The following is a 72,089-nucleotide window of genomic DNA, read 5'->3' as shown; positions in this document are numbered from 1 at the left end:
CAACTTTAGGTACTATGTTAAGCTGTCACTGACAATTTTTAGGGCTACCTGAAGAGGAGAGGCCCGAGAATGAAATCAACAAGAAACTATTATATGAAAATATACAAATATGTGATGACATAGCATGAGCACCTGGAATCAGATATACTTGAAATTAGGTTTATCCATGGAATTTTCAATATCAGGTGATAAATTTCTATTTTGTGCATATGTAATTGTGAGTTGCAAATGTAGGTGTTCTGCCTAAATAAGAGTTCATTATAAATATTATGCTAATGGATAAATGGCTAGTCTCTTCCTGGTGAGGTATCATATTGGATGTTAAGACAGAGATGCCTTCACAAGCAAATCGAGCAGTCAGCAGCAGTGGTATCAGCTTAGATTCATAAAGAAAGCTTCACACTATTGAATTCATGCATAGTTTCTACCCTTGACACATTGAGGGCTTGGGCTTTGTTCATGAGCCCAAAAAATAATCATTGGCCACCCTTGGAGGCTGGATGCTTGATATCTACAGAATTGATCATTGTGGCATTCTGGTTATTAAGAAGACTTTCGTCCATAGAAGACTTCTGTGACACTCACATAAGAAACAATATCCTCTGGATTTGGGATAATTAGAGAGGTTCTTCAACAGAAGCTTCCCCAAATCTCCTATTTAAGCATCTTTCAATTTTGCTTCTTAATAACGCTTGCCTATCTAGCCAGAGTATTGGAACTGATCAAGAATCAGTAGAGGTGGCACTTCCCTAGTGGCACAGTGGTTAAGAATCCGCCTGCCAATGCAGGGGACAAGGGTTCGAGCCCTGTTCCAGGAAGATCCCACATGCTGTGGAGCAACTAAGCCCATGAGCCACAACTACTGAGCCTGTGCTCTAGAGCCTGCAAGCCACAACTACTGAAGCCCGCGTGCCTAGAGCCCACGCTCTGCAACAAGAGAAGCCACCGCAATGAGAAGCCCGCACACCGCAATGAAGAGTAGCCCCCACTCGCCGCAACTAGAGAAAGCCCGTGCGCAGCAATGAAGACCCAACACAGCCAAAAATAAATAAATAAAATAAATAAATTTATTTAAAAAAAGAAAAAAAGAATCAGTAGAAGTGCTAACGTCAATCTATTTCTCTTTCTGGGTGAATGTGAAAAATTAGATTCAGCGCCTACAGTACTGACATGGGGGAAGGGGGGGGGGTTTCTTTCTCTATAGTCTTTCTGTGGCAATACTGAGTGTTAATATCATGATGATCTGCTTCCCTTTGGTATCTGCATATTATTTGTGGCCTCTTGTATATCAGATTCAGACTTTCCAGTGTGTGTTTGTGTGTGTGCATCAACTGGTTACAGGGAATAGCTATAAAGTAATATACAATGGTGAAAAGAAGAATAGCTGTGTGGCCCACCAAGGACTATTTCTCATTCCTAGTGGTAAAGTGCTAAAAGTAAAGCAACTTTTTCTCCAGTCCGTAAGCAACATTTTATCCTTAGATGTTTGGACTCCCAGATCCCTCACTGGTGTGACAAACTCTGTATTTCGGTGGAATATATCTATTGCCATCAGTTTTACAGGGATCTTAACAAGACATTTAGGGTCTTTGATATATTATGCTATTCAGGTTTTTTGTACCAGCATAACTGAATTTGGACTACCTTTGAGAGAAAATGGTAAAGTCACAGTACTGTTTTAACTTAGTGAAAGCTACTTGATTTTATATATCTATGTATATAATCACATGATACTCATAATATTGAAAGCTGCACCTAAGTGCCAAGCTTCTATTAATTTGTTCTAGTAAGCATATCACATCTAGAACAGCAGCTTCAATTAAATTCACCATCCAGTTAGATTTACAACAATACTATGTCATTTAAGACCCTTAAATATATTTTTTTAAATATCAGTTGAGGCCATGATTTCAAATCTTTGATGGTGGCTCTGCTCTCTGCCATTTTCCCAGGGATTCAGCCTTGCTTCTGATGCACTATTTGGCAAAGAAGGAGGAGGTGAAATGACTTGCAGTTGGATCTTCCTACAATGATAGTTCTTGTTTCATAGCTTAGAAATGTATTGTAGGAATCATCCCAGTTGCTGAGGATAGTTAATCTTAGACTCAGGAATTATGGAAATAACTGCATGATGAGTTCTAGGACCCAGTGGAGCTACTGTGAAGTCAAAGAACACATTAATCACCTATATTCCTGACGCCTAAGCTGAATACTGGACTGTGATGTTTCTGGATCCTTAGAGATTAAACTTCACATAAACAAGCATCTAGTCATCTCTGAAAAGCTGGAGATTTCCCTTTCCATAGTAAATGACCATGGATACAATTAAAGGAGACTTGAAGAATGTATGCTATGAACTGGGGGGATTATAACAGGGAATCTGCCTTTCTTTCATTCAAGATGCTATCTCTCTATAAGCTTGTTAGTTCTGGAAATTGGATGAGGTCAGGGCCACTGAATACGAAACTGTGCATGTTAACACAGGCACGCAGAAGGATAGCAGATATGGTTCACTAAAAGATAGAGGGTTTTTTAAGTTTTTATTATATAAATCAAGCAGAGCTTTGGTGTATTATCATTCAGTTTCTCAGATACTTATGAGCCATTAACTTAAGGGAGAGATCTCTTTGGGCAAGATCCCTAATACTAGAACCTTTTGTCCCGTGGATAAGCAGATGGGCAGCACCTGAGAGCTCATAGAAATTCAGAATCTCAGACCACACCCCCAGCCTACTCAATCTGAATCTGCATTTTAACATTATACACAGGTAATTCAGTTGCCTATTAAGCAAATGAGAAGCACTGGATTAGACTATTACATTAAACTTTTATGCCACTTAGATGTTTATTTTGATAAACATTCCTATACTTTACATCTGATGATTCAGTTTTGTGACTGTGAGCTTCCCTTATCCTTGCTGATATCAGGAAAATCACTTGATTTGCAGATTTTCCAACTACCACTCCAAATGCAGAAAAGTCATATACAAGTGATTGTTGTTGCTGTTGTTATAAAATCCTAGTATTTCCTGGCATGAGTGAAAGTAAATCTTTAGGACTCTGTGGAAACACATATGACGGAGTGAGTAAATAGAAGGCATTACTGAAAGGCCATCTTCCTCCTCTCTATTGTACAATGGGCTTTCTGGCCTCTCATTATAATTATCAAGGGCCAGAATTTTGTCCAGATTTATATATGTTCAGTTCAAGATAAATTTACATTCCATTCTCTTTGGCCAAGTACCTTAAAATCCATCCCCACAACTATTCCCTGAATTTCCATTTATATAAATTAGTAAATCTTTGCATTCTATTTGAGTATAATCCCCCCTTCCTTACGTTAGTTTCACATTATACCACCTGGCTAGGTTGAGTTTGCATTCTGATTAGCAATCAGAAACAGTAAAGGAAAATCCTTCTTAGGAAACTGAGGCACAGAGGAAAATGCTTTAAAGATATTGAAAAAAACAAATAAATAAATACAGATACTGAACATTTCAGTCAGATATTTTTACTGTCTTCAATTTTTCCAGATGTGCTTATTCTAACTGCTGGACACATTTTTTCTAATCAATATATTTACTGACACAAAAGACATGGCAAAGCCATGCATTCAACTAATGTTAAAATTCAGTGTCACACATATTAAATTTCTGAGCTTAGTTTTCAGCACTCAGCTACAAAGAGCAAATCACTGTCTTCTGGAGACCAAGAAAGATCTTGCATATCATTCTATATTTTGATGAACTTTGAAATTAGAGCTTTATTTCCACACTTTAAATTATCATTGCTCCCTGAAGTAGCCAGCTTAATCTCCAGTGCTTGCATTCTTCATTTCATGTAAGTTTGTCTATGACAGCAGCTATTTACTTCCAGAAAGTATTTATTTGGTGGGCACAGGAATGTCCATTGTTCATAACTATACTCATTCATTAATGTATTCATTATGCTAATGGTATACTACTTAGATTTATTTAACGCTTCCATTCAACAAATGTTTTTGGGGAACTAAATACGTGCTAGATGCTATTGTAAGCACACAGAATTTATCAGTGGACAGATTCTTTTGGTTAGAGAAACTCAGAAAGGAGTCACAAAGAACAGAAACTATAATTAAGTAAGCATATAATGGAAACTCTATTGGAATAGCAAAGAGTATGAAAGGATGAAGTACACAACAAAGTTCCAGGAAGGGCAGGAACTTGAAGAGCTGAAAGAAATCTCAGCAATGAGAAGAAAAAAATTTTGGCTAATGGGGCTGATGGGGCTGTTTGATAACTGAGCAATATCTATTTTCTTTGCTGTATGCTTCTGCTCAGAAAAGGTAATACTTACTTAATATATAAAAAGTAAGTCTGTCAAAAATATAGTACAAGCTAACATTAAGAATTTGTGGCCGTTTTTTTTTTTTTTCCCCTTAAATTCATTCTAGCCCATCCACATGGCTCAATGACAGAAAATGTTTATAGCAAGGGACCTTAAGAAAAAAAAATGCAATCATTTCTTTAAATATTTGGCTTCAATTACTCAGTTCTCTCATTGTTCCATCACAGGGCTCAGCGAAAAAAATGAGGGATTCATTATCTTTGGCTCTATTCATCATAAAATAGAAATATACACTATACATATATGATGATTTTTGGTCACTACCATGTTGAGGATTTGTAAGTTATTCTGAGCTAAAATAATAAAGCCTAACTTTCAAAAAGAGTGAAAAATACCATAAAATTCCAGTAAAGAAAATTCCCAATCAAAGGCTAAGAAATATATCAGTATTTTTCAACCTATTTCTCCATAAAAACAAATTTAAGATGTTTTTAATTTCCAATCATAAAATCAGAAAGAATTTTTTTCTCTTATTATAAACTACTTGAAAAAATGAAAAATCAAAATATGACATGCAAAATATAGTCTTCACTAAAATGATTTGAACATACTTGCTTTATTTCTTTCTCCTATTATCTTTAAGTAATTAAATAATACAAATATAACTAAAACGCTGCTACCCATCACTTCTAATTTTCCCTCACCTCCCAAGAGACAATCATTATTTGAAATTAGTGTACAGCCATCCTATGGATATTTATAATGATATTATATATGTTTTAATCCATACAAAAATATACTACCATTTAGTATGTCTTTATACATTAAATAATTTGCATCAAATGTAGCATCATGTTCTGCAATTACTTTTATAAAATTATATTTCCAGGATTTATCCATACATGAAGGTGCACACCTACAATATTTACTTTCTCTGTTGTACAATATCTCATCTTAGAGATCATTTATGGGCTCATTATACTAGTGAAAAATAGCTTTTCTATCATGTTTTATTTCTACTGTTAGTCCTTCACAGAATGAGTTTAATTGCAACTTTTTCATACATACAATGGCTCCTCTAGAACAGAACCAACCGCGGAATTGCTGTGGCAAGGTTTGGGCACTGGACTTTTTTTTTTCCAAAATGTAATGCAATTTTTAACTATATTACACTCATGAAATAATTTTAATTTATATTTATACAGATTAAATATCTGTAAATTATATAAATTATGCATATAATTTATAATTATTGTATTGATAAATGTTTATTAGGTTTATTTATGTCAATCAAGTTTTGCACCATTCTCCTAAATTTATTCTAAGAAAGTTGATATTTGAATGCTATATAAGTGGTTTCAAACTTGGTAAAATGTTCACTTTTTAGAATGCTAATAGTTATTCAGTAGATTATTTTGAATTTCCATCGTATACAATCCTATTATCTATAGATCATAGCAGTCTTGTTTCTTTATTTCCTAACCATATAACTTTTAATTTTTTCTTACTTTACTGTACTAATTAGAAAAACTGCATAATTTAAAGAGAAGTGGTAACTGTGGATATCTTTGACTCATTCCCAATCTTACAGGTAAACTTTCAATCCTTTACAACTATTTGTTGGCTGTATCTTTTTTCTCTCCCTCCTTTCTTTTCTTTCATTTTTTCATTTGTTTTATTTTTATAGATGAATTTCCATCCCTAATTTTCTAAGATTTATTTTCATAAAATGAATGCTTAATGTATTAAAGGCCTTTAAGACCTGTGATGCATTTATTAATTTGATCATATAACTTTCTCTTTTAACTTATTAACATGCTATCTTGCATTAGTATATTTTCTAATGTGAAACCAACTTATTTCACGATTAGAACTTTATTGGCCAATGATGCGTGATATATGTGTGTGTGGTTGATTGAATGAGTTTGCTAATATTTGCAGGGTTTTAATTTTATATTAATCGAAATTATTTTATAATTTTTATTGTGCTTATTTGAGAACATTTTTAAAAATAAATTTATTTATTTTTGGCTGCATTGTGTCTTTGTTGCTGTGCACGGGCTTTTCTCTAGTTGTGGAGAACAAGGGCTACTTTTTGTTGCAGTGCGCGGGCTTCTCATTGTGGTGCACAGGCTTCTCATTGCAGTGGCTTCTCTTGTTGTGGAGCACAGGCTCTAGGCGCACGGGCTTCAGTAGCTCTGGCGCGCGGGCTCAGTAGTTGTGGCACACGGGCTTCGTTGCTCCACGGCATGTGGGACCTTCCCGGACCAGGGCTCGAATCCATGTCCCCTGCATTGGCAGGCGAATTCTTAACCACTATGCCACCAGGGAAGTCCTGAGAACGTTTCTTATTTTCAATTTTTTAGATTTTTTGAGATATGTTAATGCTTCCGTGAAATTTTCTTAAAACATGGATGTAAAAGAAACTGACTCTTTTTTGTGAATTTGTATATATTTTGGTGGGTATATTTTAAGCTACTAATTCATTTTCCCAATATTATGCTTCCAATTGAGTTGTATATATTTATATAGTTTTAAATTTTTCCTTGAGTTAGATTGTTAAGGTATACGCCTTATGATATCAGTTTTGTGTTAACTCAAATGGTTGAATTATCAAAGCAGACTCAGTATAAATCATAAATCTTACCCAGCACCAATGTTTATGAAAGGTTCAAATGATAAGGCAAGCCCCAGAAACATATGAAACATTATTTTCCTTAAGGATCAAGAAACTGCCAAACGCAATTTCCCAAAATTTATATTTCTCCTATATTGGATCTCTTTTTTGTTTCAAATTAACAGGAGAGATTTGAGCAATGTATGAGAAAACACTGACAGGAATGAAGCCATTTAATTTGACTCCATTTGAGATCCCACTAATTATATAGCTTATGTGCGTACCCCTCATCATCTAGTTTAGCCCTGCTACATAAAATCCAGAAAGTCCAGGTTTGTTCTTGTTTTTGTTTTAAATAAGCAATCAAGAGAGACCAGATATATCATGCTACATATAATTTGTAGATAGGGGCTCCTGGAATTTTCCACTATTAAATACCAGTAACATGTTTAAAAAGTGATCTTGTTAGGGTTGTTGAAATGTTAATAAGGATGGTTTTCAATCAGGTCGTTCATTCCCTCCAGCACCTCCCAGCAGTGGAGAGGTGAGTCACAGGCCCTTCCCCACAGCTAACCTCAATCAAGTTTTCCTCACCACGTATTTCTCAGGTATCTTTTCACACAAGTTATGAAAAGGTATCATTTCATCTTATCTTACAAGATATTCTATGATATTTCACATTAAATAATAACCTACTAAGCCCCTGATGATGGCTTGGACTTAAGCCATCCAATAGAGAATGGTAATTAGCTCTACATAACGTATTCATTGCAACCATATCCATCTTTCACAGAACTTTTGATGTTCTCTTAACCACTGAATTATTCTTTTATTCCAACATCAATAGCTATTTGAACTTTTATACATGTATTGATGAGGAGATGTAATTATGTGTTTAGATTTTCTAAGACCTATTTCATGTGTTTTTTTCCTGCCTTATTATTTTCCGTAGCTGTCAAATCAGTTGAGGGCTTCAAACTGGCCCCCTGAAATCTTTTCTAATCCTGGGAATCACTAGCTACATATGTTTAACCCCATCAAGTAAGGTAATTTTTAACACACCATATATTAGTTAACTTATAGTATCACTTACATTACTTCCCAACAGAAATCTCTTTACTTACCACCCATCTTCAGTGACAGGGGATGTAAGTAGAGGATATTATTCATAAAATTCTGTACCCCATTTGGTTTATGGACATAAACCAAATGGGGTTTCGTTTTGTACCCCAGGTATCATGCACAAGTTTTTAGTGACATCAATTTCCAAGTATCATTACATAATATCCCCTTTAGGATAGGGAGAGACTGTATTGGTAATTTACTTGTTTTATCTCTATCACAAGACAGACATGTTAACCTTTTTAGCCATGGTGTCCATGTCATTAGAAAATAAGAATGAGGCCACACTACCCAGTGGCATCCTTCCCATAAATTCACCCTGATAACTTGAGCTTCTAGCACTAACCTATAGGGACATTTGTATTGTTTTCCAAGTTTGGATATTTGAAAGCCCTCACCAGACTCCACAGAGTACATTCATATAAGTCTTTTCATTTAAAGGTGAAGGATACAGTGAAGTGAAAGAGAGAGAGAGAACAAGCAATAATCAGAGGTTCGAGAGACATCCCACAGCACAAGCTCCCCATAGGTCCATATTTTGCGTTCCTGAACCACACTGAGTCTCTGGCTTGAACTACTTAGACCTGTGGCGGGAATCTTGACTTGAAGAGAACAGCCAGAAAAAGCTCTCAGTGGCCCTTTAAGTAACAGACAGGGTTTTCAAACCCACTAGCCCAGATGCAAATCAACAGTAAAGAAGCTAACGTTGGAGATCAACAGAGGCTTCAGACTCTAAACAGCGTATCATAAATCCCTCTGCACTCATCTCGGCCAAGAGTGAAAAATCAGATATCCAGGCATCCCCAGAGAAAAAGAGAGAACATTCCCACTTCAGCTGTAAATCAACTCTGTAACCACATTAAATTTTAGAATGATCAAAATATCCAATAGTTCCTCCTGGGCAAGCTTGCAGCTCTCTTCAGGCAAGGTTGACAGTTGTGATAAAGTATCAACTTGGGTGACACATTCAGTCCTCTTGTATTTTATTAATCTCCCAAGTTTACTGCCAACTGTGGCCAATATCTTAGAAAAGATCTAATGATCAAGCTAGAGCTTGGTGATCACCATGAGGACGCAGGAAGAACTTCTTCCTGTGCTTCTGCTGCAAGGGCTTTATCGCTCCAACTTCTTGTACAACGCCAGGCATATAATAGGCACTGCATAAATATTTGTTTGCTTAATATAAAAATTACTTCCACACCAGGGAGCGGCCCTTAATGAGCAAGCAAGTCTACTTAATTTGATAATTTGTACCCAGAATTTAAGTTTTGTTTGATATAGTAATCTGAGAATAGGTCTAAACCGTTGGCACAATGGCACCTGGGTTAGTCCCCTACATGTACTGTTAACATTGTATGACCCTGGCTAGAGTACACTTTGAGTATTCATGTGCACACAAAACCATATCTTGAGTAGACCACATGCACAAAAAGCTACTGTGTACTCCATATAACAGTCACTTGGGGATACTCTAGCCTCAGGCACAACTCAGTCTTGGTGTGGCTCCTCAGAAGCATCAAAGGAGAGTCAGTAGTGCTTATATGGCCACCATACCACTCCTCAGCCACTCTGCATAGGCTACAAAATAATACCTCCTCCATCTCTAAGTAAGTAGGCCACAGTTCCACCCATTGTGCAAATTTGACTTGCTTTCTTTTACGAGAGTTTGATGAACTGTAGGATATATCAAAGTCAATTTCAAGAAAGCAAGGCAAAGCTCCATCTGGGAGCTCCCAACAGAAAATCAAGCAGCTTGTTTTGTCGTGGCTGGGAGATGATCACAGGGTTCAGAAACAGAGCAATGAGCAGGCAGACCCTCAGAGGGCTCTGTCATAACACTTCAGGCAATCTGTTTATGTATGTGGCAAATTCCCCCTGACCCTCTCTTTCATGATCTTGAATATGACATTTCCATTTTATCAATGAGCTCTGCTGATCAGTTTCTTTTGTACTTGAATGTTTCCCTTATATTACCCAAAACACTCTAGGTATTACCTGTCTCAGGATTATTTTATGTACTTCCATGGTGGGGGCATTTTCTACAAATATTCAATAAAAAGCTAGCAAGTATCTATCAAAGGACTATAATGGGGCTTCCCTGGTGGCACAGTGGTTGAGAATCTGCCTGCTAATGCAGGGGACACGGGTTCGAGCCCTGGTCTGGGAAGATCCCACATGCCACGGAGCAGCTGGGCCCGTGAGCCACAATTGCTGAGCCTGCGCGTCTGGAGCCTGTGCCCCGCAACGGGAGGGGCCGCGATGGAGAAAGGCCCGCGCACCGCGATGAAGAGCGGTCCCCGCACCGCGATGAAGAGTGGCCCCCGCTTGCCGCAACTGGAGAAAGCCCTCGCACGAACCGAAGACCCAATACAGACAAAAATAAATTAATTAATTAATTAAAAAGAAAATCCTTAAAAAAAAAAAAAAAAAAAAGGACTATAATGAATGGCTGCATCAGGCAGCGTTTGAATCTAAAATCCCAGTGGTCTCTGCTGAGTAGCATTATTCAATTTCTGCCAAAGTCTTGTGCTATGCTTTTTAGTCGAAGACACTTTTAAAATCATCTGAAAAGTCAGGTCATAAGATCCCAGTGGGAATTCTTGGCCACAAACCTTTATGAAGAATTTAACGCCTGTTTCTGCTCAAAGCCCCATTCAAATTCATATCTCTTTCTGGTAACTTTGTGAATAAAGGCCAGCAGTATCCCTAAGTGAGCAATGTGGTTTTGCCCAAACCCAAACAGTCTCACCCGTCTCTGGGGTTCTTGTTAGTGACACCGTCAGTAATAAATAATAATTTATGTCTCACAGTACAAGGGATATTCCTAGTTACTCCCGCCCATGTAGTTGGCAAACATTTCACAGACTGGGTCGGACCTTGAATTTAGCTGGTATGTGAGCCACTCTCTCGTGGTGTTATGGGAGACTAAGTTCTTAAATCCTGTGATTCTTCCTCTAAGGAATTATTATATCAGCCTTGTAGTACATAAACTTACTTTTGAAGGTCATCAAGTCCAAATCCCACTGCAAGTCCAAGATCGAGGTGCAGGCAGATTTGGTGTCCGCTGAGAGCCCACTTCCTGGTTCACAGCCGGCGATGATCTGCTGTGTCCTCACATGGTGGAAGGGGCAAGGCAGTTTTCCAGGGCAGTCTTTTTTTTTAACTGAAGTATAGTTGATTTACAGCGCTGTGCCAAATCTCTGCAGTACAGAAAAGTGACTCAGTTACACACATGTATACATTCTTTTTCAAATATTCTTTTCCATTACGGTTTATCACAGGATATTGAATATTCCCTGTGCTAGACATTAGGACCTTTTTGTATATCCATTCTAAATGTAATAGTTTGCATCTACCAACCCCAAACTCCCAGTCCATCCCTCTCCCTCCCCACTCCCCCTTGGCAACCACAAGTCTGTTCTCTATGCCTATGAATCTGTTTCCCTCACCTTGGTCAGAATGGCCATCATTAAAAAGTCTACAAATAACAAATGCTGGAGAGGGTGTGAAGAAAAGGGAACCTCCCACACTGTTGGTGGGAATGTAAGTTGGTACAGCCACTATGGAAAACAGTGTGGAGGTTCCTCAGAAAACTAAAAATAGGTCAGCTTTTATAAGGTCACTAATCCCATTCATCAGAGCTCCATCCTCATTGCCTAATTACCTCTTAAAGACTCGACCTTCTAATACCCTCATCTTGGGAGTTAGGTCTCAACACAGGGATTTTTAAGGGACACAGCATTTAGATCATAGCATTATGCTATCTTCAAGTTTCAACTTTGGACCATGTAGAGCATGCACAATGTAATCACAAAAAGCTCTGCACACAAACCTGAGGTTGTTTGGCCCATAAGATTGCAAAAGGCCTTGGGTCTCCCCCACCCCAAGTGGGGGAAAATAGACTCTATTTTATCTTTTTAAAATCTTTTTAAGATCCCATGGTAATTCAAACACTTCTCATTATAAATGACAATCCTCATAATTAGATATGATTTTATTCAAGGTGGCATATAAAGAGCTATTTATAGGGACAAAGAACTTTAAGAGGTGTGTTCCAGGGTTTTTGTTATGTGTGACCTTTACAGTTTTGAACAGTAAAAGTCAGGTATTTTAGGGCTTCCCTGGTGGCGCAGTGGTTGAGAATCTGCCTGCCAATGCAGGGGACACGGGTTCGAGCCCTGGTCTGGGAAGATCCCACATGCCGCGGAGCAGCTAGGCCCGTGAGCCACAACGACTGAGCCTGTGCGTCTGGAGCCTGTGCTCCGCAACAAGAGAGGCCGCGATAGCAAGAGGCCCGCGCACCGCAATGAAGAGTGGCCCCCACTTGCCGCAACTGGAGAAAGCCCTCGCACAGAAACGAAGACCCAACACAGCCAAAAATAAATAAATAAATAAATAAATAATAATCAAAATACCAAGAACCTCCCACAATTGAAAAAAAAAAAGAGTCAGGTATTTTATAAAATGTGCCTCAATTTGGACTTGTCTGATTTTTATCATTATTAGACCGGCATTATGTGTTTTGGGGATGAACACCACAAAGGTGAAGTGCCCTTCTCATTGCACCCTTTTAGGGGTGTGTAATATCTACATCCTTATCACCATTGGTGTTAACCTTCATCACTTGGTTAAAGTAGCATTTGACAGTTTCTCCACTATAAAGTTGTTTTTTTTTTTTTCCCTTTTTCATGTTCTATGGTACTATGGTTGTAGAACAATGGCCCACTGGCCAAATCAGGCCTTTTAACTGTTTCTGAAAATAAGGTTTTATTAGAACATTATCACATCTATTCATGTATGCATTATATAATATGGCTGCTTTCACATACTTTTATAACAGCAGAGTAGTTCCTACAGAGATCTACGGACTGCCAAGCTTAAATTATTTACTCTCTGCTCCTAAAAGAAAAAGTTTGTTAGAGTCTACCTATTCTTCAAAAGCAAGTCATAAAGTCCAGCATATATCTGAGGGGAGGGGAACCATCCTGGAGGAAGAAGCATTCTGGAAGAGTAAACATATATACATATGTTATTTGGAATTTTTCATGAAAGATTCGTCTCTTCTCCCTCATTTGTTTTTTCCAATCATTAATATCTCTCATTATGAACTCATGGATATTTATTTTACTCTTCAGGTTAAAATCCAACACTGCTGTTATTCATTTTGCTGCTCAAATTGTGCCCACTTTCATCATTATATGCTCAGGTTGGCTTTAGTGTCAACTTTGGTACGCCTTTTGTATTACTGTTGTTAAGCTCCTTTACATATTCGAACTATAAGATGCTCCAGGATTGTTTGTATAATTCTTTCCTTAGTGCTAAAATCAACCGTTTCTCCAAGGATCTCTGATTCCTTTAACAGAAAATGGTATTTGAAACCAAGATCTGGGTACTAGGTGTGCTTGTTGCTACTGGGCTGTCACTGCTTCCAAGACATGTTAACAACTTGCACAAGGAAACTGTGTGTTGACTAAATCATGTGTATATATCTATATTCTGCATCAGTTGATCTGAATATATATTAAAATAAACATGAGTTCACACCGTTTCTGCCTTTAATTAAGGCAACAGGGCTAATACAATTATCATAGATAGAGAGGGGCTCTACATAATGACACAGCAGTCAATTCACCAAAATGACATAAAAACATATCAGTTGACTTCATCTAACATATATGTACATATATACATATATATGTATATGTATTTTATATAGTGTATATATAAAATACTTCCAATGAAAGCAGAATGCACATTCTTTTGAAGCTCACATGGAACATTCATCAAGGTAAACCACATTGTGGGCTGTAAGATAAACCTTTACAAATTACAAGAATAGGAATTATATAAAATATGTTTGCAGACCACAATGCAATTAAATTAGAAATTAATACCAGAAAGATAGCTAGAAAATACCCAAATATTTGGAGACAACACAAGTCTAAATAACAAAACATGAGTCAAAGAAGTTGCAAGAGAAATTTTTAAATATTTTGAACTACATGAAAACTAAAATAAAACTTATCAAAATGTCTGGAAGATAGTAGAAGCAGTTTACAGAGGGTAATCTATAATATCAAATACAAATAAAAGAAGACTAATTCAAAATTAATAACCTAAGTTTCACTTTAAGAAACTAGAAATAGCAGAGCAACTTAAGTCGACAGAAAGTAGAAAAAACAGTAATAATAAAAATGAGAGCAGACATAAATAAAATTAAAAACAAGAAAACAAAGTCAATGGAACCAAAACATAAATAATCGATTAACCTCTAGCCTAGCTAATCAAGGAAAAATGAGAGAAGACACTGGCATCCATTCCACTGGTGAACTCTACCAATCTTTTAAGGAAAAATGTGTCAAATGTGGATTGGATGGGTTTCATTTAAGAAAAGAATAAATTGAAAACAGAGAGCATCAAGTTACATGAATTTAAGTGTGACTTGGTGGCATGGAATTACAGACAACTCCACTCCAGGTGCAAGCAAAGGATATTTATGGGAAATGTATAGTTTACCTAAAAAGAGCTGTATTTTAGGTTGAATATGCCCAACTGGCCATCAGGGGGCACATGATAGTTTTGAAAGTAAAACATTTTCCTAAAGAACATGAACATCAGCAATGCTCAGTGGCAAATATGTGTTGGATTGATCAGCACTGTCCCTACCATACCAAATCTCTTTGGAAATATTAGGATCTGAATTTACTGTATTGAACTAGGTGGAAATAACATTTCTGTAGGCTCATCAACAGGACTCAAATAATCATCATTATTGTTAACCCAAATAAGGATATTTGATGAAACTCAATTCCGGGAGAGTGGTACAGCTGGAGATACAGCAGAGATCCAATTAAATTGTCCATTGAATAATGACTGTAAGGTAACACCATTCCCAAAAAGGTTGCTTTTATAGGTTTTTATCCTTCCCAAGGAGGCTACTGGATATCTAATCACTATGGAATCTGTTATTAAAAGCCAGTGTCTAAGTGGGCATACAGGGAACCTACCTCAACATCATAAAGGCCATATATGACATACCCACAGCAAATATCATTCTCAATGGTGAAAAACAGAAAACATTTCCTCTAAGATCAGGAACAAGACAAGGATGTCCACTCTCGCCACTATTATTCAACATAGATTTGGAAGTCCTAGCCATGGCAATCAGAGAAGAAAAAGAAATAAAAGGAATACAAATTGGAAAAGAAGAACTAAAACTGCCACTGTTTGCGGATGACATGATACGATACATAGAGAATCCTGAAGATGTCACCAGAAAACTACTGGAGCTAATCAATGAATTGGGTAAATTTGCAGGATACAAAATTAATGCACAGAAATCTCTTGCATTCCTATACACTAACAACGAAAGATCAGAAAGAGAAATTAAGGAAACAATCCCATTCATCATTGCAACAAAAAGAATAAAATACCTAGGAATAAACCTACCTAAGGGGGCAACAGACCTATACTCAGAAAACTATAAGACACTGATGAAAGAAATCAAAGATGACACAAACAGATGGAGAGATATACCATGTTCTTGGATTAGATGAATCAATATTGTGAAAATGACTACACTACCCAAAGCAATCTACAGATTCAATGCAATCCCTATCAAACTACCAATGGCATGTTTTACAGAACTAGAACAAAAAATCTTAAAATTTGTATGGAGACACAAAAGACCCCAAATAGCCAAAGCAGTCTTGAGGGGAAAAAATGGAGCTGGAGGAATCAGACTCCCTGACTTCAGACTATACTACAAAGCTACAGTAATCAAGACAATATGGTACTGGCACAAAACAGAAATATAGATCAATGGAACAGGATAGAAAGCCCAGAGATAAACCCACGCACCTATGGTCAACTAACCTATGACAAAGGAGGCAAGGACATACAATACAGAAAAGACAGCCTCTTCAATAAGTGGTGCTGGGAAAACTGGACAGCTACATGTAAAAGAATGAAATTAGAACACTCCATAACACCATACACAAAACTAAACTCAAAATGGATTAGAGACCTAAATGTAAGACCAGACACTATAAAACTCTTAGAGGAAAACATAGGAAGAACACTCTTTGACATAAATCACAGCAAGATCTTTTTTGATCCACCTCCTAGAGTAATGGAAATAAAATCAAAAATAAACAAATGGGACCAAATGAAACTTAAAAGCTTTTGCAAAGCAAAGGAAACTACAAACAAGACGAAAAGACAACCCTCAGAATGGGAGACAATATTTGCAAATGAATCAACTGACAAAGGACTAATCTCCAAAATACATAAACAGCTCATGCAGCTCAGTATTAAAAAAACAAACAAACCAATCCAAAAATGGGCAGAAGACCTAAATAGACATTTCTCCAAAGAAGACTTACAGATGGCCACGAAGCACATGAAAAGATGCTCAACATCACTAATTATTAGAGAAATGCAAATCAAAACTACAATGAGGTATCACCTCACACCAGTTAGAATAGGCATCATCAGAAAATCTACAAACAACAAATGCTGGAGAGGATGTGTAGAAAAGGGAACCCTCTTGCACTGCAGGTGGGAATGTAAATTGATACAGCCACTATGGAGAATAGTATGGAGGTTCCTTAAAAAACTAAAAATAGAATTACCATATGACCCAGCAATCCCACTACCGGGCATATACCCAGAGAAAACCATAATTCAAAAAGACACATGCACCCCAATGTTCACTGCAGCACTATGTATGATAGCCAGGTCATGGGAGCAACCTAAATGCCCATCTACAGACGAATGGATAAAGAAGATGCGGTACATATATACAATGGAATATTAGCCATAAAAAGGAATGAAATTGGGTCATTTGTAGAGATGTGGATGGATCTAGAGACTGTCATACACAGTGAAGTAAGTCAGAAAGAGAAAAACAAGTATCATATATTAACGCATATATGTGGAACCTAGAAAAATGGTACAGATGAACCGGTTTTCAGGGCAGTAATAGTGACACAGATGTAGAGAACAAACATATGGATGCCAAGGGGGAAAGTGGGGGTGGGGGGGATGAATTGGGAGATTGGGATTGACATGTATACACTAATATGTATAAAATAGATGACTAATAAGAACCTGCTGTATAAAAAAATAAAATGTAAAAAAAATTTTTTAATTAAAAAAAATAAAATAAACAAAAGCCAGTGGCTGAGTGTGCTAGAGAATCAAGACAAATAAACAAGTTGTGGCAACTACCACTGGGTAGTATGTAACTGAACAATGTGGTCTTTTTTATTGTTCTCTAACTGTGGTACATCTGACACCTAAAAGTGTCTGTAAAATCTTGTACTATGATATCTGGATATGGTTACATTCACAAACCAAATAAAATCTAGAATTTACTAAATAATAACCCTTATTAAGAACAAAGGACATCAGGAATGTATGGCACAAGGAAAACACTTTTTTTTTTCTGATGGGGTGATAAAGAGAATGATACTGTGTGTCATTTATTACCTCAATACCTCTGACAGCATAACAAAGTATAGAAAAGCCTGTGCAGGTTTACTGATAAAATTAAATAAAAACAAAATTTATGTAAATGATGAGTCCCAAAGTGAGAAACTATTTCGGAAAACTAAGAAAAGACTCCAATTGATATAAAATCCATGGAAACCAATAAGTGAACTTGGTATTAAAATTATATAAACTTGAATGCCATCATTAACACATATAAAAACTTCCAAATAACTCTGAATGATAAATGAAAATCAGAGATCAAACAGAAAAAAAGAATATCAAGGAATATGTGAAGAGACATGATCACAAGTAACAAAATTTGTAGATGGAATATGTATTCCCCTTTGAAAAGTTCAAATCTTGGTCAATTGGGGTATTTGTTGGATTTCTCTTTTATATGAGATATTGTAGAATATGCGGCAAGGAAATTATAAAAAAGATACCTGACTAACATGTAGCAAGATGGTATTGACTGAAGTCCCAAAAAAGGGTGGGAGAAGTTAAAATAGCTGGCCTGTGATCCATTTCTTCATACATTTCCTAGAATTTCCTGGAACTAAGGTGGAGGAAGAGGGCAGGAAAGCAGGAATAATCTCCCTATAAACATACTAGTAACTGCACCACCTGGTAAGTAGGTTGATTATGTCTTTTAGGAGGATGATTCTTGTCTTTAGAATACCACTATCAGAATAGAATATAGACTGTTCCTCATTTTGAAAGTCCTTCATTTAGCGTTGTTTATGGTAAAAAAAAAACAAAAAACTTAGAATGTATTGATATGTTTGCACTATCTCCCATAGAGTACTTATATAATAAACAACAAGCCCCAAATGGTATACAAATACATATGTATATGTATACCGTTACCATTATAAAAATAACTTTATATCAGTAAAAAACTGTATATCAGTAAAAAAAAAAACTTTAAAAGACAAAAATACTCATTAACAAAATAATCAAAATAGAAATTCCATTGAAACAATATTTTTTCTAATACATATTAAAGAATAAATTTGTATGCTTTTCTCACCTTATAAAATTTAAGGCATGATACAAAGATAACTAAGGAAAAAATAAAGAGTTGTTTACTTATGAGTTGTTAAGAATTCATCCAAATTCTATTCCTTTTTTATAAGAACAATATATGAATAAGTTAAAAATTAAAGAAATTAAAGCTAGTAGAGTTAATTCTATTTAAACATCTTATTTCACAAGTGAAAAAGTATTGTATTAGGTTGGCAAGCTGCATTAGCAAATGTCTCGAGATTTCAGTGGCTTAACAATAAAAGCTTATTTCTCACTCTGGATAACAAGGTTGAAGCTATAAGTTACAAGGCAGTTTTCCTCCAAATGGTGATTGAGAGACCCAGTCTTTTGAGTTGGGAGTTTGTCATCCATTAGGGGATCATTGTGTGTGTCCAGCTGGTGCAAGGCGAGTCTTAAAAGCATATCGAGTTTTTAAAAGCTTTGACCAGGAAATAACACAGATTATTTTCACTTTAAGTGCACTCCTAGAACTAGTCAAATGGCCACATCTGGATGGTTAGATTGACTAAGTAGTTGGTTCTCCATAGCATCTCTGTACTGTAGAAGGCGAGCAGAAATTTAGGTGGACAGCTAGCTATTTCAGAAGCAACGTATGGTTTACTGTGTTGTTATAAGTTCAAAGTTGTAACCCCAGCCTTGTCACTAACTTGCTGCATAACACTATGTACTTTTTTTTTTTACCATTTTTTAGCCTTAGTCTCCTAATTTATAAATAGGAAAATGCTAAACTAAATAATCTCCAAGTTTTTATAGTTACATTTAGTATAGTAATACAAATTACTATACTAATTACAAATGTATAGTTATACATTTAAATTTTTAATTAACAATTACTTAACAATTAATTAACAATCTACTTATCCACTCACAAATAAAATATGTATAGCAGAGGTTCTAATTGGGTGTGTGCATAACCACCATATGATGCCTTTATCACTCTTAACAAAGGGTTAAAAATAAGATAAATTGATTTCAGAAACTATATTCATGTTACCAATTTAATTCTAAAATATAATTATTCCTACCCTCAGACTTGGCCCAATGACAAATATTTGGAGAATGTATTATCTTCACAGTTCAACAATAGTATATTTAAAGTACTTTAGCTAAAATATACTTTTTTTTTTTTTTGCATTATGTATTTATTTTATTTGCTTTAATAGAATGTCACCTTGGTGACTTTTTTTTTAACATCTTTATTAGAGTATATTTGCTTTACAATGCAGTGTTAGTTTCTGCTATATAAAAAAATGAATCAGCTATACGTATACATATATCCTCATATCCCCTCCCTCTTGCATCTCCCTCCTACCCTCCCTATCCCACCACTCTAGGTGGTCACAAAGCACAGAGCTGATCTTCCTGTGCTATGCAGCTGCTTCCCATTAGCTATCTATTTTACATTTGGTAGTGTATATATGTCAATGCTACTCTCTCACTTCGTCCCAGCTTACCCTTCCCCCTCCCTGTGTCCTCAAGTCCATTCTCTAAGTCTGCATCTTTATTCCTGTCTTGCTCCTAGGTACTTCAAAACCACTTTTTTTTTTTTAAGATTCCATATATATGTGTTAGCATACGGTATTTGTTTTTCTCTTTCTGACTTACTTCACTCTGTATGACAGACTCTAGGTCCATCCACCTCATTACAAATAACTCAGTTTCATTTCTTTTTATGGCTGAATAATATTCCATTATATATATGTGCCACATCTTCTTTATCCATTCATCTGTCGATGGACACTTAGGTTGCTTCCATGTCCTGGCTCTTCTAAATAGAGCTGCAATGAACATTGTGGTACATGATTCTTTTTGAATTATGATTTTCTCAGGGTATATGCCCAGTAGTGGGATTGCTGGGTCGTATGGTAGTTCTATTTTTGTTTTTTAAGGAAACTCCATATGTTCTCCATAGTGGCTGTATCAATTTATATTCCCACCAACACTGCAAGAGGGTTCCATTTTCTCCACATCGTCTCCAGCATTTACTGTTTGTAGACTTTTTGATGATGGCCATTCTGACCGGTGTGAGGTGACACCTCATTGCAGTTTTGATTTGCATTTCTCTAATGATTAGTGATGTTGAGCATCCTTCCATGTGTTTGTTGGCAGTCTGTGTATCTTCTTTGGAGAAATATCTATTTAAGTCTTCTGCCCATTTTTGGATTGGGTTGTTTGTTTTTTTGATATTGAGCTGCATGAGCTGCTTGTAAATCTTGGAGATTAATCCTTTGTCAGTTGCTTCATTTGCAAATATTTTCTCCCATTCTAAGGGTTGTCTTTTCATCTTCCTTATGGTTTCCTTTTCTGTGCAAAAGCTTTTAAGTCTCATTAGGTCCCATTTGTTTATTTTTGTTTTTATTTCCCTTTCTCTAGGAGGGGGGTCAAAAAGCATCTTGCTGTGACTTATGTCATAGAGTGTTCTGCCTATGTTTTCCTCTAAGAGTTCAATGGTGTCTGGCCTTACATTTAGGTCTTTAATCCATTTTGAGTTTATTTTTGTATACAGTGTCAAGGAGTGTTCTAATTTCATTCTTTTACATATAGCTGTCCAGTTTTCCCAGCACCACTTACTGAAGAGGCTGTCTTTTCTCCACTGTATATTCCTGCCTCTTTATCAAAGATAAGGTGACCATATGTGTGTGGGTTTATCTCTGGATTTTCTATACTGTTCCATTGATCTATATTACTGTTTTTGTGCCAGTACCATACTGTCTTGATTACTGTAGCTTTGTAGTGTAGTCTGAAGTCCAGGAGCCTGATTCCTCCAGCTCCGTTATTCTTTCTCAAGATTGCTTTCGCTATTTGGGGTCTTTTGTGTTTCCACAGAAATTGTGCAATTTTTTGTTCTAGTTCTGTGGAAAATGTCACTGAGTTTGACAGGGATTGCACTGAATCTGTAGATTGCTTTGGGTAGTAGAGTCATTTTCACAATGTTGATTCTTCCAATCCAAGAACATGGTATATCTCTTCACCTGTTTGTAACATCTTTAATTACTTTCATCAGTGTCTTATAGTTTTCTGCACACAGGTCTTTCGTCTCCTTGGGTAGGTTTATTCCTAGGTATTTTATTCTTTTTGTTGCAATAGTAAATGGGAGTGTCTCCTTAATTTCGCTTTCAGATTTTTCATCATTAGTGTACAGGAATGCAAGAGATTTCTGTGCATTAATTTTGTATCCGGCTACTTTACCGAATTCATTGATTAGCTCTAGTAGTTTTCTGGTGGCATCTTTAGGATTCTCTATGTATAGTATCATGTCATCTGCAAACAGTGACAGTTTTAGTTCTTCTTTTCCAATTTGGATTCCTTTTATGTCTTTTCCTTCTCGAATTGCCTTGGCTAAAACTTCCCAAAGTATGTTGAATAACAGTGGTGAGAGTGGGCAACCTTGTCTTGTTCCTGATCTTAGTAGAAATGGCTTGTTTTTCAACTTTAAGAACGATGTTGGCTGTGGGTTTGTCATATATTACGTTTACTATGTTGAGGTAAGTTCCCTCTATGTCTACTTTCTGGAGAGTTTTTACCATAAATGCGTGTTGAATTTTGTCAAAAGCTTTTTCTGAATCTATTGAGAGGATCAGATGGTTTTTCTCCTTTAATTTGTTAATATGGTGTATCACATCGATTGATTTTCATGTATTAAAGAATCCTTACAATACTGGGATAAACCCCACTTGATCATGGTGTATGATCCCTTTAATGTTCTGTTGGATTCTGTTTGCTAGTGTTTTTTTGAGGATTTCTGCATCTATGTTCATCAGTGATATTGGCCTCTAGTTTTCTTTGTTTGTGACATCTTTGTCTGGTTTTGGTGTCTGGGTGATGGTGGCCTCATAGAAGGAGTTTTGGAGTGTTCCTCCCTCTGCTATATTTTGGAAGAGTTTGAGAAGGCTAGGTGTTAGCTCTTCTCTAAACGTTTGATAGAATTCACCTCTGAAGCCACCTGGTGCTGGGCTTTTGTTTGTTGGAAGATTTTTAATCACAGTTTCCATTTCAGTGCTTGTGATTGGTCTGTTTATATTTTCTATTTCTTCCTGCTTCAGTCTCAGAAGGTTGTGCTTTTCTAAGAATTTGTCCATTTCTTCCAGGTTGTCCATTATATTGGCATATAGTTGTTTGCAGTAACCTCTCAAGATCCTTTGTATTTCTGCAGTGTCAGTTGTTACTTCTTTTTAATTTCTAAGTCTATTGATTTGAGTCTCCTCTATTTTTTCTTGATGAATCTGGCTAATATTTTATCAATTTTATCTTCTCAAAGAACCAGCTTTAATTTTATTGATCTTCGCCATCGTTTCCTTCATTTATTTTTCATTTATTTCTGATCTGATATTTATGATTGGCTAACTTTGGGGGTTTTTTTGTTCTTCTTTCTCTAATTGCTTTAGGTGTAAGGTTAGGTTGTTTATTTGAGATTTTTCTTGTTTCTTGAGGTAGGACTGTATTGCTATAAACTTCCCTCTTAGACCTCCTTTGCTGCATCCAATAGGTTTGGGGTCACTGTGTTTTTCATTGTCATTTTTTTCTAGGTATTTTTTATTTCCTCTTTGAGTTCTTCAGTGATCTCTTGGTTATTTAGTAGTGTATTGTTTAGCCTCCATGTGTTTGTATTTTTTACAGATTTTTTCCTATAATTGATATCTAGTCTTATAGCATTCTGGTCAGAAAAGATATTTGATACGATTTCTATTTTTTTAAATTTACCAAGGCTTGATTTGTGACCCAAGATATGATCTATCCTGGAGAATGTTCCACAAGCACTTAAGAAAGTGTATTCTGTTGTTTTCGATGGACATCCTATAAATATCAATTAAGTCCGTGTTGTTTAATGTGTCATTCAAAGCTTGTGTTTCCTTATTTATTTTCATTTTGGATGATCTGTCCATTGGTGAAAGTGGGGTGTTAAAATCCCCTCCTATTATTGTGTTACTGTCGATTTCCCCTTTTATGGCTGTTAGCATTTGCCTTATATATTGAGGTGCTCCCATGTTGGGTGCATAAATATTTACAATTGTTATATCTTTTTCATGGATTGATCTCTTGATCACTATGCAGTGTCCTTCTTTGTCTCTTGTAATAGTCTTTATATTAAAGTCTATTTTGTCTGATATGAGAATTGCTACTCCAGCTTTCTTTTGATTTCCATTTGCATGGAATATCTTTTTCCTTCCTCTGACTTTCAGTCTGTATGTGTCCCTAGGTCTGAAGTGGGTTTCTTGTAGACAGCATATATACAGGTCTTGTTTTTGTATCCATTCAGCCAGTCTATGTCTTTTGTTTGGAGCATTTAATCCATTTACATTTAAGGTAATTATCAATATGTATGTTCCTATGACCATTTTCTTAATTGTTTTGGGTTTGTTATTGTAGGTCTCTTCCTTCTCTTGTGTTTCCTGCCTAGAGGAGTTCCTTTAGCATTTGTTGTAAAGCTGGCTTGGTGGTGCTGAATTCTCTTAGCTTTTCTTGTGTGTAAAGGTTTTAATTTCTCCGTCGAATCTGAATGAGATCCTTGCTGGGTACAGTAAGCTTGGTTCTAGGTTTTTCCCTTTCATCACTTTAAATATGCCCTGCTACTCCCTTCTGGCTTGCAGAGTTTCTGCTGAAAGATCAGCTCTTAACCTTATGGGCGATTCCCTTACGGAATTCCCTTGTATTTTATTTGTTGCTTTTCCCTTGCTGCTTTTAATATGTTTTCTTTGTATTTAATTTTTGATAGTTTGATTAATATGTGTCTTGGCGTGTTTCTCCTTGGATTTATCCTGTATGGGACTCTCTGTGTTTCCTGGACTTGATTGACTATTTCCTTTCCCATGTTAGGGAAGTTTTCAACTATAATCTCTTCAAATATTTTCTCAGTCCTTTTCTTTTTCTCTTCTTCTGGGACCCCTAAAATTTGAATGTTAGTGTGTTTAATGTTGTCCCAGAGGTCTCTGAGACTGTCCTCCATTCTTTTCATTATTGTTTCTTTATTCTGCTCTGTAGTAGTTATTTCCACTATTTTATCTTCCAGGTCACTTATCCATTCTTATGCCTCAGCTATTCTGCTATTGATTCCTTTTAGAGAATTTTTAATTTCATTTATTGTGTTGTTCATCATTGTTTGTTTGCTCTTTAGTTCTTCTAGGTCCTTGTTAAACATTTCTTGCATTTTCTTCATTCTATTTCCAAGATTTTAGATCATCTTTACTATCATTACTCTGAATTCTTTTTCAGGTAGACTGCCTATTTCCTCTTCATTTGTTTGGTCTGGTGGGTTTTTACCTTGCTCCTTCATCTGCCGTGTGTTTCTCTGTCTTCTCATTTTGTTTAACTTACTGTGTTTGGGGTCTCCTTTTCGCAGGTTGCCAGTTCGTAGCTCCCATTGTTTTGGTGTCTGCCCCCAGTGGGTAAGGTTGGTTCGGTGGGTTGTGTAGGCTTCCTGGTGGAGGGGACTAGTGCCTGTGTTCTGGGGGATGAGGCTGGATCTTGTCCTTCTGGTAGGCAGGACTGCATCCGGTGGTGTGTTTTAGGGTGTCTGTGAACTTATTATGATTTTAGGCAGCCTCTCTACTAATGGGTGGGGTTGTGTTCCTGTCTTGCTAGTTGTTTGGCATAGGGTGTCCAGCACTGTAGCTTGCTGGTTGTTTAGTGGAGCTGGGTCTTAGCGTTCACATGGAGATCTCTGGGAGAGCTATCGCCGAATGATACTGCATGGAGCCGTGATTGTCTCTGGTTGTCCAATGTCCTGAACTCAGTTCTCCTACATCAGAGGTTCAGGCTTGACACCCAGCCGGAGTACCAAGACCCTGTCAACCACACGGCTCCTACTATAGATTTTTGAGGGTCTCCACTTTCCTGTCACCCCACTGCCTCCGGCTTCTTACCGCCACCACCTCCCGCTGCAGCCTCTAAATTATACCCTCAAGCAAATATATTTTCCTTTTAATTTCAAGGAAGTTTTGAGTTACTCCTATTTGCAAAAGTTTTTACAGTTAGGGTTTTAAAGACTTCTAAAATTGAGACCTTTTCAAGAAGCCATCAATAGCAATGCTCTAATTAGACAAAAGAGCAGTAAAAACAATCTTGTGTCATTATTAGTTTCAGGTTTGAAAGTATTTTAAGGTATAATTGAATTTTAAAACCTTCATTTATGCAGTAGTTAGAGGGTTAAAATCTTCATTAGGTGAGAAGGGTGTATATTTTAATGTTCAAAAGACATTACACTTTTATTATTTTTATAACTCTATTGTGAAGGAACTAAAGAGTTTCAGTAATTAATTATCTACTTCAGTTCAATATAGTTTCTGTAACAACAAAAAATAAAGTTTTTATTGTACTTAATAAAATCTAATCTAATAGATACTGTGATAGAATCTTAACATAATATATACAAAACTCATCCCTCCCTCAGGCTCCAAAACCAATTTACATGTAGATGACACAATTTTATATCTCCTTTAGCATAATTTAGTTTGCATTTTCAGAAAGCATAAAATGAGCACTTTTCTGTCATGGTAAACAACAAAATTGTGAATGGATACTTCTCCCATAGTACAAAACACAATTTGAAGAACAATAATTGTGAAGTTCCTTGGGGATTGTAATTGATCTAATGCATAAATTTGAAGATAATATAATTATTATTCTCAAATAATAATTTATTTTTTGATTAAACATTTATGGTACACTGGTTTTCTTCTCCACTATATCATATATGTGTGTATAGTCTGTATTAGTTACAAATCTTGTAATTATAGAAAAGTTATAATATTCTCATACAACAAATATCAGAAGTTTTCCTTCCTCACAGTTTGGTGTACATATGATTATTATCCCTGCAATGCCCTGAAATATAGCAGTTGAACTTTACCACTGAGATTATCAGCATGTATTCTCTCTCCTCGTATGTTCGGACTCCCTACTCCCCAGCAATGGCTAGTTCTGCTTTGACCTCACTGTTAGAAACTGGTTTCTTCCCTTTCGACCTGTGGTCACATGTGATATTCAGGAAGTCTAAAGAAATACCCTGTTTTCTCATCTTCCACCACCAAAGCACATCATCACCAGCTGGGGTAGATATCTCAAGTGATGGTAATAGAAAAGATATGATCCCTTGTGCAGAATATTTCCTTGGTCACAAAACTCATCTTGGAACTTGGGAGGAAGAGTAATTGCCTTCTCTGCCTCTTTGGGCTACAACAGTTAAACCTCATACTCACCAAAGGCATCCTGAGACCTACTTTTATTGTATAATCCTAAAATGCTCAGGAATGCAAACAATAATTCACTTATTGACATAGATATTGCAAAGTAAATGTAAGATTAAGGGTAGTAGAAATTGTCTGGGAAACAGCATGTAATATACAAATAAATAGATCCACTGAAAATAAAACTCGGGCAAACATACTAGCTAGACTGCTAATGGAAAATATTCTTTGATGTTAAAACATGTATTACATATTTTAAGAGAGAAAAGATAAATATGACCAATAAACACAGAAATTATCTTTGACTCATCTACTTTGTATGCTTTACTCTAAACACAGAAGTCCCATGCCCAAATAATAAAGTCCTCATTCATCTGAACTTAGCTAGAAAGAGCCAGGGTGTTACCCAGTGAGGTTCATAGTGTCTGAGTATGCAGATTTCATGTTTCAACTTCAGGGGGATCATTTCATGGACCAATACAAATTGTATTCACTCTCTTCCCTACGATTGTACAATTTGACATTCCTAACACTAGTGTATCTCTGTCTCAATTACTCTATTTCTACATCTGTTCTTAGATGCATATTCTGAAGCTGAAGAGGGAAATTGTGAATAATAGATTCAAAGACAGGTACAAATGGAAGCAGTAAGACAGAAACATGCTTGGAGGCAGCTACTGTCAGTGGAGTATAATTTTTAATCAACTGGACTATATTTTAAAGTTTCTCCTCATCATTTTTTAGAAATAATAGGAATGAAATGGCTTTTCCCTGCCATCATAGGGACGTTGAGGAAAGCAAACTATTCTGCTAATTTTGTTATACCTTAAGACTTTATTAAAGTCTTAAGGATACGTAAGAGAGAAATTTCAGAAATGTATTCAACATTTTGAACTAATACCCTTAATCAGGTACACTTAATATTTGACCAAACCCGTTTGTATTTTATTTCATTTAGAAAAGTTTATATTTTATTAAAACTTATTTGAGTTGCAGAATGCCTTTTCATCAATAATGTAGTCTTTTATCAGCCTTTAGAAACAATTTTTAAAATTACTATCTTTATTAATTATATGAATTTGTTAAAATCTACTAAATTATCAGGCATAAACATGTTCTTATTAATCAACCCTGATTACTTGAGTTTAGTGCTTATCCCCTGTCTTAAACTCTCTCTTTGAGTTGTAGACATTGATAAGATAATATATTAGGCATAGTGTTTCCTAAGAAAATCTCAGAGTAAACAGAACTCATATTCCTTTTATCAAAAACAATTAGAAACTTAATGCAACATTATGCCCAATACTTAATCTACTGTGTTAATAAGTAGTCATTTTAATGGCTCCTTTGGTTTTGGTTTTGCAAAACTCGTGTAAAATAAGTCTGATTGTTATGAATTAAAATTGCAATAACATGTACTATCAAAACACCTGTTAAAATATTGCAGAAGTCAATATTTATGTTACAATGAATGATAATCTAAGGAAAAATATTTAACATATTCAGTTCCAATTACTAGAATCACTTGAGAGTCATGTGTTATTGGCTTTTTAATTTTGAGAAACACTTGTAAACTGATTTCAATTCAATTCACAAGCAATTACCCAACAAACACTATCTACTGAGCACTGTATTAGATGCTAGGGAAATAAAGATGAATAAGGCATGGTCTCTGTCCTTGAGGCAATAACTGTCTTGTGCAATGCAGACACATAAACAGTTGGCCATTATAAAAAATGATGAGTGCAAGAAAAGAGACATGTATAAGTTTTAGTGAAGACAGATAAGGGAAAATGATTTCCACAAAAATAAGACACACCATAGAATAGAGGTAGTTTTATTGTATGTGGAATAATTCAATATTTCAAACACAACGTATTTTTAGCATATGTTTATATGTTGTAAAATGAGTATTTAAACTGTTAAATTTATAATAGTACTACGCATATAGTACTACATGTACGTTACTATAAGATAATGATAGTTAAATTTGAATATTGATAAAAAGCAATAAAGTATATTTTTGACAAAAAGACTAACATGACATAAAAGAAAGAAAAATACAGGAGAAGTAGGTAAAAGTGGTAAAAATCTGTAATTCAAATTACTGAAGAATTTTAAAACAATCTTTCCTTATTTAACTAAACAAAAAAGGCAGTTAGGTGATGTTGAAATAATTCATGTGAAAATGAAGCAGCTCTGGTACTGTTTATGGAGATAAAGAAATGGTATATAGAAACTTTCAGAAAGTCAACTGAGTTTTAGAGGAGGCATAGAAAGACAAAGAAAAGCAAAAATTACTAAAAATTATATAGTCTAAAAGAATAGAAAAAATGCTGAAACAATCTAGAGAATATCATAAATTTAGAATGTGAATCTGGGAGTGAAATCAGTTGATCTGATGTTTAGGCTTTGATAGCATATTGCTTAGAAGCATGTCTGTAGGTAACACAGAATGAGAGTGCTTGTGAGAGCTCATTAAATACAAATATGTGAAAGTCATCAGGTTAGTATAACTTGATTGGATTTTAGGGGCGATAATTGGTACTTGAGAACTGAGTATAAAGAGAAAACAGCAGGATACCAAGATAAAGGATTCATGCCTTACACATAACCTTTAATGAATATATGCTTGGAGAAAGAACCATAAGAGGATCAGAGATAGAACATGGATCACAGTGTAAAAAAGCAGATAAACAGTATATGAACACTTAGCTTTCCCGAATTCAAATATGGCCCATAGGCATGCATCAGAACAAAACACAGCAAAATGAAAAATTTAAACCAAAAGAGAAACAATTATTTCAATTCTACTAAATTAGCATAAGGTTAAGAATGATCTTGTCATAGGTAATTTCTGTAAACTTTGTGCAAGTTTCCCTCCAATTTGTGTGAGAATATAGGGCATAAAAATAATTAAATTCCATCAAAACCTCAAACTTTTGTCTAACTTTTTAATCTGATGTCTTGATAAACAATGATGATTTTTTTCTAACCCTAAAAGAAAAGCTGCTACGCTGGCTTAGTTGCAAAATGGTTAATTTTATCTATAATATATAGCCATCCTAAATTATTCTGTAAAAGATAAATAACTGCATAAGATTACATAACTGTGTAAGATTACGTAACTGTGTAAGATTACATAACTGTGTAAGATTAGCTTACAAAGGCACGCATAAAGTATAACAGAATAAGAAATGGCAATAATATTCATAGAAAATAGATGAAAATCAAGTTCAAAATGTGATTTCAGAAATGAATGTGTCTCATTAATTACTAAAATATGAATAAACTGTACTGTCAGTTAAAAGATGAAGATTATATAACAGTAAAAGAAAAATATGTAGCTACGTTTTTAAAAAATGAAAACAGCAAAAATATAAGGGCATAAATTTCACAGTGGATATGTGAAAAATATGTGCTAGGCAAATACTAATCAAAAGATGACAGTATAACTGTATTTACATGTGACCAAATAAACCTTAAGACAAAACTTTGCTATATATAGCAGTGCATGTGTGTATTTATGTTTGTGTGTATGTATATGTGTTCATATTGGTAAAAGATTCAATTGGAGACTATTAAAATATTTACCTTTTATGTACATGAAATATAAATAGTTAATATAACTAAATAATAAAGAATGCTAAATAACAACTCATAGCAAAAATTCATCAAATAACAATACTCAATGACAAACATATTAAATATTCAATAGCAAACATAAAAATAGCAAATAGCAAACTCAACAGCAAAAAATTGATCAAACAATTTGATTTAAAAATGGGCAGATCAGAGGAGGTGGCGAGAAGATGGCGGAAGAGTAAGACGCGGAGATCACCTTCCTTCCCACAGATACAGTAGAAATACATCTACACGTGGAACTGCTCCTACAGAACACCCACTGAACGCTGGCAGAAAACGTCCGACCTCCAAAAAGGCAAGAAACTCCCCCCGTACTTGGGTAGGGCAAAAGAAAAAAGAAATAACAGAGACAAAAGAATAGGGACGGCACCTGCACCAGTGGGAGGGAGCTGTGAAGGAGGAAAGGTTTCCACGCACTAGGAAGCCCCTTCGCGGGCAGAGACTGCGGGTGGCGGAGGGGGGAAGCTTTGGAGCCACGGAGGAGAGCGCAGCCACAGGGTTGCAGAGGGCAAAGCGGAGAGGTGCCCGCACGGAGGAGCAGTGCCGAGCAGCACTCACCAGCGCGAGAGGCTTGTCTGCTCACCCGCCGGGGCGGGCGGGGCTGAGAGCTGAGGCTCGGGCTTCGGTCGGATCGCAGGGAGAGGACTGGGGCTGGCGGCGTGAACACAGCCTGAAGGGGTTAGCGCACCACAGCTAGCCGGGAGGGAGTCCGGGGAAAAAGTCTGCAGCTGCCGAAGAGGCAAGAGACTTTTTCTTCCCTCTGTGTTTCCTGGTGCGCAAGGAGAGGGGATTCAGAGCGCCGCCTAAACGAACTCCAGAGAAGGGCGCGAGCCGCGGCTATCAGCGCGGATCCCACAGCAACAGGGGCGCAGAGGGAAAAACGGAGAGACTCCCGCACAGAGGCTCGGCGCCGAGCAGCGCTCACCAGTCCGAGAGGCTTGTCTGCTCACCCGCCGGGGCGGGCGGGGCTGGGAGCTGAGGCTCGGGCTTCGGTCAGATCGCAGGGAGAGGACTGGGGCTGGCGGCGTGAACACAGCCTGAAGGGGTTAGCGCACCACAGCTAGCCGGGAGGGAGACCGGGAAAAGGTCTGCAGCTGCCGAAGAGGCAAGAGACTTTTTCTTGCCTCTTAGTTTCGCTGCGCGCAAGGAGAGGGGATTCAGAGCGCCGCCTAAACGAACTCCAGAGAAGGGCGCGAGCCGCGGCGATCAGCGCGGACCCCAGAGACGGGCGTGAGACGCTGGGGCTGCTGCTGCCGCCTCCAAAAAGCCTGTGTGTGAGCACAGCTCACTCTCCACACCTCCCCTCCCGGGAGCCTGTGCAGCCCGCCACTGCCAGGGTCCCGGGATCCGGGGACAACATCCCCGGGAGAACGCACTGCGCGCCTCGAGCTGGTGCAACGTCACGCCGGCCTCGGCCGCCGCAGGCTCGCCCCGCCTCCTCCGTACCGCTCCCTCCCCGCGGCCTGGGTGAGCCAGAGCCCCCGAAGCAGCTGCTCCTTTAACCCCGTCCTGTCTGGGCGGGGAACAGACGCCCTCAGGCGACCTACACGCAGAGGCGGGTCCAAATCCAAAGCTGAACCCCAGGAGCTGTGCGAACAGGGAAGAGAAGGGGAAATCTCTCCCAGCAGCCTCAGAAGCAGCGGATTAAAGCTCCACAAACAACGTGATGAGCCTGCATCTGCTGAATACCTGAATAGACAAGGAATCAGCCCAAATTCAGGAGGGGGACTCTGGGAGCAGGAGATATTAATTCTTCCCCTTTTCCTTTTTTTTGTGAGTGTATATGTATATGCTTCTGGGTGAGATTTTGTCTGTATAGCTTTGCTTTACAATAGCTTTATTTTACTTCACTATATTATAGCCTCTTTCTTTCTTTCTTTCTTTCTATTTTTTCTCCCTTTTACGCTGAGCCGTGTGGACGAAAGGCTCTTGGTGCTCCAGCCAGGCATCAGGGCCGTGCCTCTGAGGGGGGAGAGCCAACTTCAGAACACTGGTCCACAAGAGACCTCCCAGCTCCACGTAATACCAAACGGCAAAAATCTCCCAGAGATCTCCATCTCAACATCAAGACCCAGCTTCACTCAACGACCAGCAAGCTACAGTGCTGGACACCCTATGCCAAACAACTAGCTAGACAGGAACACAACCCCATCCATTAGCAGAGAGGCTGCCTAAAATCATAATAAGGCCACAGACACCCCAAAATACACCACCAGACGTGGACGTGCCCACCAGAAAGACAAGATCTAGCCTCATCCACCAGAACTCAGGCACTAGTTCCCTCCACCAGGAAGCCTACACAACCCACTGAACCAACCTTAGCCACTGGGGACAGATACCAAAAACAACGGGAACTACGAACCTGCAGCCTGTGAAAAGGAGACCCCAAACACAGTAAGACAGGCAAAATGAGACGACAGAAAAACACACAGCAGATGAAGGAGCAGGCTCAAAACACACTGGACTTAACAAATGAAGAGGAAATAGGTAGTCTACCTGAAAAAGAATTCAGAATAATGATAGTAAGGATGATCCAAAATCTTGGAAATAGAATAGACAAAATGCAAGAAACATTTAACAAGGATGTAGAAGAACTAAAGAGGAACCAAGCAATGATGAAGAACACAATAAATGAAATTAAAAATACTCTAGATGGGATCAATAGTAGAATAACTGAGGCAGAAGAAAGGATAAGTGACCTGGAAGATAAAATGGTGGAAATAACTACTACAGAGCAGGATAAAGAAAAAAGAATGAAAAGAACTGAGGACAGTCTCAGGGACCTCTGGGACAACATTAAACGCGCCAACATTCGAATTATAGGGGTACCAGAAGAAGAAGAGAAAAAGAAAGGGTCTGAGAAAATTTTTGAAGAGATTATAGTTGAAAACTTCCCTAATATGGGAAAGGAAATAGTTAATCAAGTCCTGGAAGCACAGAGAGTCCCATACAGGATAAACCCAAGGAGGAACACACTAAGACACATATTAATCAAACTGTCAAAAATTAAATATAAGGAAAACATATTAAAGGCAGCAAGGGAAAAAAAACAAATAACACACAAGGGAATCCCCATAAGGTTAACATCTGATCTATCAGCAGAAACTCTGCAAGCCAGAAGAGAGTGGCAGGATATACTTAAAGTGATGAAGGAGAAAAACCTACAACCAAGATTACTCTACCCAGCAAGGATCTCATTCAGATTCGATGGAGAAATTAAAACCTTTACAGACAAGCAAAAGCTGAGAGAGTTCAGCACCACCAAACCAGCTTTACAACAAATGCTAAAGGAAATTCTCTAGGCAAGAAACACAAGAGAAGGAAAACACCTACAATAACAAACCCAATACATTTAAGAAAATGGGAATAGGAACATACATATCGATAATTACCTTGAATGTAAATGGATTAAATGCTCCCACCAAAAGACACAGGCTGGCTGAATGGATACAAAAACAAGACCCATATATATGCTGTCTACAAGAGACCCACTTCAGACCTAGAGACACATACAGACTGAAAGTGAGGGGATGGAAAAAGATATTCCATGCAAATGGAAATCAAAAGAAAGCTGGAGTAGCAATTCTCATATCAGACAAAATAGACTTTAAAATAAAGACTATTACAAGAGACAAAGAAGGACACTATATAATGATCAAGGGATCGATCCAAGAGGAAGGTATAACAATTGTAAATATTTATGCACCCAACATAGGAGCACCTCAATACATAAGGCAAATACTAACAGCCATAAAAGGGGAAATTGACAGCAACACAATCATAGTAGGGGACTTTAACACCCCACTTTCACCAATGGACAGATCATCCAAAATGAAAATAAATAAGGAAACACAAGCTTTAAATGATACATTAAACAATATGGACTTAATTGATATTTATAGGACATTCCACCCAAAAACAACAGAATACACATTTTTCTCAAGTGCTCATGGAACATTCTCCAGGATAGATCATATCTTGGGGCACAAATCAAGCCTTGGTAAATTTAAGAAAATTGAAATCGTATCAAGTATCTTTTCCGACCACAACGCTATGAGACTAGATATCAATTACAGGAAAAGATCTGTAAAAAATACAAACACATGGAGGCTACACAATACATTACTTAATAACGAAGTGATCACTGAAGAAATCAAAGGGGAAATCAAAAAATACCTAGAAACAAATGACAATGGAGACACGACAACCCAAAACCTATGGGACGCAGCAAAAGCAGTGCTAAGAGGGAAGTTTATAGCAATACAAGCCTACCTCAAGAAACAGGAAACATCTCGAATAAACAACCTAACCTTGCACCTAAAGCAATTAGAGAAAGAAGAACAAAAAAACCCCAAAGCCAGCAGAAGGAAAGAAATTATAAAGATCAGGTCAGAAATAAATGAAAAAGAAATGAAGGAAACAATAGCAAAAATCAATGAAACTAAAAGCTGGTTCTTTGAGAAGATAAACAAAATTGATAAACCATTAGCCAGACACATCAAGAGAAAAAGGGAGAAGACTCAAATCAATAGAATTAGAAATGAAAAAGGAGAAGTAACCACTGACACTGCAGAAATACAAACGATCATGAGAGATTACTACAAGCAACTATATGCCAATAAAATGGACAACCTGGAAGAAATGGACAGATTCTTAGAAATGCACAAACTGCCGAGACTGAACCAGGAAGAAATAGAAAATATGAACAGACCAATCACAAGCACTGAAATTGAAACTGTGATTAAAAACCTTCCAACAAACAAAAGCCCAGGACCAGATGGCTTCACAGGTGAATTCTATCAAACATTTAGAGAAGAGCTAACACCTATCCTTCTCAAACTCTTCCAAAATATTGCAGAGGGAGGAACACTCCCAAACTCATTCTACAAGGCCACCACCACCCTGATACCAAAACCAGACAAAGATGTCACAAAGAAAGAAAACTACAGGCCAATATCACTGATGAACATAGATGCAAAACTCCTCAACAAAATACTAGCAAACAGAATCCAACAGCACATTAAAAGGATCATACACCATGATCAAGTGGGGTTTATCCCAGGAATGCAAGGATTCTTCAATATACGCAAATCAATCAATGTGATACACCATATTAACAAATTGAAGGAGAAAAACCATATGATCATCTCAATAGATGCAGAGAAAGCTTTTGACAAAATTCAACACCCATTTATGATAAAAGCCCTGCAGAAAGTAGGCATAGAGGGAACTTTCCTCAACATAATAAAGGCCATATATGACAAACCCACAGCCAACATTGTCCTCAATGGTGAAAAACTGAAACCATTTCCACTAAGATCAGGAACAAGACAAGGATGCCCACTCTCACCACTATTATTCAACATAGTTTTGGAAGTGTTAGCCACAGCAATCAGAGAAGACAAAGAAATAAAAGGAATCCAAATCGGAAAAGAAGAAGTAAAGCTGTCACTATTTGCAGATGACATGATACTATACATAGAGAATCCTAAAGATGCTACCAGAAGACTCCTAGAGCTAATCAATGAATTTGGTAAAGTAGCAGGATACAAAATTAATGCACAGAAATCTCTTGCATTTCTATACACTAATGACGAAAAATCTGAAAGTGAAATTAAGAAAACACTCCCATTTACCATTGCAACAAAAAGAATAAAATATCTAGGAATAAATCTACCTAAGGAGACAAAAGACCTGTATGCAGAAAAGTATAAGACACTGATGAAAGAAATTAAAGATGATACAAATAGATGGAGAGATATACCATGTTCCTGGATTGGAAGAATCAACATTGTGAAAATGACTCTACTACCCAAAGCAATCTACAGATTCAATGCAATCCCTATCAAACTACCACTGGCATTTTTCACAGAACTAGAACAAAAAATTTCACAATTTGTATGGAAACACAAAAGACCCCGAATAGCCAAAGCAATCTTGAGAACGAAAAATGGAGCTGGGGGAATCAGGCTCCCTGACTTCAGACTATATTACAAAGCTTCAGTAATCAAGACAGTTTGGTACTGGCACAAAAACAGAAATATAGATCAATGGAACAGGATAGAAAGCCCAGAGATAAACCCACACACATATGGTCAACTTATCTTTGATAAAGGAGGCAAGCATATACAGTGGAGAAAAGACAGCCTCTTCAATAAGTGGTGCTGGGAAAATTGGACAGGAACATGTAAAAGTATGAAATTAGAACACTCCCTGACACCATGCACAAAAATAAACTCAAAATGGATTAAAGACCTAAGTGTAAGGGCAGACACTATCAAACTCTTAGAGGAAAACATAGGCAGAACACTCTATGACATACATCACAGCAAGATTCTTTTTGACCCAGCTCCCAGAGAAATGGAAATAAGAACACACATAAACAAATGGGACCTAATGAAACTTAAAAGCTTTTGCACAGCAAAGGAAACCATAAACAAGACCAAAAGACAACCCTCAGAATGGGAGAAAATATTTGCAAATGAAGCAACTGACAAAGGATTAATCTCCAAGATTTACAAGCAGCTCATGCAGCTCAATAACAAAAAAACAAACAACCCAATCCAAAAATGGGCAGAAGATCTAAATAGACATTTCTCCAAAGAAGATATACAGATGGCCTACAGACACATGAAAGAATGCTCAACATCATTAATCATTAGAGAAATGCAAATCAAAACTACAATGAGATATCATCTCACACCGGTCAGAATGGCCATCATCAAAAAATCTAGAAACAATAAATGCTGGAGAGGGTGTGGAGGAAAGGGAACACTCTTGCACTGTTGGTGGGAATGTAAATTGATACAGCCACTATGGAGAACAGTATGGAGGTTCCTTAAAAAACTACAAATAGAACTACCATATGACCCAACAATCCCACTACTGGGCATATACCCTGAGAAAACCATAGGTCAAAAAGAGTCATGTACCAAAATGTTCATTGCAGCTCTATTTACAATAGCCAGGACATGGAAGCAACCTAAATGTCCATCGACAGATGAATGGATAAAGAAGATGTGGCACATATATACAATGGAATATTACTCAGCCATAAAAAGAAATGAAATGGAGGTATTTGTAATGAGGTGGATGGAGTTAGAGTCTGTCATACAGAGTGAAGTAAGTCAGAAAGAGAAAAACAAATACAGTATGCTAACACATATATATGGAATCTAAGGGAAAAAAAAAAAAAAAAGGCCATGAAGAACCTAGTGGCAAGACGGGAAGAAAGACACAGACCTACTAGAGAATGGACTTGAGGATATGGGGAGGGGGTGGGGTGAGATGTGACAGGGTAAGAGAGTGTCATGGACATATATACACTACCAAATGTAAAACAGATAACTAGTGGGAAGCAGCCGCATAGCACAGGGAGATCAGCTCGGTGCTTTGTGACCACCTAGAGGGGTGGGATGGGGAGGGTGGGAGGGAGGGAGATGCAAGAGGGAAGAGAAATGGGAACATATTGTATATGTATAACTGATTCACTTTGTTATAAAGCAGAAGCTAACACACTATTGTAAGGCAATTATACTTCAATAAAGATGTTTAAAAAAAAAAAAAAAAAGGGCAGATCAGAACACTTTTCCAAAGAAGACATACAGATGGCCAACAGGTATGCATCATCACTTATATTCAAGGAAATGCAAATCAAAACCAGAGTGAGATATCATCTCACACCTGTTAGAATGGCTATTATCAAAAAGACAAGATATAATAAGTGTTGTTAAGGACGTGGAGAAAAGGGAACCCTTGTGCACTGTTGGTGGGAATGTAAATTGGTGTGGCCACTACGGAAAAAAGTATGAATGTTACCCCAAAGGTTAAAAATATAACTAGCATATGATCTAGCAATTCCATTTCTATGTATTTAAATGAAAAAAATGAAAACAATAACTCAAAAGGGTATCTGCACCCCTCTGTTCATTGTAGCATTATTGACAATAGCCAACATCTGGAAACAAGTGTTCACTGATGGATGAATGGATAAATAATATTCACTCACACACACACACACACACACACACACACACACACACATTGGACTAGTATTCAGCCATAAAAAAGAATGAAATCTTGCCATTTATGCCCAACATAGATGGACCTTGAGGGCAGTATGCTAAGTGAAATAAGTCAGGCAGAGAAAGACAAATATATGATATTACTTATATGTGGAATCTAAAAAACAAAACAACAGCAACAACAACAACAAAAAACAACCAACCTTATAGATACAGAGACTAGATCAGTAGTTGTCAGAGGCAGGGAGTGGGAGGTGGACAAACAGGTTAAGGGGGTCAAAAGGTACAAACTTCCAGTTATCAGATAAATTAGTCATGGGTATATAATGTACAGTGTGGTGACTGTAGTTAGAAATAATGTATTGCATATTTGAAATTTGCCAAGATAGTAGATCTTAACAGTCCTGACTACAAGAAATAAACTTGTAACTATGTATGGGGACAGATGTTAACTAGACTTAATGTGGTGATCATTTTGCACTACATACAAATATTGAATCATTATGTTGTACACATGAAACTAATGTAACGTTATATGTCAATTATACTTCAATCAAAAAAAATGACAATAACAAAACTTGGTAAACAGAATGATATTTAATAACCTTTACTATTTTAAGAGAACAAATGAAAATAAATGAGCTAAACATCTAAATTAAAGAGACTCAGTCAAACTGTGAAAAAATAATAAGCCTTTGTTAATTAGACACATGTCATTGGATGCCAATTTCTTAGATACTGATCTGTTCTCATAGAGGAGAACATTTACTGCGTTTATATAGTTAATGTTATAACAGTCTATCCAATGAAGATATCCTTTTTCAATAGTTCTCACAATATGGAATAAAATAGTTTCAAGTAAAAGACTAGAAAGACAGAGGCAACTGACCGTGAGCACAGAATTCACAGAGCAGATGGTGCATTCTAGGGGCATCTGGTACACAGGGAGATGTGCCATTTTATGTGACGTTAAAAACTGGTGAAATTCTTTTTCAGCTCATTCTGGTGTAAAATAAAGTTTTCTTATGGTCCAGGTCTACATGATAGACAAAAGTCGAAGTTTCTCTAAGATGTATAGTAAATCTTGATTAAAATCATGCTAACCAACACAACCTTGTAGGAGAAGAACAAAGTTGGAGGACTAACACTACCCAACTCCAAGACTTACTATAAAGTTACAGTAATCAAGACAGTGTGTTATTGGCAAAAGAACAGACAACTAGATCAATGGAACAGAATAGAGAACCCAGAAATAGGTCTACATAAATATGGTCAACTAATCTTTGACAAAGGAGCAAAGGTGATAACATGGAACAAAGTCTTTTCAATAAATTGTGCTGAAACAAGTTGACATCCACATGCAAAAAGAAAAAAGGAATCTAGACACAGACCTTATACACGTCACAAAAATTAACTCAAAATGGATCACAGACCTAAACATAAGACCTAAAACTATAAACTATAAAACTCCTAGAAGATAACACAGAAGAAAACCTAGATGACCCTGGGTATGGCCATGACTTTTTTGATATAATACCAAAGGCACAATCTATGAAAGACATCACTGATAAGCTGGACTTCATTAAAATTAAAAAATTCTGCTCTGTGAAATACAATATCAAGAAAATGAAGAGACAAGCTACAGACTAGGAAAAAATATTTGCAAAAGACACATCTAATAAGGACAGTTATCCAAAACATACAAAGAAATCCTAATATTCAACAATAAGAAAACAAACAGTTGTTTAAATAGTAGGCTAAAGACCCTAACAGACACCTCACTAAAGAAGATATACAAATGGAAAATAATCACATGAAAAGTTCCATATCATATGTCATCAGGGAAATGAAAATTAAAACAACAATGAGATACCACTACACAGCTATTAGAAGGTCAAAATCTGAACTGTCAGTGCCAAATTCTGGCAAGAATATGAATACGAAATGGTACAACTATGTTTGGGAAACAGTTTGGCAGTTTCTTACAAAAGTAAACATAATCTTACCATATAATCCAGCAATCTAGCTCCTTGGTATTTACCCAAAGGGGTTGAAAACATGTTCACATAAAAACCTGCACACTGATGTTTACAGTAGCTTTATTCTTAACTGCCAAAATTTTGAAGTAACCAAGATGTCCTTCAGTAGATGAATGAATTGTGGTACATACATGCAGGCTTGTGATATTATTTAGCACTAAAAAGAAATGAGCTTTAAGTTCTAAAAAGACATGGAGAAAACTCAGATTCATATTACTAAGTGAAAGAACTCAATCTGAAAAGGCTATATACTGTATGATTCCAACTATATAATATTCTGGAAAAGGCAAAACTGTGGAGACAGTAAAAAGATCAGTGGTTGTGGGGGAAGAGGGATGAATAGGCAGAACATAGAGGATTTTTTAGGCGAGTGAAAAATATCATACTCTGTATGATATTATAATGATGGCTATGTCTTTATATATTTAGCCAAATCCATAGAATGTACAATACCAAGAGTGAATCCTAATGTAAAGTATAGATTTTCGGTAATAATGTAGGCTTATCCATTGTGACAAAGTCACCATGCTGCTGGAGGATGTTGATAATGGGGAGACTATACATTTGTGGGGGGCAGAGTGTATATAGGAAATATCTGTCTCTTCCTCTTAATTTTGCTGTGAAGCTAAACCTGCTCTAAAAGTAAAGTCAGTCATATATTGATATATATATATAATATGTATTACAATGAATAAATGATAAATATATAATTTTATTACAATAAATACATTTATAAGGAATATATGATAAATATATTTTTTTTCTTGCCAAGAATAGAATAAGATCTAGGAATGAGAATGATCAAAAGATGACATGATTAAAAATAAGAAAAATTGTTTAATCACATGTGGTTAGGAATTCCCCATAATTCCTAGAAAGTGAGGATTATAAATTTACATCTTATATTAATTTATATTATTTAATGTATTAACATAACTCATTAACTAAACAGATGCTTATAAGCTACTAGGTGTCATGTTTTTCAAAACATTAGTGAGTAAATAGATACACGATCCTTGGCTTTATGGAACACGTTGTCTGATGAGGAAGAAGATGACTAATCGAGAAATATCATAAATGATCGTAGTTGGGACAAATGCTGTGAAGGAAATACAAAATGCTATGGAAGAGGATACCTGGGAGATTAAAGGTATTGATGGTCTCCCTGATAGACACTGCGGTGTAATGGGTGAGGGAAGAAGAGAGGGAGACCATCCTGTGGCAAGCTCTGGGGAGGTGTCAGGACAAAGCCAGGGCAGTTTTACCTTGGCCCAGCTGTTCTGAAGACAGCCAGAGGCTGACTGAATCAAATGCTAATCCAAACCTCCGGAAAGGACTTGATTAGTGTCCTTGCTATAAAATCTAAAAAATCATTCTTATCCTCATCAAAGACGCATTTAATGGGACAAATTCCACTTGAAATTCCCTGGATGAAAAGGGACCTGGGAGGTCTGAGAGACTGTAAGAGGCTAGAGTGGAGGGAGGGACCCTGCATGAGGTGCCAGATGAAACAGGACAGGTCCAGATGATGCAAGTCTTGTGAACTCTCCACAGGAGCTTATCTTATAAGAAGTGGGCAACGATTAAAAGTTTTAAGCATTGGAGACACATTTTTGTGCACTTTGGAAAAGTCAGCCAAAGTGTGAAGGCTTGATCACAAGCATGTGTCAGTGGATATGGAGTGATTGTAGGAGGTTCATATAGTATCCCGGGTCAGAAAGCATGGTAGCCTTGACTAGGATGATGAGGTAGAGAAAGGGAAGTGGAAGGAATTGAGAGTCTCAGTGGAATGTGTGGTGAAGAACATGGGGGTAACAAGTATGATTCCTACTTTTTAGCTTTTCTAACTAGATGGAGGTTGGTACCATTCACTGAGAAATGGAAACTGAAAGAGGATACAATTTGTGGGGGAGATCATGTGATTTCATGTGGCTACATTAAATGAGCCACCACTTCCTCTCATCCTTCTCGGAAGTGCTCAAGCACCACATGGGTGAATAATTCCGTAAGGTTGTTGAACATAGTCTGCAAATGACTGAAAGATTGTCCTGATTGACTTCAAAGTCCTTTGTACCTTTAAGTGTTCATGATTCTAAATATTATATAAGCCTCTTCACAGTGTAAAAAATGAAATAAGAAAAGACTGAGGAAAGAGAAGGGGGATGAATAGTTAACTCCTCTTTGGTGCAGATTTATTACATATTCTAAAGTAAGAAGTTTGTTTCTCATATGAGATTCTTTGATCTGGCTTTTTCCTTTGTTTTTGTTTTGTTTTTTGTGGGGGTTTTTTCGTTTTGTTTTGTTTTTTTTGCCTTTTAAATCTAGAACAGTAGTTCTCAATCTTAGATGTACTTGTTTTATTCTAGGGTGGAGTCCAGGCACAGGAGATTTTTTTTTAAGCTCTCCAGATAACCCTAATATGAAGCCAAAGCCAAAACCCATTGACTGGTAAATAAAAAACAAGTGTCTTTTCTTCTCCCAGAATTAGAGCTTTGTTAGCAACTATATAGAAATATATGCAAAACACATATAGGATTTTAAATTTTCTATTAGTCACATTAAAAAAGTAAAAAGAAACATGTTAAATTAATTAATAAGATATTTAGTTTTACATAATATATATAGAATATTTTCATCTCAAATGTAATCAATACACAACTTTATTAATGAAATATCTTATAATCATTTTTGGTACCAAGATTTTGAAATCCGGTGTGTATTACACATATACTCACAGTAAATCTCAAATTAGGCAATATATTTTCATCAACAATGCTTGATCTTTATTTTGATTTAATAAAATTTAAAAATGAAAAATTAGATTCACATATCCAAGTTGTTCCAAGCATACTTAAATTTTCCATCAGATACTTTATCATTCATTTCATCAAAAAATTTATATTGATTATATTTGGAAATTATAATGATCAGTTTTTAAATTTAAATTTATATTAAGCCTACTTATATTAATTTATATTAATTAAAATTTCATTTTAAAACCAATCAACTTACATTAATATTAGTCAATTACATAAATTAAATTAAAACTAATCAATTAAATAAAATTAGAAATCCATTACATCAGTTGCAATAGTCACATTTCATTTGCTTAACAGTCACATGTGGCTGTGTCTATCATATTGGAGAGTGCAGGCTTAGAATAGCAACGATATCCTAATGCTTTATAAACAGAATTTCAATTCCTGTAAACATTTTTTAACATTGGTAATATTAATCCTATCATACAGATTTAGGAATTTGAGGCTCAAGGTGGTTTAGAACTTTACCTATATTCACATATTAAGAAATACAGTTCAAATCCAACCCACTTCTATCTGACTGGATGTTTTTTCTCTTTCCATTACATTATTGCAGTATCCATTATACTCTCTGTCTTCTTCAGAAAATGTAGAGCACATTTAATATACTAATTAGAAAGCAAACCACGGAAATAGAAAAGGACTTGCTGACAGGGAGACAGTCGACATCTTTTTAAAATACTTAAGCCCTATATTTTGTTTAAAAAAATAGAAATAAATAACCAAGCCACTTGTTCACAACATTTACCTTACAAAGAGATGATGCTTGTTTAATTACCTGTGTAATATGCATAATTTTAAAACAGAAGAAACTATGCCTATATAGCCCCTAAATCCCCGTTTTTTAAAATCTAAAACTATTTTAATTGGAGCTTAAGAACTCGCTAAAGCTATTTCTAGTTTCTCTCAGTTTTCCTAACACTAATATATATATATATATAAAATTTCCTAACTCTAATATATATATATATATATATGGTCTTTAGAATTCTACTTTTGGTTTGAATGGAGCTTTTGGTTTAAAAAAATTGATAACCAAATAAAACATCATTACTAAAACTGATTTACAAAGTTGATTGAGATGTCCTCGACATTTTGTTAGAGGCTAGCTTTATCTGAGTTGGGATATGAGTGTATCTTATAGTTTCATTTAGCTCACTGATTAATAAGATACAGGTATTTTATTCAATTTGAAGTCTGGCTTCTATTACCTGCCCTCTCTTTACTCTTTTGCTTTCTCTTATGTTACTTGCTAACCATCACTGGGGGAGGAGTGCTGCTCTAAACCACAGAACCATCTGCAGCTGTGACCTTGAGTCACATTTTTGACTCACCACTGTCTCTACTGACTGTGCCAATCATATCTGCAGGGAAAAGGCAGTTGTAAGATTCTGGGAATAAGAACTTCCCCATTTTCTCTAATTCTTTCTCCAAGTTAAAAGAAGAAGAAAAAAAAAGCAGTAAGGAGATTAGCCTGTTCTTTCTGTTATTGTCATGGCTTAGTGGCTCTGGAATCAGTTTGTAATAACAAATAAGACTTGGTGAAAACTTTGCCTCTATCCCAACACAACACCTGGGAGGAGGTTTAATATACTTTTGGAGGAAAGATGTCATCTTAAAACTGAGATCCTTCTGTTGAGTGAATGGCATTTTTATAAGAAATGTTCTTTTGTGCAACTTAATACTTCCTATATATTTCTCTCAAATAGTTCTCTTTTGGTGTGAAAAATGCAAATGAGGTTTATATTTGTACAGTGCATGGTATGTGTTTGTTACATTTAAATGTCCTCACAGCCTACCCAAAGATCTCAATGTGCTCTCTTAAAACAATTATTTCCTTGGAACTTATCTACAGGTGGAGCATCTTGCTGTAGAAACTGTCTAGCTTCATATTATCTTTTAACACTCTCCTGTCAGAATATACCCTCAAGGCAAACTTTTGTAGATTTCTTCCTAAAAGATAGTAAAACACCATGGGAATTTAAATTATATTCAATATGTTATTTAAAAGTTAATTATGCTTATGGTTTCGAATGGATTTCTTAAAATGGTAAACATGTATATATGGAATCAAGATGGTTGTGACGTTGAAAGAAATGATATTGACATCCTTATTTTCTCTTTTGAACTATAATTTTCTTCAACATTTATGTGCCCTTCTCAGAAGCTGAGAAACTTCTGCTGGAGAAGCAGGATCCTAATTAGGAGGGTTAGAGCGCTGGGTTTGAATGTCAGCTCAGTTTAGAGGTTTTGTAGCCTTGGCAAGTTAGCTGACTGATGTTTATGGTCTCGTGTCCTGTAATTAGAGATAACAGTGACCTCTGCAAAGCGTTATTTTAAAGATTAAATGTGAAGCCCTCTGAGAAGTTTCTGGAGTACAGTAAATGTGCAATATGTTTTTTTGTTTTTGTTTTTTAGTAGTAGTAGAGTGGTTGCTATAAACTAAATGCTTCTGTTCCCCCCCAAATTCATATATTGAAACCTAATCTCCAAAGTGATAGTACTTGGAGGTGGGGCCTTTGAGAATTGATTAGGTCGTGAGGGTGGAGCCCTCATGAATGAGATTCGTGCTCTTATAAAAGAGACCCAGGGCTCGCTCTTCCCCTCTTGTATTGTGAGGACACTTGGAAGAAGGCTGTGTATGAACCAGAAAGGGGGTGTTCACAAGAACCCAACAATACTGGCACCCTAATCTCAGACTTCCAGCCTCCAAAACTGTGAGAAATGAATTTCTGCTGTTTATAAGCCACCCATTCTTTGATAATTTGTCATAGCAGCCTGAAAACACTGACAGTGATTATTTGGAAAAATTAAAATTAAATGGCCATTTTGGACCTGCTTATCTATATGTACTACTTCAGGAAGACAACTGGTAATTTTAAAGAACACTGAATAGACACAGATCAGGGATGAACAAATTAGTGATAAATGTCTAAACCTAGGAAGGTCATCAACATCTATTGGGTAGAAATCCTGCTACTGCTAAATTAGTTTGTGTGTGTGCATATGTGTGTGTACATGTGACATGTTTTCACTTGAAAGGCATAATGTGAATTAAATGCTTAAATTGTTGAGCATTTCATGCTGAAATTGGGAATGGAGAACATTCTCTAAATTCCTGTTGGATTTGCTAAATGAATAAAATTTATGACCCAATCATTTAAATGCATTCCAAAATGTATAATATTATCAAATCTAACTGCTATCTAATTTAACTTACAGAATCTGTGATATTTTAGAGCTGAAGGAAAATAGTTATACCTCTGAAAATAATGCTGCAGTTTAAAAAGTGTTGGTTTTAGTTATTTTCAGGTTTACATTTACCAGGAAACTTACAGATAGGTGTGATTTCTTCAACAACATCAACTGATTTTGATTAACCACAACATGCCATTTCATTTTGTAATTTAAATGCCAGATGTTTAAAGACCAGGATTTATTAACCTACCTAGTATTTAATAGCCTTCATGGAATCTTTAAATAATAGTTGGATAGATCAGGGTAAGATTAAATTAGAATTTCACTGTATTAAGCCAAGTAGCCTAAACTCACTCTTTCATGCAAAACTAGTCAAAAGCGTTTGTAAAGTATTTTATTTACCTTTCTCTTTGGAAATAAATGCATTTGCTTTCTCTTGTTTATATTCAAAACAATAATAGGTACATTTAAATTAATTACATTTAATTGAACTGCATTTCACTTAATTGCTAGTAGTTAGAACAATTCACAACATGCTGATATTCAAGTCCCAACTGATTGTCATAAAAATAACATTAAAACATTTGAGAAAAGTTACGTTTGTTATATGTAATTTTCCTTTTTTAAAAACAATTATACAGAAATTCATTTTATAAGGAACCATCTAAACTCAAATGTGTCTCCAAGTCACTTAAAGGTGGGGAGAAAAATAAAAAAAAGGCTGAACTTGTAAAAACAGAGAGTAAAATTGTGGTTGCCAGGGCCTGTGGGTATAAACTTGCAACTAGTGCATAAAATAAGTCCAGCATGGTGATATGGTGATTATAGATAACAACATTGTATTATAAACATCAAACTTCCTAAGAGACTAGATCTTAATTATTCTCACCACAAAAAAGACATTTGTGACCTAATAGGGGTGCTAGCTAAGGCTAACGATGACAATCACTGCAATGTATAAATGTATCAAATCAACATGGTGGACACCTTAACCTTACACAGTGTTATATGTCAGATATATTTCAATAAAATAGTCCTCACTGAATCATATGAAGTGTATAATTCACAGGAAAACAGCATGATGAATACAGAGTTGAAAATAAAAGCAGTTATCTTTTCCTGATATCATTCCATGAGCAGTATTTGCGATGCCAACATTTACAGTCACAAAGTAAAACATGCTTTTTTATGACCTCATATTACCTCAAAACAAACAAACTAAAACAAAACAAACCCTGAGAAATGGGAAGAATAGAAAGAGCATGGAGCTCAGAGCTCTTAAGTGAATTGTCAAGAGCTAAAAGCAAAAACAACAAAAAAACAAATAAACAAAAACACTACCATCCACCCTGCCAGAGACTGTAGCATTTACAGAGGGCATTTTATACAGGCATAAGTGATTGTTCTTTCATAGTCCAGAAGGTGAATTTATACTCTTGTTCTATGATGTAACTAGCTGTGAGACTTTGGACAGTCATTCAAATATTCCATGTTAAATTTCATCTTTGAAATTTATATTTTTTAAAAACATGGACTCATAGAGCTTTTAGAGCTGTTGGATATTATAGAATATGTAAATGTCTCATGAATTATAGCTCAGTAAATATTATTTTTCTAGTTATGTGTGTGTATAATTTAATTTACTTTTTTCATAACCATTCTAAGCAAGGTTATAATAAAACTTTTTATAGAACATGATGATACTATTTAGAGACATGAACAGTAAATGACAATATTAATTTTAATGCTGGGTCTATCTCCATCGTGTATTATTTTGAACCAGTAATCCCTTTAGTTTGTTTCTTCATCTATGAAATGTGAATAATAAAGCCTATTGCACATTGTTATGGTCAGGTATGTGAGAGTGCACTTAAAAAAGGATATAAATTGAAATCATTACACAAATATGAATTATAAAATATTTTACATGGAATTGATATCAATATATTAACATACTGGCTATATTTTAAGCCTATAATTTGCAGGCACTTTCATATGTGTTTTCTTTGATCCTTATAAAAACTCTGTTGGGGTGAAATCTCTGCTTTATTTCCCATCTAACAGTAAGAAACTGAAGTTTCAAAAGGTAAAGTAACTTGTAGAAAGTCTCTCTCCCCTATACTGGCAGGGCGGAACTTGCATCCCAGTATATGCCCTTCTTTTTTAGGACTCTGATAAACCTACTTGCTTTTGTGGAAAACCAGCTCCTCATCTTAAGAGTTAACAACTAACATTATTGAACTGTTTGTTCAGTTTTACACCCTTTGTTTTGTTTTACCAGAGTAAATTTTCTGATTCCAAGGAACGATAAGGATCTCCCAAGGGCAATTTGCTCTTGACTTGCTGAGATAAGTATACTTTACTTTTCTCTTACTCATTTGACTTCTCCATTGTAACATACTTCATTAAAGACATAGCAGAGACCAAAAATGTGCAGAAGTAGATTCCCTGTTATATCCGTCCTGTGTCATTGTTTAAAGACAAATTATTTGGGTTCCACCTGTAAATAGTATAACTATCTGCCAAGAGAAAGTGCAAGGGGCAACAAAATGATTACTCTTCCAAAGTTATTCCTCTCATACTGAGGTACTGGGTAAAGAATCATTAATTTCTTGATCTGGGGATCATTAGTAATATTTATATAAACTTCCCTTTGGACAAGTTCTGTTACTTCTAACACATTTTTCCTAATTTCACACATTTCATTAGTAATATGAATATAAGACAACTACAAGGAATCCTTAGTTGAGGAAGATAAAGCCATACATATTTAAAATTCTGATAATTACATATTATTCCATTGATTATATAAGGAAATATTATTAGAGAAAAACTGACACATTCTTCTAAATCAAGTTGCATTTAAACTAGGCATACATTTTTGTAGTATCTGTATATTTTGTTTAAAATTACAAGATGTAAATTAATGGAGAGAAAAGTAGAGGTTAAAGGGTAAAATAAGACAAAAAGTGAGACTGCTTGTGATAGCAAAAGTCTTACTTGAACTGATATTTGAACTTATTTTCTTTGCATTTTACAACATACATTTTCATTTACACTCAGTTCGTGGCATACGAGTGTCAATACGCCTATTAGTCAATAAATCTAGGTCCTAGAAGCCTGATTCAATGCTCAAAACAAACAGAATACAGCATGTATTATCCCTTTTGATAAACTGCAATAGTCATACCTCCCTTCCAGAGAATACCTCTAAGTCCATTTTTTAACCATTTTTAAAATAAATACCACTTTAAGAATCTGAATAAATATGTCAAACTGCTCCCCAAATAAATGCTATGTATACTGAACAAGGCATGCAAACTTTGTTTGCCTACAGTCGCGGGGGTTCTTCGAACTGCCTGAAAATCATTTAAATCTGTAGTCACCCAATATTTAGTGTGGAAAAAGAAAAAAAAATCACATCTACACACTTACTTACAAAATCAGATGAATGTCAACAATGAGAGCCTGTGGAATGTTCAAATTGCTCTCTCTAGCTGTACATTTCTTCTTAGAATTTCAAAATACTCAAGAATTTTTCTATTGTCATTTGCCTTTACTTTCACAAGCCTCACAGTCCTCTGTGGCTCTGGTAATTGACTCCAAACCTTTGAATGGACAGACATCTTTTCTTTGACTAGTCCTAGAGGCTCTGCCACAGTCAGAAGGAAAGCTTCCAGGCAGCTACGGAAGAACAGATATTCTTGCTACTTGCATTAAAAATTGCCTTAATCAGGGATTGACCAAGCCTTTTGTCCCCACTTTGATAGTATAGTAGTGTTCTTTGTATCATAAAAGGAAGGATTCCTTGATAGAGAAAATTATTCTGGTTCTCCAAATCTAGATGGCACCTGGACATGGGTGTTACCTTGCCACCCAAAATAGCACCAAATTCACTCTTCACAAACCATATCAAAAGTCAGAGGGACAATTTTTTTAAAAAGACTATGCAAGCTAATACTGTTTCCATGTCTGTAACCACCTTCAATAAAGCTGACTGCAATAATGAACAATGCTTAAGTGAATAATTTATGCATATTCAAATTTTGGAAATCCATGCATCAATTATATTCTTCTAAATATTGAAGTGACATTTTCAAATTGGTTCACCTTTAAATTCTTAATTTCTACACTTAATGTCATGCTTTAACCAAATATGTAGTCCAAGAAATTATTTCCCTGCCTTCAAAGTTAAAGCAGGAAAAAGAACTTATACCATAGTGTAAACACATGTGCCCAATAATATATAATTCTTAGTAATCAAAAAAGCAAAAGTGGAATGTGTGAATTACTTGGCTGGATTCTGCTTAAATACTGAAGTATGGATTGTCTCTGGCAAAACTTAGAAAAACCAACTCTGTCAGGAGAAATTGTGCTTTGACAACAGACTGCTTGGAGGGTGTCATCAGTGGACAATCACTAAAATACAGATTGAAAGAATGTATTGTTTAGCCACCCACAGAAAATGCCACTCTTCCTATCAGACATATTAGATTAGAGGAGCTAATACAAAAAAAAAATAATTATACTATTCCTAATTCCACAGTGTTTGTGAAATGATGTTGTATTCTAAAATAAATGAGAAAAGTTTCTACATAAGCAATGTACCAGTTTCTGGTAAGACTTCTATAATCTTGACATAAAAATACGATTAGAAGATGAACATTAAAAATGAAAGTTGTATGGAAATTTTGAATAAAATAAACACACATTTTTTGCAACATTAAGAAGCTTACTAAGGCCTTTCTTTTGTATTTAAAGGCAGTGCTGTCACTAAAATTTCTTGTTAAATCTGTTTTCTATGCAGCATTATCTGTTATTTAGATAAGATAGAAAACATAGACATTGAAAATTCACATTTATATGTTCATTTCTGAATTCCAACTAAAATGAAAGCAAAGAAAGTTATAAATCCACAAGACTATAGAAACTGAGAACACATGAGAGAAGTAAATACAATTTTGGAGGATGAAAACTAAGTGAACAGGTGATAGTTATATTAATGACAAAAGCCAAAACCTGTTTATATAGAGAGATTTAAACAAGAGGTATCCTGTTTGAGTCTTGGAAGCCCAGAAAGTTTCACTAATAGGAGTAACCGCTGAATGTAAGGACAGAATTGGGTGTAAAATCAGGAGAGATGATTGAAAAATCTGCATAAAGAGGTTTAAATCCTTAACTCTTTCCTACTAAATCACTCAGCCAGATCCTATGTCCCCATTACACTAGCTGGAGACAAGAAGTTCACTCTTTACAAATGGGGGACCAGAAAGAAAAACAGACACAAGGGCCTAGAGGGCTTATGTAAAAGGCAGAAGCTGATTAAGTGAATGAACATCTGCTGATGAATGGCAAGACACTTATCCACTTTCCCATGTTTAATTCCCAGGCTAAGCTTACACTTCCAGGAAGGAGGTTAAAAAATGTGGATTATCTAAAGAAAAAATTTTTTTAATCATTCCATTTTGTGAACATCAGTTGAAGTGCTTGGTTCATACCAAAACAGCCAACAGTGAAACCTACCAGTAGACAAGTTTCACTCATGTGCATGAGAGCCTCCTGTCAGTTTTTCGTGACTGCTTTAAATATGTGCACTAGCCTGTGATGGTTAATTTTATGTGTCAAGTTGACTGGGCTAAGGGATACCCAGATAGCTGGTAAAACATTAATTCTATTATTTCTGGTTTGTCTGTAGGGTATCTATAGAAGAGATCAGCATTTGAATTGGTAGACTGAGTCTATATATATATATATACACACACACACACACACACACACACACACACACACACACACATATACACAAAGTATAGTATATATATATCTACATCTATATCTACATATATATATGTTCATTTTTACAACAATATTTGGTTTTTGGGTTTTTCTCCCCTAGAGTTAGCACAGGTGGGAGTAAATACTTTACTCAGATAATCTCTAATGCCCTTCCCAACCTTTAAACTCTAGGATTCCATGAATTATTCAAATGATAAACATTATAAAATATAGCTATTACAGATAAAAAGTTCATTTCATGTTAAAGCTACATTGCTTTAAATGTGTTTTTGCCATAACTCAAAATTAGAGAAATATTTTCAGTCAAGCATGAATTTCATTTTATGGGGAAAAAAAAGGTTTTCAATAATGTGCTAAAATGGATAGTCTATAGTAATAAAGAATTAGGTATGTTCAGATGCAATAATTAGATTTATGCTTATAGTTTCTAAAAATGAATGTAGTAAATTATCAACAACTGTAGGGAATTCAGAAGGCTTCTACTGATGTAACATCCTTTAACAACCATAAACTATTAATAATAGCTATTAGCAAAATCCCAAAACTTTCATTCTATTCACGGAGAAAACCAAATGTGACTATTTCATTTCTTTCCTATATTAGATATGAACTTATTTTCATTTACATCCTTTTATTGTTATCTATTTTTTCAGTGATTATTATCACAGACTCGTAAGTACAAATTTAGTGTATTTAAATATATACCACAACGCTTTGATATGAACATAGATTAAGACACTTATTTTCAATGCTAACCTCTCGAGATAGAATGCACAACACATTCTCACACTCACAACCTTGTGTGACCATAGTCTCACGATGTCCCTCATTACAAGATGCACATATATAAATGCAATGCTTTTGCAATTTAATCATTTTCAAAATACTCTTCATTACACAGAGGAAGACTCAAAACACCATATTACCCATGGACTAAATAACATAATGACCAGAGTCAATATCCTCAATATCCACTGTGGGAGAGCATTTTATCACAGCTCAGTGCTGATTTCGAAACATTGAGATGATACCTACTACTGTAGTTTTGTTTTGTTTTTGATTTATGTGAGGTAATATTTAAGGCCCAATTTTATTTATAATGCTATCCAATTACCTGACGTAAAATAATGTTAACATTAAGCTCTTAGAAGATAGACTACTTTTTCAAATTTATTACATTAGTCATCGAAAGATATTTTTATTTCAGTAAAAACTGTTTTGCTTGTCCAAATATCCACATGATGCCTTTGTTTCTTTGTCTCCCAGCTAATTCAGAAAGAATGACTATTAAGATCAGGAGAGCCAGATCCTTATGGTTTATTACAGCCCCTATCAACAAGTCTATAGATCAACAATGGTGAAGATTGCTTAGGATATTTGTTGCATAGCTTGGGGAGGCAGGGATTCAGTTCAAGGTCAGTTTACAATATCAACATTTCAGATATTAGGTGCCTAGCAATGAATATGATTACATTTAGTCACTCAGTTTTCTGCAGCTTAACTGGGCCCTTGGGGATGATCAACATATTATTAAATGGATATAAGTAGCTAAAGTATTGTGATAGGAAGGCAATAGATTTGGTGGGAGGGAACTTGAAAACCATGGTGTATGCTCTGTGAAAGTATCTCTGCCTGTATAAGGCAAAGACTGATACATTTTGTGACTCCTGAGGCTTATTGGAGTTCACATAATATAAAATATCACTGTCAGATTCGGTTTACCAGGTGTTCCTATTCCCACCTGTCCCTAGAGGTCATTAAACCCGAGGTGGTCAATCCTTGCAAATATAAGAAATTTAAACATTTTATATATGGTGGTTTCTGTATTCATTAAAAAATAGACTGAAGCCCTAAAGTAACAGGCTCCAATAAAGATTTTATGGCTAACATAATTAAATAAAGATAATCCTGTGATATCCATTTAGTATGATATTTTACAGATAAAATCTAATACCAATTTCCTGTTAGGGAAATGCTCCACTTTCTGCTTTAACAAGATAAGACAAATATCTGTAGTTTAAAAAAAAATCCATTACTCTAGGAGGTGGATCAAAAAAGATCTTGTTGTGATTTATGTCAAAGAGTGTTCTTCCTATGTTTTCCTCTAAGAGTTTTATAGTGTCCAGTCTTACATTTAGGTCTCGAATCCATTTTGAGTTTATTTTTGTGTACGGTGTTAGGGAGTATTCTAATTTCATTCTTTTACATGTAGCTGTCCAGTTTTCCCAGAACCACTTATTGAAGAGGCTGTCTTTTCTCCATTGTATGTCTTTGCCTCCTCTGTCATAGATTAGTTGACCATAGGTGCGTGGGTTTATCTCTGGGCTTTCTATATTGTTCCATTGATCTATGTTTCTGTTTTTGTGCCAGTACCATACTGTCTTGATTACTGTAGCTTTGTAGTATAGTCTGAAGTCAGGGAGTCTGATTCCTCCAGCTCCGTTTTTTTCCCTCAAGACTGCTTTGGCTATTCGGGGTCTTTTGTGTTTCCATACAAATTTTAAAATGATTTGTTCTAGTTCCGTAAAAAATGCCATTGGTAAACTAAAAATTCTAAAAATAGAATTACCATATGACCCAGCAATCCCACTACTGGGCATATACCCAGAGAAAACTGTAATTCAAAAAGACACATGCACCCCAATGTTCATTTCAGCATTATTTACAATAGCCAGGTCATGGAAGCAACCTAAATGCCCATCGTCAGACGAATGGATAAAGAAGTTGTGGTACATATATACAATGGAATATTACTCAGCCATAAAAAGGAACGAAATTGAGTCATTTGTTGAGACATGGATGGATCTAGAGACTGTCATACAGAGCAAAGTAAGTCAGAAAGATAAAAACAAATATCATATATTAACGTATGTATGTGGAACCTAGAAAAATGGTACAGATGAACCGGTTTGCAGGGCAGCAGTTGAGACACAGATGTAGAGAACAAATGTATGGACACCAAGGGGGGAAAACCGTGGTGGGGTGGGGATGGTGGTGTGCTGAATTGAGCGATTGGGATTGACATGTATACACTGATGTGTATAAAATTGATGACTGATTAATATATATATATATATCAAATATCTAGCAATAGTTTAACAAACGTGTGAAACTCTACACAGAAAACTAAGAAACATTATTTGGAGAAATTAAAAAAAAAAAAATCCAAAGCAAGCACTAACAATTTGTGTAAATCCTTGAGGGAATGAAATAAAAAAGTAAATATATATCTAATTTCACTAATATTATTGACATATGGAGCATCAGATGAGATAAAGAATGAGGAACAGTACTATAGGCAATTTATGGAGAGCTTAGATTATTTATCTTCTTCTATATAGCCACAAATTGAATATATGGGGATATTTGCACAATGTAAAACCATGGGTTATATCAGCATTGTTGGAAGAAAATAAAAGATGGAACTATTGCCATTAAAACTTTTCCTGCTCTTTTACACTACATGTTTAATTAGATAATTTTACCTTTAATAATTACCATGAAATCTGATCCAAACTCAAGCCAAAGAGAAAGTATTATGGAATGATTAATAACTTACTTGTAATATCCATTGAAATTCTCATATATTGCATTGAGAATAATCAGTGATATTGACTGAGGTAATATGAACTTAATTAATGAATAATTTGACCAAGAGGAAGAGTAAAAGAGGTACATGGGTGCTATGATAACTTGTCACAGAAAATGTACTTCCTTAAACTACTGGGAGCATACATATGCAATAGAAAGTTAAGGATTTAAAATGTATTTATTAAAAGAGTAGGGACCTTCAAGATGGCGGAGGAATAAGAGGTGGAAATCACCTTCCTCCCCGCAAATACATCAAAAATACATCTACATGTGGAACAACTCCTACAGAAGACCTACTGAACGCTGGCAGAAGACCTCAGACTTTCCAAAAGGCAAGAAACCCCCCACATACCTGGGTAGGGCAAAAGAAAAAAGAAAAAACAGAGACAAAAGAATAGGGACAGGACCTGCACCTCTGGGAAGGAGTTGTGAAGGAGAAAGTTTCCACATACTAGGAAGCCCCTTCACTGGTGGAGACGGGGTGGGGGAGGGGGAAGCTTCGGAGCCACGGAAGAGAGCACAGCAACAGGGGTGCAGAGGGCAAAGCGGAGAGATTCCCGCACAAAGAATCGGTGCCGACCAGCACTCACCAGCCCAAGAGGCTTGTCTGCTCACCCGCCGGGGTGGGTGGGGGCTGGGAGCTGAGGTTCAGGCTTCGGAGGTCAGATCCCAGGGAGAGGACTGGGGTTGGCTGCATGAACACAGCCTGAAGGGGCTAGTGCACCACAGCTAGCCGGGAGGGAGTCTGGGAAAAGGTCTGGACCTGCCTAAGAGGCAAGAGACCATTGTTTTGGAGTGCCCAAAGAGAGGGGATTCCTTCCCTGTCTGCCCACAGAAAGCAGAGCACTGCCTAAAGGAGCTCCAGAGATGGGCGTGTGCCGTGGCTATCAGCTTGGACTCGAGAGATGGGCATGGAATGCTAAGGCTACTACTGCAGCCACCAAGAAGCCTGTGTGCAAGCACAGGTCACTATCCACACCCCCACGCCCCCAGAGCCTGTGCAGCCTGCCACTGCCAGGGCCCCATGAGCCAGGGAAAGTTCCCCGGGAAAACACAGGGTGTGCCTCAGGCTGTTGCAATGTCACACTGGCCTCTGCCGCTGCAGGCTCACCCCGCATTCCAATTATAACTACCATACCCCTCCCTCACCCGAGCCTGAATAAGCAAGAGCCCCCTAGTGAGCAGCTGTGTTAACCCCATCCTATCTGGTGGCAACAGATGCCTGAGGGCACCTACACACAGAGGTAGGGCCAGAACCAAAGCTGAATCCCACGAGCTGTGTGAACAAAGAAGAGAAAGGGAAATTTCTCCCTGCAGCTGCAGGAGAAGCGGATTAAATCCCCACAAGCTACTTAATGTACCCTGCATCTGTGGAATACCTGAATAGATAACGAATCACCCCAAAATCGAGGCAGTGGACTTTGGGAGCAAATGTAGACTTGGGGTTTGCTGTCTGAGACTGATTTCTTTCTGATTTTTATTTTTATCTTAGTTTAGTTTTTAGTGCTTGTTATCACTGGTGGATTTGTTTATCGGTTTGGTTGCTCTCTTCTTTTTATTATTATTATCTTTTTAATAATTTTTTATTTATTATTTTCTTTAATTTTTTTTTTCTTTCTTTCTTTCTCTCTTTTCTTCTGTGCCATGCGGCTGACAGGGTCTTGGTGCTCCGGCCTGGTATCAGGTCTGATCTCTGAAGTGTGAGAGCTGAGTTCAGGACATTGGACTGCCAGAGACCTCACGGCCCCTTGTAATATCAACTGGCGAGGGCTCTCCCAGAGATCTCCATCTCAATGCTAAGACCTAGGTGCACTCAACAACCAGCAAGCTCCAGTGTTGGAAACCCCATGCCAAACAACTAGCAAGACAGGAACACAACCCCACCCATTAGTACAGAGGCTGCCTAAAAACATACTAAGTTCACAGACACCCCAAAACACATCACCAGACGTCGCCTTGCCCACCAGAAAAAGGCACCAGTCCCCTCCATGAGGAAGCCTACACAAGTCAATGAACCAACCTCACCCACTGGGGGCAGACACCAAAAACAATACAACCTACAAACCTGCAGCCTGCAAAATGGAGGCCCCAAACACAGTAAGTTAAACAAAATGAGAAGACAGAGAAATATGCCTCAGATGAAGGAGCAAGGAAAAAACCCACCAGACCAAACAAATGAAGAGGAAATAGGCAGTCTACCTGAACAAGAATTCAGAATAATGATAGTAAAGATGATCCAAAATCTTGGAAATAGAATGAAGAAAATACAAGAAATGTTTAACAAGGACCTAGAAGAACTAAAGAGCAAACAAACAATAATGAACAATACAATAAATGAAATTAAAACTTCTCTAGAAGGAATCAATAGCAGAATACTGAAGCAGAAGAACAGATAAGTGACCTGAAAGATAAAATAGTGGAAATAACTACCACAGAGCAGAATAAAGAAACAATAATGAAAAGAATGGAGGACAGTCTCAGTCTCAGAGACCTCTGGGACAACATTAAACACACTAACATTCAAATTATAGGCGTCCCAGAAGAAGAGAAAAATAAAGGAACTGAGAAAATATTTGAAGAGATTATAGTTGAAAACTTCCCTAACATGGGAAAGGAAATAGTCAAGCAAGTCCAGGAAATGCAGAGAGTCCCATACAGGATAAATCCAAGGAGAAACATGCCAAGACACATATTAATCAAACTATCAAAAATTAAATACAAAGAAAACATATTAAAAGTAGCAAGGGAGGGCTTCCCTGGTGGCGCAGTGGTTGAGAATCTGCCTGCTAATGCAGGGGACACGGGTTCGAGCCCTGGTCTGGGAAGATCCCACATGCCACGGAACAGCTGGGCCCGTGAGCCACAGCTACTGAGCCTGCGCGTCTGGAGCCTGTGCCCCGCAACGGGAGGGGCCGCGATAGTGAAAGGCCCGCGCACCGCGATGAAGAGCGGTCCCCGCACCGCAATGAAGAGTGGCCCCCGCTTGCCGCAACTGGAGAAAGCCCTCGCACGAACTGAAGACCCAACACAGCCAAAAATAAAAATAAATAAATAAATAAAGTAGCTAAAAAAAAAAAAAAAGAAAATGACTAAAAAAAAAAAAAAAAAAAAAAAGTAGCAAGGGAAAAGCAACAAATAAAATACAAGGGAATTCCTTAAGGGAAACCCCCATTAGTTTAAAAGCTGATCTTTCAGCAGAAACTCTGCAAGCCAGAAGGGAGTAGCAGGACATATTTAAAGTGATGAAAGGGAAAAACCTACAACCAAGATTACTTTACCCAGCAAGGATCTCATTCAAATTTGACAGAGAAATTAAAACCTTTACAAACAAGCAAAAGATAAGAGAATTCAGCACCACCAAACCAGCTTTACAACAAATGCTAAAGGAACTTCTCTAGGCAGGAAACACAAGAGAAGGAAAAGACATACAATAACAAACCCAAAACAATTAAGAAAATGGTAACAGAATATACATATTGATAATTAACTTAAATGTAATGGATCAAATGCTCCAACCAAAAGGCATAGACTGGCTGAATGGATACAAAAACCATACCCATATATATGCTGTCTACAAGAGACCCACTTCAGACCTAGGGACACATACAGACTGAAAGTGAGGGGATGGAAAAAGATATTCCATGCAAATGGAAATCAAAAGAAAGCTGGAGTAGCAATTCTCATATCAGAAAAATACACTTTAAAATAAAGACTAGTACAAGAGACAAAAAAGGACATGACATAATGATCAAGGGATTAACCCAAGAAGAAGATATAACAATTGTAAATATTTATGTACCCAAATAGGAGCACCTCAATACATAAGACAAATGCTAACAACCATAAAAGGGGAAATCAACAGTAACACAATAATAGTAAAGGGCTTTAACATCCACTTTCACCAATGGACAGATCATTCACAATGAAAATAAATAAGGAAACACAATCTTTAAATGACACATTAAACAAGATGGACTTAATTGACATTTATAGGACAGTCCACCCAAAAACAACAGAATACACTTTCTTCTCAAGTGCTCATGGAACATTCTCCAGGATAGTTCATGTCTTGGGTCACAAATCAAGCCTTGGTAAACTTAAGAAAATTGAAATCGTCTCAGGTATCTTCTCTGACCACAATGCTATGAGACTAGATACCAGATACAGGAAAAAACTATAAAAAATACAAACACATGGAGGCTAAACAATATGCTATTAAATAACCAAGAGATCACTGCAGAAATCAAAGAGGAACTCAAAAAATACCTAGAAACAAATGACAATGAAAACACAACAACCCAAAACCTATGGGATCTGCAAAGGCTGTTCTCAGAGGGAAGTTTATAGCAATACAATCCTACCTCAAGAAACAAGAAAAATCTCAAATAGAAAACCTAAACTTATCCCTAAAGCAATTAGAGAAATAAGAACCAAAAAACCCCAGAGCTAGCAAAAGGAAAGAAATCATAAAGATCAGATGAGAAATAAATGAAAAAGTAATGAAGAAACAATAGCAAAGATCAATAAAACTAAAAGGTGGTTCTTTGAGAAGATAAAAAAAATTGATAAACCATTAGCCAGACTCATCAAGAAAAAAAGGGAGAAACTCACATCAACAGAATTAGAAATGAAAAAGGAGAAGTAACAACTGACACTGCAGAAATACAAACGATCAAGAGAGGTTACTACAAGCAACTATATGCCAATATAATGGCCAACCTGGAAGAAATGGACAAATTCTAAGAAAAGCACAACTTTCAAAGACTGAACTAGGAAGAAATACAAAATATAAACAGACCAATCACAAGCACTGAAATTGAAACTGTGATTAAAAATCTTCCACAAACAAAAGCCCAGGACCAGGTGGCTTCACAGGTGAATTCTATCAAAGATTTAGAGAAGTGATAACACCTAGCCTTCTCAAACTCTTCCAAAATATAGCAGAGGGAGGAACACTCCCAAACTCATTCTATGAGGTCACCATCACCCAGATACAAAAACCAGACAAAGATGTCACAAAAAAGAAAACTACAAGCCAATATCACTGATGAACACAGATGCAAAAATCCACAACAAAATACTAGCAAACAGAATCCAACGGCACATTAAAAGGATCATACACCATGATCAAGTGGGGTTTATCCCAGGATTGTAAGGATTCTTCAATATATGCAAATCAATCAAGGTGATACACCATATTAACAAACTGAAGGATAAAAACCATATGATCATCTCAACAGATGCAGAAAAGCTTTTGAAAAATGTCAACACCCATTTATGATAAAAACTCTCCAGAAAGTAGGCATAGAGGGAACTTACCTCAACATAATAAAGGCCATATATGACAAACTGACAGCCAACATCGTTCTCAAAGTTGAAAAACTGAAACCATTTCCACTAAGATCAGAAACAAGTCAAGGTTGCCCAGTCTCATCACTATTATTCAACATACTTTGGGAAGTTTTAGCCAAGGCAATCAGAGAAGAAAAAGACATAAAAGGAATCCAAATTGGAAAAGAAGAAGTAAAGCTGTCACTGTTTGCATATGGCATAATACTATACATAGAGAATCCTAAAGATGCTACCAGAAAACTACTAGCGCTAATCAAATACACTAATGATGAAAAATCTGAAAGAGAAGTTAAGGAAACACTCCCACTTACCACTACAACAAAAAGAACAAAATACCTAGGAATAAACCTACCTAAGGAGACAAAAGACCTGTATGCAGAAAACAATAAGACACTGATGAAAGAAATTAAAGACGATACAGATGGTAAGATATACCATGTTCATGGATTAGAAGAATCAACTTTGTGAAAATGACTATACTATCCAAAGCAATCTACAGATTCAGTGCAAACCCTATCAAACTACCAATGGCATTTTTCACAGAACTAGAACAAAAAATTGCACAATTTCTATGGAAACACAAAAGACCCCAAATAGCCAAAGCAATCTTGAGAAAGAAAAACAGAGCTGGAGGAATCAGGCTCCCTGACTTCAGACGATACTACAAAGCTACAGTAATCAAGACAGTATGTTTCTGGCACAAAAACAGAAATATAGATCAATGGAACAGCAGAGAAAACCCAGAGATAACACACGCACATATGGTCACCTTATCTTTGATAAAGAGGCAGGAATATACAATGGAGAAAAGACCTCTTCAAAAAGTGGTGCTGGGAAAACTGGACAGCTACATGTAAAAGAATGAATTTAGAACACTCCCTAACACCATACACAAAAATAAACTCAAAATGGATTAAAGACCTAAATGTAAGGCCAGACACCATCAAACTCTTAGAGGAAAACATAGGTAGAACACTCTATGACATAAATCACAGAAAGATCCTTTTTGACCCACTTCCTAGAGAAATGGAAATAAAAACAAACAAATGGGACCTAATGAAACTTAAAAGCTTTTACACAGCAAAGGAAACCATAATCAAGACAAAAAGACAACCCTCAGAATGGGAGAAAATATTTGCAAATGAAGCAACTGACAAAGGATTAATCTCCAAAATTTACGAGCAGCTCATTCAGCTCAATATCAAAAAACAAACAACCCAGTCCAAAAATGGGCAGAAGACCTAAACAGACATTTCTCCAGAGAAGATATATAGATTGCCAACAAACACATGAAAGGATGCTCAACATCACTAATCATTAGAGCAATGCAAATCAAAACTACAATGAGGTATCACCTCACACCAGTCAGAATGGCCATCATCAAAAAATCTACAAACAATAAATGCTGGAGAGGGTGTGGAGAAAAGGGAACTCTCTTGCACTGTGGATGGGAATGTAAATTGACAAAGCCACTATGGAGAACAGTATGGAGGTTCCTTAAAAAACTAAAAATAGAACTACCATACGACCCAGCAATCCCACTACTGGGCATATACCCTGAGAAATCCATAATTCAAAAAGAGTCATATACAAAAATGTTCATTGCAGCTCTATTTACAATAGCCAGAACATGGAAGCAACCTAAGTGTCCATCGACAGATGAATGGGTAAAGAAGATGTGGCACATATACACAATGGAATATTACTCAGCCATAAAAAGTAACGAAACTGAGTTATTTGTAGTGAGGTGGATGGACCTAGAGAGTGTCATTCAGAGTGAAGTAAGTCAGAAAGAGAAAAACAAATACCGTATGCTAACACATATATATGGATTCTAAAAGAAATGGTCATGAAGAACCTAGGGGCAAGACAGGAATAAAGATGCAGACCTATTAGAGAGTGGACTTCAGGATACGGGGAGGGGGAAGGGTAAGCTGGGACAAAGTGAGAGAGTGGCATGGACATATATACACTACCAAACGTAAAATAGATAGCGAGTGGGAAGTAGCCGCATAGCGCAGGGAGATCAGCTCGGTGCTTTGTGACCACCTAGAGGGGTGGTGTACGGAGGGTGGGAGGGAGACGTATGAGGGAGGGGATATGGGGATATATGTATACATATAGCTGATTCACTTTATCATGCAGCAGCAACACATATTGTAAAGCAATTATACTCCAATAAAGTTTAAAAAAAAGCTTAAAATATACTTATTAAAAGTACTACTCAATATAAATATATATGTAAACATTGACTGAATAATAAGGATAAGAAGAAGAAAAAGATAAGATTTTTAAACTGTTAACACAAATTGTTTACACGATACTACCCAGACATTATAGAATGGTGAGGTTAAAGTCAACACAATAACTATACTCAGTTAAGAAAGGCACTTTAGAGGGAGGGTAAGCAGACATCAGAAGGGGCTGATGAAGTTTGTGTTCAAAAGTTATCTGTTAAGTGTAAGAAGGAAAGCTCATCTAAAATTCATGGCCTACTGAAAGCTAGCAAAAGGAAGTGTAAGATTTACAATTCTAGACATTGCTCATCTCTTAAATGCTCACTGATATAGAAACGCAGGGAAATAAAAGCAATGGCCTGCCAACTAATAAGGGAGAAGTGAGAGGTCAAATCTGAAAGGAAAGAAAACAGAAAACAGAACTCCAAGGAGCTGAGGCAGCTGAAATGAAAGTGGTGGACCAGAGTAATTTATATATGTGTCAGCACTAAAACAAATAAATAATGGATAAATAGATAAATAAATAAAAGAGAGAAAAGAGATGGCACAAAGACGAACATATAGAAGAAAAGAAAAATAAATTACCTTAAAGTAACAGATGATCAGTCCCAATGAAAATACTTTTAAGTTTAGGAGATAGAGTTGTGTGTGTGTAAATACTTATACATACATATATATATATATACACACACACATATTTACACACACATACACAAGTAGATAGACACATATTCAAAAAAGTTTGAGATAGACTGATATGTGTATATGAACATGTATGTACATATATACCTATGAACATTAGCATGTGAATACACATACACATAAGTATGGGTGTGTTTATGTATGAGTGTGTGTATATACACACACCTTTCAAAATAAAAATGACCTTTCAATATAAAATTGAACATGCTTTCCCTCACCCTGCTTCAACTCTCCCAAGCCCTCTTACCCAGATCTCTATTTTCATAGCAACTACCACTTTTTAATTCACTGTATAATTTACTTATATATTTTGTTTTCTTTTTTATTGCCACTGGAAGGGAACCTCCCAGTAGTTGAAGACTTTTTGTGTTTTATAATTTATGTATCCCAAGAACCTTTAATGGTATCTGGTACTCAGTAAGATTTGCTTTTATGAATAAATAATTTAACACTAACTGAGAAGCAGTTGCCAGAGTTACTTAGTAGAAATAAAATGTATATCTCATGTGGGTAGTTAGACTAGATTAGTGGTTCACAGTGTCTAGCCTCTGGGCTATGCTATGATAACATTTCCCCCCTCCAAAGGGAAATGAAAAAGACATCGGCAGTGTAATTAGTTTTCCATAAGATTACATATATAAAGTTTAAGATTCTATTTTATTATAACAGTAAGTTCTTTTTACCCTTCATAGTAATAAAATGCTTGTTCTTTTTGAAAATGTTAGCTACTGTGAGGAAATGATGGTACTTTATTATAGGTATAAAGTTATTACAACAACAAAATATTTGACATTCATGTATCCATCAGCATTATTAATCCTACTGATTTGTGACAAAAGTGTCATTGGGACCTGTGTGGTCCAAAAGCAATTTTCACAGCTTTGACAGGAACTGCTTAAGGAAAAGGTATAGGATGCCATTCAGCAATGAAACCTCTGAAGTTTTGCTGGGAACTTCAAGGAAGGCTCTTCTTAATTTTTCTCAACCTACACACAGACCCATCTATGTAGGCCTGGAGCCTCATGGTACAAGGGACTTGAAAATAACCACTGCCACACACTGAGTGAACAATAAGCTATTTTGACTTAGGGGTGACTCCAAGGAAGCCAGGCTTAAAAATCATATTTAGTTATTCCTGGCAGTCTGGAAGACAGTGTGCATGCACAAGGTTTCACCCACTAAGGACTCATCAGAGAAAGAATCTCAAAGCTACAAAAAAAAAGTAGCGTGGGGCAAAAAAAAAAAAGTAAACCCTCTAAGTATGACAGCAAACTCCAAGTACATACACATCCAACTAGAAAAGTAAAAATATAACAGGCTAAATGAGCATAAGCACAATCTTTGACCAATAAGTGGAATATGATGATAGAGAGATGACCACTAGGCAGCTAAGCTAAGAGATAAAAACAAAGGTGAGAAGAATTGGTAGAAGAACATCAGAAGCTACACATTGCAGGGGAAATACACTTCACAAAAACCATTCATCTAAGTCACTAAATAAATAATCAATGAAGCAAATAACAACAGCAACTACATGGAGAAAAGGATCAGCATACATAGCAGCAAAAATACATTTTCTAAAATGTCCAGTTTTCAACAAAAAAATTTTACGACACACAAACATAAAAGTGTCATCATACACAGGAAAATAATAGACAATAGAAACTGCTTTTGAGGGGGCCAAGATATAGGTCTTATCTGACAGAGAACTCAAAACACCTATTATAAATATTTTTGAAGAATGAAAGAAAACCATTCTTAAGTAAGTAAAAATGGTCTGATGACAGTGTCTCATCAAATATAGAACATAAAGATATTGAAGTTTTTAAAAATTAACAAAATTGAAATTCTGGAGTTGGAAGTTACAATAAATAAATTGAAAAAATCACTAGAGAGGGACTTCCTGGTGGCTCAGTGGTTAAGAATCTGCCTGCCAATGCAGGGGACACGGGTTCAAGCCCTGGTCCAGGAAGATGCCACATGCCGCAGAGCAACTAAGACCGTGCACCACAACTACTGAGCCTGCGCTCTAGAGCCCGCGTGCCACAACTACTGGAGCCCGTGCTCTACAACAAGAGAAGCCACTGCAATGAGAAGCCCGCACACTGCAACAAAGGGTAGCCCCTGCTCACCACAACTAGAGAAAGCCCACGTGCAGCAACTAAGACCCAACACAGCCAAAAATAAACAAATAAATTTATTTTTTTAAAAGATCACTAGAGAGACTCTACAGTAGATTTCACAAGACAGAATCAGTGAACTTGAAAAGATGAATAGAGATTATGCAATCTGAAGACCAGAGAGAAAAAAATAATAAAGTGAAGAGAGTCTTAGAGAAATGTGGGACACCATTAAGCACACCACCTTATGCATAATAGGTGCATGAGAAGGACAGGAAAGAAAGGCACAGAAAAAAAATTACTCAAAAAATTAGTTGCTGTAAACTTACCAGACTTGATGATAAACATTAGCCTATATGTTCATGAAACCCAACAAATCCAAATAAGAGGAATTCAAAAAGATACACACACAGACATAACATAGTCAAAATGCTGAAAGTCAATCAGAGAAAAATCTTAAAAGCGGCAAGAGAAAAATGACTCCTCACGTACAAAGGAACCTCACTAAGCTTAATAGTTACTTCTCAGAAACAATAAAGGCCAGAAGATGGTGGGATGACATACTCAAAGTGCTGAAAATAAAAATAAAAACTCTACAGTCTCATACCTAGCAAAGCAATCTTTCACATTTTTCTGCTTTCAGCTTTTTAAAATGATGTTCACATAAAGTAATAATTTGAACAATGTGTCACTGGGTTTGTAACCTAAAAAAAAAATAATATGTATAACAGTAATAGCACAAAAATGCCGGCGGGGGGTGTGGGTATATAGGAGTAAAGTTTCTATTATTTCACTGGAGCTATGTCTGTATAAACCTGATGCATTTAAAATGTACGAAAGTAAGCCCTAGAGTAGCCAGTAAGAAAATAAAACAAAAATATAATTGAAAGGTCATATATAATAATAAAGAGATCCATTCTCTGAGAACACAAATCAATTCTTGATACATATGCACCTAAGAATAGAGCATCAAAATACATGAGGCAAAAACTAATAGAACTCTGAGGAAGAACAGACAAATCTACTATTATCATTGAAGATGTCAACATCTCTCTATCACTGATTTCCAAATCCAACAGGAGGAAAATTAGCAAGGACATATTTGAACTGAATAGCACCATCAGTCAACACAATGTAATTAATACTGGAGACTACTTCATGCAACAACAGCAGAATACACATTCTTCTCAAACTCACACAGAATGTTCACTGAGACACCACATCCTGGGCCATAAAACACACCTTAACAAATTTACAAACATAAAAATCATACAAATAATGTTTTCAGAGCACAATGGAATCAAAATAGTTTAAAGAGAAATAAAAAATAGTTTGAACTAAATAAAGATGAAAATACAACTTATCAAAATCTGCCAGATGTAGCAAAAGCAGTGCTTAAAGGGAAATTTATATCAATCACTGAATTCATTTATTAGAAAAGAAGAAGACATAAAAATAAATAGCTTCCACTTAGGATACTAGAAAAAGAAGAACAAATTAAATCTAAAGTAAAAGGAAGAAAATAAATAATAAAAACTAGAGCAGATCAAGGAAATTGAAGACAGAAAATCAGTAGAGAAATTCAATGAATCCAAAAGCTGGTTCTTTGCAAAGATCAGTAAAATCATTAAGCCAGTTTAACTAAGAGAACAAGAGGAAAGACACAAATTACCAATATCAGAAAAAAGAGGGACCATTACTATCAATCTCATGGATATTAAAAGGATAATACCAAATATTAGGAAGAAACTTATACCCCAAAATTTGATCAGCTAGATGAAATGGACCAATTCCTCGAAAGACACACTACCAAAATTCACACAAGAAGTAGATTATCTGAATAGGCCTATACCTATTAAGGAAATTGAATCAATAATTAATTACTTTATAAAACAGAAAGCGCTAGGCCCAGATGGGTTCACTGATGAATTCTACCAAACACTTGGGTTAGAAATTATGTTGATTTTCTACAATCTCTTTCAGAAAATAGAAGCAGAGATAAAACTTCCTAACTCGTTCTATGAGGCCAGTATCACCTGAATACCCAAACCAAACAAAGGCATGATGAGAAAGGAAAACCACAGATCAATATCTCTCATGAACATAGATGCAAAAATCCTCAACAAAGTGTTAGCAAAATTATTCCAAGAATGTATAACAATTATATACCATGACTAACAGAATACATACGCAAGGCTACTTCAACACTTGAAAACCAATTCATGTACTCCATAAAATCAACAGGCTAAAGAATAAAAATCATATGATCACGTCAACAGACATCCCTTGAATACATTATTTAAATGAAAGAACCTAGTCACAAAAGACTAGACTTCATATTGAATGATTCCATTTACATTAAATGTCCAGAATAGGCAAAACTGTAGAGACAGAAAGCAGACTAGTGGTTTCTCAGCCCTAGAGGAGCGGGCAGAAGAAGAAGTGACCATTAATGTATACGGGTTTTCTTCTAGAGCAAAATAAATATTCTAAATTCAGACTGTGGTGATAGTTGCACAGACTTGTCAATATATTAAAACTCAATTTTGTACATTAAATAAAGGAATTGTGTGGTATATGAATTACATCTTAGGCTCTTAAATATTCCATGTGAATCACATTACGTAATGAAATGACATTAAAAACCTTTTTTTAAAAAGCATTTTGGGCCAATCTTCCCAAAAAGTATAAACTCATCAGAGATTAACTATATCATGAAAAGAACTGCATAATAATAAAAGTGTAGATATGAGAATATAATCTGTTGATAATTTACAGAGAGTGCTGTAGCCTGAAGTGGAAGGATAGGGAAAGCTTTCTCTTCTGTAAATGACAGATCTGCACCTTGCTCCTGATATGTAGAAAATTCGGAGAGAAAGTGCCATCTATGCCCTGAGGTGTCTGCCCCAGTAGCAGAGCCATCAACTCAGATCTAAAAGTGGTTCAGAGAAGAATGTCAGGTTCGTCAGTCATTAGACTTCCAGATATCTAACAGTAATTCCTTTCCTGGAGTCCAGCTGAACGCTCTCTACAGCAGAGATTTAGATTCATTATGAGTGTAAAATAGAGCAGATTTTAATGCAAGCACGTAGAAAAATGGCGAGCACTGGCAGTATTATTTTTATACCAGTTTTAATCAGGAAATCAAAACAAGCAGATTTGACCAAGTTTTGTGTCCCTCAAGGAGACCCTGTTTGCCAGGTTTTTCCAAGTATTATGTGACAAAGTTTTGTATTACAAGTCAACCAAGGAAATCGAATGATTATTGTTTACATCTTAATTTTTATATATTTAGTATCCATTATTTTCTATTGATAAAATGTCTTGATATAAAGTTGTGGGACAAGTTCTTACTCAATTTTCAGTAAGATTCTGGCTTGCCAGAAAAAAAGAGTAATTTATATCTGAATATTGCATAAAACGATTCCTATTATAAAACTTTCATAAATCTCTCATGGGTGATTGCAGTGTATGACAATGTTGTCTGAACTAGTTCGGGCTTAGCAGTATTTACAGAAAGGAACATATCCAAATTTAACTAAGACAGAGGGTAGCTATCTTTTGTTTGACAAAAATAGAGTGACAGAGAAATATTTAGTGTTTGCTTAATATTTCACCACCTGGATAAAACAGTCAAATGTCAAAATAGGGAACCAATGAAACCCAAATCTATAGTAAATTTCTGCAAGAGCAAAGAACCAAATAGACAAATTCAAATTGTAGAAATATATGATTTCCCCAATCTAAGAGTTTTTACTCTGTTTTTCCCTTATTCAGTGTTCTAAAATATCTTAGCCAATACCATCTTCCATTTTATAATATTGCAAGTTAAGTTAAAGTCAAGAAGGATAACTAATTACTTAGTGAATGGAGCCAATTCTAGAACACAAACTTAAAAACAATTTTTTTTCACAGATGTCCAGCATATGTGAGATGAATGAAAGAAAAGCTGAATGGGTTAATTTTCTTAGAAAAAAAATATGGTATGTCTTAATAGCAGATAGCAGAAAACATAAGAGTAAAAGTAGTAGGAATTTAGAATCAATTTTAAAAAGTCAAAGAAACTGCTTGGTTAAATGTTAACGTTTGAAATTCTTTAATGTAACTGAAATTGTTGGAATAAGAACACCTCTGTAACATCTTCAATTCTCATTTTTAAGGATGAGAACTCTGAAATTCAATTATGTTGAGTGACTAAATAGCAGCATGCAAATAGTAGTAACAGAGTTAGCTTTAGAATTAAAGGACCAATTTCCTAGTGTGGAAACTCTCTACATCCATTCATCATACTCTGTATTAAGGAAGTTTGCTATGGGAATTATTTTTAAATATTGGTTAGTTAAGGGAGTATTCCTCATGTTCTTTATGTAGAAAGTTCCATGGTATTTTCTGATTTAATAATTAGAAAACATTTACATGTACAAAAATGCTTTGAAAGTCTCTAGTATTTTGAGTTAAAAAAAAACAAAACAACGCTGAGTCTATTCAAATAAAAAGGGGTTAAAATTACATAAATATTTATGGAGAGTTTTCCTGAACACAGTACTATGTTACGTGCATCTAGTTATTCGTTATAATAACAGGCAATAGAAAGTGAGCAAGCAAATTGTTTTCCATGTTATATATAAATGCATTTCAGACTTAGGGTATCTTTCACATATTCAACTTCAAGTACATTATCAGTTATTTTTTCAGAGGAAAATGTGAGACATCTCTCAGTCAGTAGAAGAAAAAAGGAAAAACGAGAGGAGAGAAAGGAAATTGAAAATTCTTAAGTGATTCATGTAAGTTCAAGTAAAAGTGATACATGACCAAACACTTATCAAATTTTTAGGCAATCAGAAAACAAAAAGAAAAATAAGGCAAACAAAACCCAGCAAGCAAACAGATGTAAAATGTTACATAGAAGTTCAGAAATCATGCAGGACTTTAGACTCCTATCTACAAATAACAAAACACAATGAGCTTAGCCAATAAACATTTTAAAGTTCAATTTTTTAATGCCAAGATTTTTTTTAGGTACAAATAAGACCTTGTTTAACTATACAGACAATAAAAATAAATATTCAAGAGTGTAGAAAACAAAAAACGTATATGCTCTTCTGTAAAGAATTGTTTGAAAACTGTATATTGATCATTGCTGCGAAAACTGGACTCTGAAGAACTAAATCAAACTCAGTAACACAAGAAATAAGAAGTCAGGTGCATGAGTACTAAAAATTCAATGTAGAGTAACTAAACTATTTTTTTCTTATGGTAATAAATCTGAACATAAAATATAATTTTCAGAAAATGTGATTTGCAAAGTAAGAATAAGAAGAAACATTTAACTATTTCTATTTTATGATAATTTATGATCAGTACAGACTATAATATTCTTCAATTACAATTAAGCTTTCTAAGAAAACAATATAATGTGAATGAAAGAATAGAAAAATTGTGCCTTTACATGGTGATATATTTTACACCGTTCAGACAAAAAGTACTAGTAAGTACATAGAATGAATTATGGTATATCTTTATGGCATATCTATCTAAATATATCTCTATATTTTTAAAATTTATAGTAAATCAAGGTTATTTTCTTTTTTATACTTTTTATACCCTCGAATTTCTTTAACAAGTATTTTGATTACAATAAAACATCCAGTAAATGTAATTTTAAAAAGCGGAAACAATGAATGATGGGCTGGAATTAGAATCTTGATTATCTTCAATGAAAAGTTGAAAACTGTTCCTTTTATTTCACAGTACGTAGAGAGCAATTCTACATTCT

This window comes from Balaenoptera acutorostrata, chromosome 14 (genome assembly GCF_949987535.1).
Source record: "Balaenoptera acutorostrata chromosome 14, mBalAcu1.1, whole genome shotgun sequence".
Taxonomy (NCBI): Eukaryota; Metazoa; Chordata; class Mammalia; order Artiodactyla; family Balaenopteridae; genus Balaenoptera; species Balaenoptera acutorostrata.
The sequence above is the reverse complement of the archived record's forward strand: the minus strand, read 5'-3'. Positions refer to the sequence as shown.